The sequence below is a fragment of the Haliotis rubra genome, unplaced genomic scaffold, assembly GCF_003918875.1.
Source record: "Haliotis rubra isolate DU_JTF1 unplaced genomic scaffold, ASM391887v1 Scf103, whole genome shotgun sequence".
In the NCBI taxonomy this organism is placed as follows: Eukaryota; Metazoa; Mollusca; class Gastropoda; order Lepetellida; family Haliotidae; genus Haliotis; species Haliotis rubra.
In genome coordinates this window covers 2,016,952-2,069,188 of record NW_025764926.1, presented here as the reverse complement: position 1 = coordinate 2,069,188, position 52,237 = coordinate 2,016,952, and the positions used below count along the sequence as shown (strand labels likewise).

General features: G+C 38.1%; 2 protein-coding genes across 5 annotated transcripts; one reads left to right on the top strand and one right to left on the bottom strand.

Annotated features, from left to right (window-relative positions):
* Window positions 1-16,851: 16,851 nt before the first annotated feature.
* On the bottom strand, window positions 16,852-27,097 carry LOC124272489 (probable xyloglucan galactosyltransferase GT19). Of its 3 annotated transcripts, none has more exons than XM_046707698.1 (3): window positions 26,990-27,097; window positions 19,569-19,691; window positions 16,852-19,106 (listed from the first exon to the last, which is right to left on the bottom strand). In XM_046707698.1, the coding sequence occupies exons 2-3, from the start codon at window positions 19,679-19,681 to the stop codon at window positions 17,753-17,755; spliced, it is 1,467 nt and encodes a 488-aa protein (XP_046563654.1). In that variant the 5' UTR covers window positions 19,682-19,691; window positions 26,990-27,097; the 3' UTR covers window positions 16,852-17,752. The 3 variants fall into 3 exon arrangements, with proteins under 3 accessions (XP_046563654.1, XP_046563647.1, XP_046563639.1); XM_046707691.1 differs by lacking the exon at window positions 26,990-27,097 and adding an exon at window positions 23,906-23,965; XM_046707683.1 differs by lacking the exon at window positions 26,990-27,097 and adding an exon at window positions 23,397-23,548.
* Window positions 27,098-35,334: 8,237 nt separating this feature from the next.
* LOC124272477 (probable xyloglucan galactosyltransferase GT17) lies at window positions 35,335-47,273 on the top strand. Of its 2 annotated transcripts, none has more exons than XM_046707669.1 (3): window positions 35,335-35,424; window positions 44,838-44,968; window positions 45,503-47,273. In XM_046707669.1, exon 3 carries the CDS (start codon window positions 45,575-45,577, stop codon window positions 46,937-46,939), a length of 1,365 nt encoding a protein of 454 aa, XP_046563625.1. In that variant the 5' UTR covers window positions 35,335-35,424; window positions 44,838-44,968; window positions 45,503-45,574; the 3' UTR covers window positions 46,940-47,273. The 2 variants fall into 2 exon arrangements, with proteins under 2 accessions (XP_046563625.1, XP_046563617.1); XM_046707661.1 differs by lacking the exon at window positions 35,335-35,424 and adding an exon at window positions 40,648-40,826.
* Window positions 47,274-52,237: the final 4,964 nt, after the last annotated feature.

The window sequence follows — 52,237 nt, the reverse complement described above, 5'->3', positions numbered from 1 at the left end:
GGTAACAACAAGTTGTTTCCCCCGATCAATGCCGAGTTCAAGGCAGGGTAACAACAAGATGTTTCCCCGATCAGTGCCGAGTTCAAGGCAGGGTAACAACAAGTTCCATAATATAACCTATTTTGTTTTGATGGTCCCGGAATCTTCCGCTCTCCCACTCCAGCAAGTAGACGACGGTGGCAGTCAATTTACTCAAATACAACAGGCATCAAGACATCTAAACATACATGTTCAATCTTTGTATTAGAAATAAGTTCACTATTTAACAACTTAGGTGATGCTTATCACAGATGAAGTCGACAACTACAAAATGGCACATTTTCAGATTGTGTTCTGAGAGCTACAACACACATGATATGCATGCTATCTGAAAAAACATATGGTATATTATGATTATTCGATGTTTTTGAAGTCACAGATTGATCTTGAGAACTTGTTTGTGTATGTTTGGGAATAACCATCTCATCTCCAACATGTGGCACGTGATACTGGTGACCCAGTGGTTCAGGAATCTCTAGCCTGCAGAAGGCCTATCTAGTCCGGTCATGCAGTCGCAGAGATAATGTTGTGTTTTAGGGTTAACGAGAGAAAGGAGAATTTTTGTTCTGTTTTTCATCCTCAAAGACACAGCGCTGATGGAATTCTGACTTACATCGATATTGTAAGGGCGCATCGTGCAGGTTCTAAACCAGACGCTCACCACCCACGCAATCCTGTGCAAAATTATCATTGAGTGAGAACAGGTATATACTATTGGAATATAAATTCAGCACGAAAGACTGACAGCTTACTTCAAGAACGGCCGCCTTTGTACCAAACCCATTCGCGTGAAGTCAATAAAACGACCGCAGTACAGATTTCTGTAGGAACAACCATAGTCCTTCCAGACATCACTGACACCTATACAGGGTGAGAGGAGTCATACGTCGATAAATCAATATGAATAAGTCATCAATACATAGGGCTCAAACTGATAATGCACTGCAATCGAATTCTGCCATCAATATGTACATGAAACATAGATAGTCTGTGACGTGAACTGGATGATATATATTATCTTGAATATAACAGCCCGAGTGTGTATGTTTCTTATTCGGGTTAGAATTGATTCTCAGCAACCCATGCTTGTCGTAAAAGGTGATCAAATGATCAGGCTTGTTGACTTGGATTCGCCGTCATATAGCTGGAATATTGCTCAGAGCGGCGTTAAACAACAAAGAAACAAACAAAGCATGTTTATTGGAAACTTGAGGATGTATACAGCTTTAATAATAATAATAATATAATAATAATAATAATATTTCATTTATATAGCGCCTAGTATACATCTGACTTATTGCTCACTGGACGCTGTAATCAGAATCTGATTATTATTACCCTTGATAACCCAAGCTGCCTGTGAGGCGCTAGAAGGTTAATAGTCACATGACTTATTTCACCGGGTACCCATTTTCTGCTGGTTGAACAGAGGCCATTTTGAACAAACTCACTTGCCTAAGGTGAGACCACATGTATCACATGTGCTTCGTTGTGGGGCAGGACAGAAGTCCTAGAAACTGTCAGGAGTCAAGCTGTCAAACACGGTCCCCAATCCAAGACTCCCCGGGCTCAATGTTGTTCAACTTCAACGTATTTGTGACCTGAGCTCTAGGCACAGGACCACCGCCATAGCTCTTGCTTGAACTACATGTACCTGACTTGGTAGTTGGTGGTATCTTTAACAATAGAATCAAACTTTTCGAGACTGTCGGGAGTTATGTGTTTTAAGAACACGGCCATGTCTCCTTGTACACCATCCCTCGATAATCTCCAGGGTATACGTTACTATCACTCTCCACTATACCCTGGATGCATCCACGGCTTGGTTGGTTGGTTTTATAGTTTTAGGGCGACGTGGGCCAATAAGAGGCCTATTTGCGCCCAACACTTTGACTTAATTTAATAAACAATCATAGGTAATTTCATCACCAAAAGGAATCGTTTAGTTAAGATAAAAGAAACGACAACACTATGACTCTTAATCTGGATAGATGTATACATATATCGAATACCTCTGCTTTGTGTTACTGATTAAAACCTTAAGTAATCACTTCCATTTCTGAAACATGAAATACTCATTCATTAAAAAAGCAGAAGGTTCAGATGACAGAGTGTTAAAATGATTTAAAACCACAGAACTAAATCTGTCTGAGCCATTCGAGAGCCTGTCTAGATTACAAGCCGTGGGTGCATCCAGGGTATAGTGGAGAGTGATCGTAACGTATACCCTGGATATTATCGAGGATGCTTGTACACGTGTTCTCGTAGATATCCAGAACATAGTTTGCCAAGTAAATACAGATAACGGTACCCTGCTGAGTCACATTATGCGCCTCCTCTTTTAAGGGTCGACACATCTTGTGTTGCAATCCAATCTGTTATGACAACGAGTAGGACAATACATACGTTGTATGGTAACCGTAGCTACAGACAGATTGTCTATTGTTGCCTCACCCCATTGTACACCAATATTACATTGAAACCACACATTTGGATTACATGCATGAACCATCCCTTAAAGAATTATGTGACACTGCTATAAAAGATAATATAACCCATATACAGATAATATCTTAACATCAGTGATTAAACCCATTTCCACGTCGTTAAAGAACATAAAATCATGTTATGGCTAGATTTGTTTGTACATATTCACAGGGCATTAATAAGCATAGGTGTTCCAAATTTGTACATTTTTAATGGAATATTAGAGTAACAAGTATTTTGCAAAATAATTAAACGTAAGTCATCCTAAACAGGTCAAGTCAATAACTATGTTAAATATTATACAGTCACATTCAGCTATGCACTATTCAGACGCTATAGAGTGGCACTAATCTCTGGCTTAAACCAGCTGTCTGACACTGCCAGCTTGGACCACCCAGCCATCGTGAGACGATTTGCTGACTAACGGGACACTGCGAGTGACAAGACAATTGACTGAACTGAACTGAACTATATTCCAGCTCAGGTCGCAGACAGCGGCATATGAGGTTACACATGTGTTAAATTAAATATATCCATATAGTTATATACAATATATATACAGATGAATAAATAACACATGATATATATGCAAAAAGATTGCATAAAGATACAAGTGAATATATAATTCATATACATGTAGAAATATTTAGATGGAGTATTCTTACCGACGATTCATAAAAACATTTATAATGTTATTACAGAATAAAGTGAGTTTTCTAAGAATACCTATCTTATTGTATACATTTTATAAGAATTCGGTCTGGCATAAAAATATGGTTTTAATTATTTAACTCTTGCATTTATAAAGTGAGAACAAATAAATAAATAATGAAATTCATCGCCAATGTCGTTACCATTACAAAGTTTACATAATCTATCACATTTTTTAATATTGCTCTAACAGCCTGTTTCAATAGGTAAGTTATGATTTGCTGTTTTATAACTTAACAATGCCCTTGAGTAGTGACACTGATGGCATGTCAGTACTTGAAGATTATTTGTGCACAATCACTGCAGATCACCCTGACAAACATCTGTTCTTAGGGGATGACCTGAATGCTAGAATGAAGGACTTCTTCGATTATATCCTAGATGATAATGTTGACTGTATATAAAAATGATGATTATCCCAAAGATACATCTGATATACCTCAATCTTCTAAAGATCAAGTTTATAATAATTATGGGAAAAAACTTGCTGAATTATGTTGCACTTTTGGCATTCATGCCTTAAATGGTAGATTAGCAAATGATTTATGTGGTCAATTCACATGCTTTACTTATAACGGTTGCACTGTAGTTGACTTCATGCTAGCTTCTTCATCATTATTTCCTTTCATCATGCAGTTTAATGTCGGAACACTAGATAACTCATGTCACTTTCCACTGTCATGTACACTCAATATCAACACACATAACAGTAAGCTCCCCTCCACTGCTCATTCTACCATGCTCACCTCTAACAGTAATACACAAGAGGGTAAACAGGATAAATGGACAAAATATATGTGGTACAAGGATGAAAACAGTGCATTCATTACAAACTTCAGGTCATTGTTTAATAAAAAATACACTCATTTAAATGGCCTCATCCATAATAATATCGACCAAGCACTTTCACATTTAGTACCTCTTTTTCAGAAAGCAGCTGATCACCCAAAAACCATATATAATGGTTCATTTCCTTCACAAATGAGAACTCAACCACCTTGGTGGGATCAGGAATTAGAAAACTTAAAGCATGACAAATATGCAGCACTCAGAGCCCCTAGAGATCACAATGCAGACTTTGATATCTTCAGACAGTTACGAGCACTATTCAAATGTACATTTAAGCAAAAAAGATTACTTTCCAAAATAAACAGAAAGATAAACTAGTAGCAGCAAGCACTAACCCTAAATTATTTTGGAAAACACTTAAAAAATGCAGATCTTCACCACAACTTTCATCCAATATCTCATGCCAACCATGGACTGATCACTTCTCAAATCTGTTACGCATTAATACTCCTCAAAACACACCAGAACATGTACCTTCACCTTTACAATCTACAAGCAACACTGATTCTTTTTTGAACCAACCATTTTCCGAACAAGAAATATCTACAACAATCCTCTCTTTGCCAAACAGTAAAGCCCCTGGTCCAGACGGAATTGCTAATGAATTTTTAAAGGATTCGAGAAGTTTCATTGTCCCTACTCTCACTGTTCTTTTTAACAAAATGTATGATTCTGGCTGTTTCCCTCCCAGTTGGGGTTAGAGCATTATTTGCCCTTTGTTGAAATCTGGCGACAAGAACGACCCCGATAATTACCGTGGTATATCCCTCATTGATTCCCTTTGTAAATTATTTACATCAATTCTTAATAAAAGATTAAAAATCTGCTGTGATTTAAATAATATCATTTGTGAATATCAGGCTGGGTTCAGGGAAAACTATTCTACAACAGACCACATTTTCACACTTCAGGCTGTCATACAGAAATATTCATGTAAAAAACAGGGCAGATTTTATTGTCTTTTTATCGATTTTTCAAAAGCTTTCGATACTCTGAAACATGATATACTTATAGATTCTCTTCATAAGGTTGGATTAGATGGGAAGTTCTTAGATATTATCACATGTATGTATAATTCAGTTTGTGCCTGTCTTAGAACCCCTGGGGGACTTTCTAAACAATTTTCTTGTAATGTGGGTACCCGCCAGGGATGCATTTTAAGCCCTCAGATATATATAATATTTATTAATCATTTATGCACAATTATGCAAAGTGAAGGTGGTAAGGGAATATTTATCACTGCTGTTTTCAATAACGTGTATGCCCTTATGTTTGCTGATGATGTTTCGGCTCTTTCCGACACTTGTATTCAATTGCAGAAAAAGATAAATGCCCTTGAATTATTTTGCAAGAAAACAGGAATGAAAGTAAAACAAAAGTGGTTGTTTTCAGAAATGGAGGGCCTCTTAGATCTTATGAAAAGTGGTATTTTAATGGGGAACAAATAGAAACAGTATCATTTTATAAATATCTTGGCATTATATTTACACCAAAACTTGTTTGGTCCAGGGCAAAATTGTGTTTAGCATCTCAGGCTAGAAAGGCAATTTTATCAGTTAATCACTTTCAAAAGAAATTCGGAAACATTAACTGTACAGATTTATTTTAAAAAATTATGCATTGATCACACCAATATTATGCTATGGCTCAGAAATATGGGGAACTTCTTATTGTAAAAGTATTGAATCGGTACAGCTTGATTTTTGTAAAAAGTATCTTAAAATAAATAGGTCATCTTGTAATTCCATGGTTCTGGGTGAATGTGGCAGATTGCCCCTGCAATTTAATTATATGACCCATGTAATCAAATATTGGTGTAGATTGTTACAACTTCCTCATGACAGATTACCTTTTCAAAGCTACCTTATGCTTAAGTCATTAGATGATAGTGGTAGAACAACATGGGCATCAAAAGTTAAAAGTCTTCTTTTTAATTTTGGTTTTGGATATGTTTGGTTGAGCCAAGATGTTGGTGATGTAAAGATGTTTATAAGTTTATTTAAACAAAGATTATCAGATAATTTAAAACAGTCCTGGTACTCTTCCCTGAGTAATTCCCCCAAATACAACTATTACCAGTATTTTAAATCTGCATTAAATGTTGAACGTGATTTATCGTTTAACCTTTCTACACATTTAAGAGCTGTTTTAGCACAATTTAGGTGTAGTAATTTTAAAATAGCTGTAGAAACTGGGCATTATAACAACACTGATTATAATCAAAGATTTTGTACATCATGTAAATCTAAAGGTCTTACCTATATTGAAGATGAATTTCATGTACTGTTCATTTGTGAATCCTATTCAACTAAGAGAGAGGTTTATTACAAAATGTGTTAAAAACCTTACACTGTATATTCTTTAGCAAATCTTTTCAAGAATACTAATGTAGACACTGTAAAATATGCTGCCTTGTATCTATTTTATGTTAAAAGGATTATTACAAACACACTTGAATGATCATTGTGCCCCTGACTACACTGGAATTTCCTTTTGAATGTATTTTGGGCCTACGGCCTTTTACTGGAAATACTCTGTCTCTGTCTGTCTCTCAATGCCCTTGAACACTTATCATTTAAAATATCCAAATATTTACTTAACCTTAAATCTAAGTTTGATAAGGGGCTATATAAGATACCTTTTGATGGATGTTCTACCGTAGACAACAGACTACTGTCCGTAAGGACAGATTAATAAACTTCAAGACGATGTCCGAACACCCTTAACCCGTGATCGCTGAAGATCGCGATGTACCAAAGGGCGAGTGTTAACTGTATTCTTCAACCAAACCAAGCAGGCAAAAGACCACTGGAAACCCATTGGATGCCGCTATATGGATATATTTCTGATTTCTGTGTGAGTGAAGAGATGACTGAGATTAATTTGGATCCCATTTCTGTGAATTTCAGCTTCTTATTACTCATGAGACGTTATGTCAAACTATTGAACTATGATATTGACAACACAAATTTGATTTATCTGAGGTGGTAAATTATGTCCCATTTAGCATAAGGTTATTGTATATACTATCGACTATATGTGCCTGAGCCAGCAAGTGTACGTCATTTACCTTATTTTTACTCAGCAATATCTCAGCTATATGGTGGCGGTCTGTAAATAATGGAGTCTGGACCAGACAATCCAGGGATCAACAGCATGAGCATCGAACTACGCAACTTGGGTACGATGACATGTGTAAACTAAGTCAGCGATCCTGTCGACCACCCGATCCCGTTAGTCGCCTCTTACGACAAGCAGGGTTGCTGAAAACCAATTCTAACCCAGATTTCCACTGGTCTGTTGTACTAAGAACGGTTTGTGAGTACAACTGACATCATGACTAAACAGCAAAATAAAATAGCTCGTTTGAGTCTGTAGCTCAGCTAAAAACGAAAGACCTCAATAGCAAATTCCACCTGTTCCGCTCTTGTATGGTACCAAGGAAAAGCAAATTCCTGGCAAGTTTTGCTCCAGTACAGCATACACCTGGTGAGCATACAACGTTACATGAATAACTATTGACTGGCATTTCGATGTCACAAAGGGCGCTTGGCAATCAACTTCTTCATCCAAAACAAGCAGACGAAAGGAAAGGTGGACGCCGTTATTTGGAAATACCCCTGGGGCGGTGGGGTAGCCTAGTGGTTAAATTGTTCGCCCGTCACGTCGAAGACCCGGGTTGGATTCCCCACATGGGTACAATGTGTGAAGCCCAATTCTGGTGTCCCCCGGTGTGATATTGCTGGAATATTGCTAAAAGTGGCGTAAAACCACACTTACTGGAAATACCCCTGGTGGTTTATAGCAAACGAGCGAGTATGGTTTTACGCCGCTTTTAGCAACATTCCAGCCATATCTCGCCGTGATATTGCTGGAATATTGCTAAAAGCGGCGTAAAACCAAACTCGCTGTAACCACTAGGTTACCCTACCGCCCCGACACAGGTGTAAAACATGGGCAGTTTACGCTTCATTACATGAATATATAACGTCAGTAAAATATGACGCAGCATACACGTGATAATAAACTTAAGGGGCGGTAGGGTAGCCCAGTGGTTAAAGCGTTGGCTCGTCACGCCGAAGACCCGGGTTCGATTCCCCACATGGGTACAATATGTGAAGCCCATTTCTGGTGTCCACCGCCCCGATATTGCTGGAATATTGCTAAAAGCGGCGTAAAACCGGAACACAAGGAAACTCCAACTGAATGATGACAAAACGGAGTTGCTCGTCCTTAGAAATTCCAAACAGCTGCAGAAAACCTCCATCTGCAATGTGAAGATTTCAACATCTCACATTCAACCTTCCCCTGTCACTAAGCATCTTGGAGTATATCTTGATGCAAGTTTGTCTTTGGAACCGCAAGTCAACCATGTTTATAAGAACTGTCACTATTATCTGCGAACCATCAGCTCCATTAGAAATCTCATCACAACAGAATGTGCTCATTCTTTGGTTCGATCCATTATACTCTCTCGACTCGACTATTGCAACAGTCTGCACTTTGGCATCAGTTCAACTCAACTTCAGAAACTTCAAAAATTACAGAACTCAGCAGCTCGCATCGTCTGCCTCAAGTCCAAGAAAGATCATATCACACCTTCACTGATGTCTCTACACTGGTTGCCTATGTATCACTTTCAAAGCTCTACATGGACAAACACCTGAATACCTCTCCAGTCTTATGTGTCAGTACATTCCAACCCGACCATTACGATACCAGAATCACCAGCAACTTGTCATTCCTAAAGTTCGACTCTCATCCTATGGGAAAAGACCATTCCAACACGTCTGTGGAACAACTTGCCCACTCACATAAAGAATGCTGAATCTTTGGACACATTTAAATCGTCTCTAAAAACCCAATTTTGTCGTCTTGCCTATTACTAGACTTTCTATGTTCAATTGTCTCTCTGTAAATAGTTTTAACTATTTTCTTTTCTCCTATAGTATTGTAGCGCCATGAGCGGGTATTAGTACCTGGATGTAGCGCTATATAAATACCCACATTATTATTATTATTATCATTTATTATTAAAGCCAAACTCACTCACTCACTCACTAATAAACGTAAGGGCTATACAACACAGCTCTGACTTGTTTATAGTCATGATATATGCTGTTGACCCCTGGACTGTCTGGTCCAGATCCGATTGTTTACAGACCGCCGCCATATAGCTGGCATATTGCTGAGTGCGGCGTAAAACTAAACTCACTTATAATAACAGGTCATAACATTTGTTTTTCTTGCAACATAACTTTGTTATCGCTACGCCATCTAGGCGATTAGTTACATTTTTATGGTACATAGCTCACAACTGTTTAAATATTTTATGCAGCCTGAAATGAGAGATTTGATTTTTATAAGATTTATCTACATCGGATGATGACTGCTTTATAAATCTAAATAAATTAACACAATAAATAGGTATTAGTTACTGCATTATCTGAAATATACAAATGTCATTATGTATAGCATGTTGAAGTAAAATTTGCTAAATGATAAAACATGATGACTATTGTAACTACCAAAGCTAAAAATATGTCACACACTTGTAGAAACATAAATCAAGCCAAAGGGTTATTGAAACTTGCCATTATTATGCTTCGATTATCAAGATTTAGAAATACGTGTTTTGTGCGGTAAGTCCATGATTAATTCCGTGAGAGAATTACAGACCGACGTTACATACCAGGTACTTACACAACTTTATGTAAGTATTGTAACTACCAAGAGGGTAATGACGCGGAACACTTAACAGCTGATATCATCATTAGAGATAAAACTAAACAGTAATAAAAGCTTCTCAATTACTGTTCGATTTAACCAAGACTCAGACGTACCTGTTTGGTACAGTTTGTCCATCGTTAAGTTTAGTACTTACTGAGTGAGAGGCTTTTGAATAGCTGCTTATCCTACATACAAATATGTATCTACAAATAGAAAATATAATTGAAATGGGGCATTCTGGATTTGTTAAATCATTGCAGACTTTAAAGGATCATAATGTATGTTCTGCACATGTTGACAACACATGCGGTGCTACATGCTGGGTGCTCCTGCATATCTTCCATACACCGCGCCAGTGAGAGAGATCCACTGACATACAGACAGAAGTAGACTAACAACTAGTCTCTGAAATGAACATATTTTACTGAAAAAAGTTCATAGTAAAAAAAATATAAAATATAATGAAAAGGAGCCCTGAGACTTTCTTCATTTTCAGAAGCTGAAAGCTGAGGAAATCTAAACTTGCCACATTTTCTTGGATTTCTTTTCTTTGATTATATTTGCTTCAGGGTCTGTACGACAGACTAAAGGCCTGTTTATACGGCGACATTTGCACATGTGTATATTTTCGCCGTATAAACAAGCCTTTAGACAGAAGGGGCGTGAAATGTTAAATATATAGCTGTGACATGTGCTAAAACATCGTATAAAATATGTATTAAGTCTTAGAGAAATACAACCAGAAGGGATGTGAGATGTTAAACATAGCTGTGACATGTGCTAAACATCGTATAAAATATGTATTAAGTCTTAGAGAAATTCAACCAGAAGACGTGATGTTAAAACATCGTGTGATAAACATCGTATAAAATATGTATTAAGTCTTAGAGAAATACAACCAGAAGGGGCGTGAGATGTTAAGTATAGCTGTGACATGTGCTAGAACATCGTATAAAATATGTATTAAGTCTTAGAGAAATACAACCAGAAGAGGCGCGAGATGTTAAATGTAGCTGTGACATGTGCTAGAACATCGTATAAAATATGTATTAAGTCTTAGAGAAATACAACCAGAAGAGGCGCGAGATGTTAAATGTAGCTGTGACATGTGCTAGTACATCGTATAAAATATGTATTAAGTCTTAGAGAAATACAACCAGAAGGGGCGTGAGATGTTGAGTATAGCTGTGACATGTGCTAGAAGGGGCGTGAGATGTTACATCGTATAAAATATGTATTAAGTCTTAGAGAAAGAAATACAACCAGAAGAGGCGCGAGATGTTAAATGTAGTGTGACATGCTCGTGAAATGTTAAGTCTTAGAGAAATACAACCAGTGTGTAAAATAGCTGTGATTAAGCTAGAACATCTATAAAGAAAAATACAACAAGAGGCCAGATGTTAAATGTAGCTGTGACATGTGCTAGATGTTAAAATATGTATTAAGCTGTGACAGATGTTGCTGTGACATGTAGTACATCGTATAAAATATGTATTAAGTCTTAGAGAAATACAACCAGAAGGGGCGTGAGATGTTGAGTATAGCGTGACATGTGCTAGTGTATAAAATATGTATGTGACAACCAGAAGGGATGTGAGATGTTAAACATAGCTGTGACATGTGCTAAAACATCGTATAAAATATGTATTAAGACTTAGAGAAATACAGCCAGAAGACTGTGACATGTGCTAGAACATGTGCTTAGTACAGCCAGAAGGGGCGTGATGTTAAACATAGCTGTGACATGTGCTAAAACATCGTATAAAATATGTATTAAGTCTTAGAGAAATACAACCAGAAGGGATGGCGTGACATGAGATGTTATTAAGTCTTAGAGAAATACAGCCAGAAGGGGCGTGAGATGTTGAGTATAGCTGTGACATGTGCTAGAACATCGTATAAAATATGTATTAAGACTTAGAGAAATACAACCAGAAGGGGCGTGAGATTTTGAATATAGCTGTGACATGCTGATAGAACGTCGTATAAGGCCAAATAAAAATCATTTCTTGTTCTCATTACCGCCCGACCTTAAAATTTGGCCTGACCCAAAAAAAATTTTTTTATTTTTCTTGCACTTGCAACTTTGCGTGTATAAAGCTGACAGACTTCCGAAATCCGTCTCAGCTCCCGACATTCCAAGTTTTCGACTAACAATGTATAGAAAATCAGAAAAAATGCTGAAAAATAAAAGTAAAATCCTACCTACCTGCCCATTTGTTAACAAAAGGTGATGAGAAACAAGACATATATTTTATGTGGCCTAACCTAAACAAACGCTTAGACTGTGTAAGTACATAAAGAGATACAAAGAACATTAAATTTTTAAAGATCCCCGATGAGGAAGGTTGATTTTGGACGTTAGGAAAATCTCGACTTGCTTCATTTAGTATTCATTTAAATTTCAGTAAGTGCTGGGTGGGACGGAAAACAATGTGGTTCAAGGACTGAGAGACAGACTACGCAGACCCAGTATCAATGATACTGTCAAACCCAGACAATTTTTCGACTACGTGGGATCTCACACAGCATATTGCAGGTTATTGCCGGCAGAAATAGCAACTTCCCTTTCCCTTAATTAGTAATGACATACAAAACGAACATGCAGTGACACATTGCCCTTTACTGAAAATGATGGCGAAATAACAAATGTGCGGAGCGTCACACTTTTCCCTTTCCCAATACAGATGAGGAATTACAGGATCAAACAGACGGTTGTTCCACATTCTCTCCCAAATGCTCGAAAGATTTTCTTCGCATATTTTGTCACTAAACAAACTATTTAAACTATTTGTTAGCACTTTTCAACATATTAGTCATATCACAGTAACAACTGCTCATAGTGGTTAAAGCGTTTGCCCATACGCCGAAGGACAGGTTTCGATTCCTCACATGGGTACAATGTGTGAAGTCCATTTCTGGTGTACTCCGCATTGATATTGATAGAATTCAAGGCTTCGGGAACCCTGACCACACATAAAGTGTTTAGTTCAAACTGAGAATATTATACAACCGCCAAACAGTTCAAGGTTTCACATGCAATTAAGAACAAATACAGTGCAACATAAGACTTTAACATAAAGTACCAGCTTGTATTTGTTTCCAGTGCAGAACTGTTGTGGGCACGCGTTCAAAAGTGGATTTTCGTACACATAAAAGTGTTGTACACTCTCTTTGTCTTAAGTGAGTGAGTGAGTGAGTTGGGTTTTACGCCGCTTTTAGCAATATTCCAGCAATATCACGGCGGGGGACACCAGAAATGGGATTCACACATTGTACCCATATGGGCAATCGAACCCGGGTCTTCAGAGTGATGAGCCAACGCTTTAACCACTAGGCTACCCCACCGCACCCTTCGTCTTAAGAAAAAAATATATTTTTAAAAAACAGTTCGGTTTATGTAAGACACATGGAAATCTTACATGTGATTTGTGAATGGATTTCAATATCAAATTGCATCTGGATGTTATTTTCTCACTCTAGTCTAACGCTAAAAGATGTCACTCAAAGAAGTTTGACGCATCTTTCAGTATCTGAGTGAGTGAGTGAGTTTAGTTGTACGCCGCACTCAGCAATATTCCAGCTATATGGCGGCGGTTTGTAAATAATCTAGTCTGAACCAGACAATCCAGTGATCAACAGCATGAGCATCGATCTGCGCAATTGGGAACCGATGACATGTGTCAACCAAGTCAGCGAGTCTGACCACCCGATCCCGTTAGTCGCCTCTTACAAGCATGGGTTACTCTACTCTTACAAGCAAGGTTCATTCTAACCCGGACCTTCACGGGTTGCACTATCTGAAGTCCACAAAATGTTCACATGAACAACAAATGAAATATATCCGCCAATAGACTTTAGTTTTAACATGTACCCACGAACGGGAATGCGCAACTTATGGTGTTGATATGTAACACGTGTCGGCAATGTTTTCTATGCCCGAGTTTACAGGTAAATTTTCGAGTTCATTGAAGTGTCGTACAATCTCTTGTCTGGCCACCAATTTCTATATATATACTATCTCCAAAAAGAAACGCATAGGCGTTTTGTATTTTTGAAAATCTATGTATTACCTTTTGTGTTCAAACAATCGTTAAAATATGTAACAAAAGTGTTGATAACATGATTTTACACAATTACACAAGTAAAAAATCGACTACCTGAAAATGTTGATTTGGATGAGATTTCTTACAAGGATTAAAAAGGCATCGCCATAAGGCAACCGAAATCACCTTCCAGTTGAAATTGTGCAGCAAAGAGCATGCACTGTGTGGCTATAAAAATCCAGATTACTTTCGGAAATCGGCATTCGTTTTGAAGGAGTTTCAAGGTCAAATCACTACGCTACGTCTTGACTCTGCGACACGGAACATTGCCATTGAAAGAATGCACGCTGGCGATTACCAATCTTCTGTTGCCAGGCATCTAAATGTTAGTCTGAGCATGATATCACGGCTTACAGCTCATTACAACCAAACAGGTATAACAAATGACCGTCCTCGTACGGGCAGAGCTCGAGTCACCACTGTAGCACAAGATCGGTACATCCGGGTACTACATTTGCGTGATCGTACTGCCACGTGTGAGAGCACAGCAGCCAGGGTGCCTGAATTTCGGAGGATATCCGGTCAAACTGTACGGAACAGGTTGAGAGAGATTGGACTGAGAGCCAGGAGACGCGACGTCGGGACCGTGCTACGTCGTCACCATGTCGCTCAACGTCTATGTTATCTAAAATGGTCCACTTGGTTGTATAGAAATTTGCTTCTTCTATACCGATGTAAAAATTCATGTACAAAAGTCTGTTTGTGGACGAGTTATACATGTTTGAAAAAACAGCATTTTCGCAACAGATTTCTGGCCTATGCGTTTCATTTTGGGGATAGTATATTTTTCAAACCATGTTGTTTCACACTTTGGTAAACATAGGCCATATATGTTAATTGTGGATACATTTCAAAATTAACTGAAATTTTCAGATACTAAAAGTACAAAGTCGCACAGTGTTATGATCTGATGAGGAACGATCGGTTAATGTGAGTGAGATTAGTTTTACGCCACTTTCAGCAATTTCATGCAGGGGATACTAGAAATGGACACTTTCTTATGATATCTTCCCACTTCAATCTGTCAAATAGTAAAGATACAATACTTTAAGGTGACGTTGGCCTATTTTTCCCTCACACTACTAAGATGCAAAAGATATCGTTATGTGGAATTTTGTATTGGTAACTTGTGAATGAGTTTGTTAACAGAAGGAAAGCTATAGTTATGCCTCAATCTGGTACATTGCAGGGTAAGGTTCATCACCGAAACACCATTCGACACCTATGGCGACGTTTTCAAGAAAACAACCAATTTAGTGATCGTCCTTGTAGTGGTCACCAATGGGTTCGAATCACGAACCTCATACACAGGTTCCAGCCAGATACCCATACAGCCCGTACTATACCTGGCAACAGAGGTCATACCTAGAAATGTATCTGCAAGAGAGTATCTGGTGGGAAGATATATGGATGACAATGCCAGGTGGCATTAGGAATGTCAAATTGTCAAGAAAAAGGTACTCCAAGCACTTGACGAGTCTCCGAATAAGCCCTTTAAGACAAACGTCCGAAATAACTGATCAGACTGGATGGTGAACGGAGAACGCACTTACACAAAACATCGAACACAGTGAGGAGGGTTGCACTACAAGAAGTTCAAAGTGGGAGGAGATCCCGATGGTAGTTGATTCAATTCTGAAGTGTGAAATTTCAAACGCCATGGATGGCCCATAACATGATACCAGAATAGATCAAGAAGACAACCAATTATTGGAATAGTGAGTGAGTGAGTGAGTTTGGTTTTACGCCGCTTTTAGCAATATTCCAGCAATATCAAGGCGGGGAACACCAGAAATGGGCTTAACACATTGTACCCATGTGGGGAATCGAACCAGTTGCTGCGGCGTGACGAGCGAACGCCTTAACCACTAGGCTACCCCACCGCCCCTCATTGGAAGATCTTGCAGATTACTATGATGATGGAACAGTTAAGCAGCATGGACAATTCTGACCGGTGAAGATACTGGCAATGAGTTCTAAGGATTCGCCTATGAGGAATTATAATTACCATATGATAATGCCAAATGTATATTTATGTAATAACTGTATGTAAATAGTTTTGTTATGAGCGTGTGTGTTTACTACCGAAAATACTATGATCTGAATCAAACCCTCCTTGTCTTTATTTACCGTTACATTTTCTCGTAGGTTCAAAGTTCTATCCATTTCACAAAATGGTGTCTCATCGTTGATATCTACAATGATTGTTAGGATGTTGAGACAAATAAAACAGATACAGATTCCCACATTAGAGGTTAGTCAATCTTTTTTAGAAACCATTATCAACTTATAAAGACAAGACTTAATAGATGAACAACTTCTTTATTCGGTTGATGCGACGTTTCGATACAGATTCTTGTACTTGCTTGACAACGATACAAGAATCTGTATCGAAACGTCGCATCATCCGAATAAAGAGGTTGGTCATCCATAAAGTCTTGTCCTTATCTGATTCTCCAACTTCTAAACATGCCACTCAAAGAAACATTATCAACTTTTGAACATACAATTTCACATCCTATACTCGTGAATAACTGGCAGGGGGTTTATGCTATGTATGTAGTTGAGTCAGTTCAGATGAGTCCCCGTGTTGCCCTTGCCCTTCTTGGTTCGAGGTGACTTGCCGTTCTTGTTTCCAGGGTCAAGAAAATACCTTGGCTTAACTGCGATGTCGGCTTATCTGCCGTCATATACGGCTCTGTAAACATTTTGAGAGATAGGTACTAGTTCAATGGCCACTACAATCAAATCTTCACAGGCATGGCACTCAGCCTTAATGTGTGATTTTTTCCCCGACTGAACTGGAAGGCACTTTTTTCTTGAGAGGTTTGGTGAGAGTCCTCATTTAGCTTATCGGCTGGTAAGCAGGGCAGTGCTGGTAGCTCCTTTTAAGCCCTGGCTTGCCACAATCAAAACAGAAATCGAGTGATTTTATTCAGGAGCTGAGCGTTTATCACCAACCTGCTTTATTTGGGGTTTATTTGTCTGGGCACTTTTTGACTGAGCTTGGCCTTGACGACTGGCGGACACAAATATAAAAAATTCATTCCTAAAGTTGTAGAAAGATTCGAAGTTGGGCCATTTATGGCAAAATGGTTTGTACTGACGAACACCTCCTCCTGAATAATTCATAATGGTAATCTTGCATCTTTCCTCAACACCACTACTGGCAGCAGTGAAGGGGATCCACTTTCACCTTGTCTTTTCATCATGGTTGCAGATATTTTAGGAATTATGGTAAGAAAAGAAATATGAAGTATTTTAAAATGAAACTGAAACTAGTCTTAGAGCCTTATTAAATACTTTTGCAGCCTTTTGCAGGTCTGAAATTGAATGTCGATAAATAAATAAAGGTAATGTTAATACGTTCGGTCAACCAACCGAGCCTGACCACCCGATCCCGTTAGTCGCCTCTTACGACAAGCATGAGTTACTAATGATAGATCTAACCCGGAACTTCACGGGTAGAAATCATTAATAGACTACTAGCTAATTTGAGGAAATTGTAGGAAGAATTACAGTCACCGGAACTAATGCATAGTTTCTCTTCTTTACCATAATATCCATCACTAGATTGTCTGGTCCAGATTTGATGATTTGCAGGCAAACGTTGCTGAAATATTTCTGAGCGCTGCGTTGAACATCAAACAGAGAAAGACATTATGGATAACAGCATCATGAATTGTTTCATCGTAATGTACTATATCACTTCTCTGATATTGTTGTACTATTACTCTTCTCTGGTCTTGTTGATCCAAATTCGATAACGCTTGACCATTACTCCGGCTGTGCACTGGTCGCTGGAACATATAAATTTAATCGATGCATCATCATATATTATACATGTGCTGCACCTCTTCCATGATCATGTCCAGGGCATCTCTGTAAGAACGTGGTTGGTCACTCGCGCCAGACTCAGTGGCGCTGTATTGTAACATCTTGGCCACCTTAAGAACATTCTGGTGGAGTCTATGTACCTCATCCTTGGGAATTTCTTCTAAAATGTCTCGAATCTGCTCCTGTCGCTCTATCCGCTCCGAATCAATCGTCACAATGAAATCCGTATAATTCAATACCCGTTGAAAGGGGTATTCCACATTCTGATCAGCAAATCCAAAAATGACTGGAATGCATCCACTTTGAATACTGTCATAAAATGACTTCCTTGTTGGGGAGTCTCCAGGAGGTTGAAGACAGAACACGGACTTCTGCATCCATCCAATGGTGATGTTCTCATGACCAGGCCGGCATTCTATTGTTGTAAGGATCACCTGTGTTGGCACATCCCTTCCTTGAGCTTGCATTTGCGCAACAAACTTTTCATAAGTAGTATCGACAACTTTGTGAGGCATCTGATCCAAGATGATATTTCTGAAAAAGTTGGTTCTTCGATCACTAGCAGCGACAAAAATCATCACCTGCCTTGATCCTAATCCAGGTGAGGATATTGACTGAGACGTTGTTTTAGCGTTGTACAGATGCACATACGATGGATAAGGAGCCACTATAACTCTTTGGTTCTCAAGGCCTAGAAACTTTCTGTACCAAACGGATGCTTCCTTTTCAATGACAAGGTAAGTCACATCTCGACATTTTTCATTCTGAAGAAACGGGTGATCGCTTGTCGCTTGTTCCCTTTCAATTTTGGCAAGTGTTGAGATATGAGGCTTCCCTTGCCTGAGGTATGGCATGGCATCTAAAATATCGAACATTTCATTTTGTAACTGCACCATACTTGTAGACCATCTGCAGAAGAAGTAAATCCCTAGGTAGGCGGGGATGTAGTAGACGTCAGCTTCCTCTGGGTTAAGGGTTCGGTATCGACTCTGCAGAAGCTGGTTGTGAATAATCACCTCCAGGGAGAACTGATTGGTATAAAACACTCCCATCTCCCCTTCCCTGTAAATAAATTTTCCTAAGCCTCCATTTTGTAAGTGAAGACACAGATATGGCTGCACATCATAGTTTACACATGTTTCAATGTCTTTGTTGAACCTTGTAGGTAGGGAATAAATATAAACCTTCGGTATTTTCTTCGATGTGTTCAAATTTATATTCTGGCCTTTGTCATCAACAGATCTTGTATGTATCCCGGCTGGTAGTGTTTCTGTTATACTGGCATCGCACATAGTCGGCTCTGACATGTACTGCAGCTTCTCACAAAGAGCGTCAGAATGTTGTAATCTGAAAACAAAACAAAATAAATTTAAAAACTTAACAAACAGAATTTTTGTTTGGAAGAGTTTAAATTCTCACTCAGGACGTTTGGGTAGATATTGATTCAAACGATACAACACTGTGGTTAAACAATACAGATAATTCAACTGATTCTGGAGAATAATGAGACAATTATTGTCGTATATGTGTCTCTATGCGTGAAAATGGCGTGAAATGAAAGGTTGTCACCCCCTTCAATTTTTTGAATTGGAGAGGGGGTGTGGGGTGGGGGTGTGACGTGTGTGTTGGGGTGGGGAGGGGGGTGACAACCATTATTGGCATGAGTATATATAATGTAAGAATATTGTTGGGTCAGGTTGAGGTGCATTGTAGGTAACGAAGTGTCTATATTATCATATACTATACATGTACTGACATATGATAGATTATGAATATCAGTTAAGATTAACGACTGTGTTTGAAATATACCTTGTGTCATGATGAGGTGTTTCTTCCCAAGCCCAGACCACAACGACGCCCCATGTGAGGGCTACAATTGTCATCAGCCATATACTTCTTCTGTGTTTCCTTGAGAGGAACATGTCGTCACATCTGAAGAAACAGAAACAATGGTTGATTGAGTTTAGTTTTACGCCGCATCTGGCAAATTTCCTGCCCCGCAGTATCACGGCGGGGACATCAGAAATGGGCTTCACATAGTGTACCCGGATAATAGTATTCGGAATCGTTCGAGTACAAACGTTTTCGAGATAAAAGTTCAAACGGTATGTGCGAATGTTAACTTTCGCGATTTAGTAAGCTGTGTTCTGATTGGTCAATTCAAATGGTTAGCTGACGCGACCTTCTACTAGGTTTTGTTAGACTTGTATAACAGTGTAACGAATAATACTGAGCCTAATTAAAAGACTGGGAGCATATAAACTGAGGTACAAAAGAAAGTACACACCTGATGCTTTTGGATAACTTTCCAAAAAGCGACGTAAATGTTTTGAAAAGACTTTTTACAGTGATATATAAGACTTTCCTAATATGTTGCCAAAACACCACAGATATCGTGTCCAATTGCGAAGTTGCCAGTCAAAATCACAACACTTTTCAAATAATCCCCAAACACCAGGTGTGTACTTTCTTTTGTACGTCAGTTTAATGAACCATGCAACAACAGCACTGCTGGCGTGATGCTTGAGATCCAGGTAAGTGGTTGCTGCAGGCTGCCCTACTGCTCAAGAGAGCTTGGCGGATGGCTCATATTCTTTCTCTGGTACACGTTCACAAGTGATGCCGGCGCAGTATCAGAAAACGTAAATATATTTTCTGTGCCTAAGTCAAGCTTGGTGGGAAGTATATCATGGTTCCTGGAGTGACCGTTAGTTTGAGGTTAGCCTGTCTCCAAGACACCGGAGAATACATTAAAAAGGAATCCACCTCAAGTCTAGAAAGATTCCAGAAGGTCTAGATTGCCATATCTTTAAGCGTTCTGGTCTCCTTTTTGGGTATATTCTGATTTATTTATTTTGTTGGTAGATAAAGAAATACAAAAATGATTATTTCTGATGTCAAAACATTCACGTACGCCACTCGCGGACAGGCCTACCATCGTTAACCTTTTCGAGGTTACCTGCTTCTCAATTGGGACCTGCTCTTTCAAGACGTTTCAGCTGAGTATAACGTATGTTTGCTTATCATAAACGACACGTACTGCGGCGCAGCTGCAGTCAATTTCACATATTCACAACATATTTCACATATTCACATTGCTATTTTTCATAGATTGTAGTAGCAAGCAGCGGTAACTGTCACATATGCTACTAGGCCATAGCAAAGATATTTTCTATTTGACATCAGCAGCGGTAGTTTCCATACCAGCCTTACCGTCCCAGATGTTTTGTAGCCGACACCCCTGTGTTATTTAATCCACTCATAAAGGGGGAAATCTTTGGATCTTTGCATGTCACCTCGGATCATATTCTTACGTCGTGTATCTTCTAAAGAAGAAGTTGACATCCATAAATTTCCTCTTTGTGTGTGTCACTTTTAAATTTACATGCCATTCAAAGTATTTAACCCACCCTTCTCTCTGTTGTCCTGTTTATGTCACACGTCGCCACGTTGCTATCCTGATAAGGTATTCAGGTGATATTTAAAATACACGAGTTAAGACCCTTGAAAAGATAACATTGTTCTCGCGTTCAGTTCAGAGACTCTGTATTTGATGAAAATATCCCAAATGTTATCAAACCGTTACTAGGCTGAAAACAGCGGTTAGAACACTGCAAACGTAACGTCCAAACAACAACACAGGAAATGTCTATTTGTTTTGGTTACAAAAGATTGTTTACGGACTATACTACACAAACCTTTGAACCCTAATACGTGAATTAATCAATCATAATTATATTTATACAGGCATTAGAAGACGCCAAGGAATATAAATATCACCTTTTTTCAAAAAGCAACGTTTAACGCATTATTTTTTTCAAAATTATTTTGACAGTTTGTTATATTATACTCATGCCAATAATGGTTGCCACCCCCTTAAAAAAGGGTGGGGAGGGTGAATTGGCAGAGGGGTGTGACGCCGCTTTTAGCAATATTCCAGCAATGTTGGGTTAGGCCCATGTGGGAGGGGGCGTGACAACCATTATTGGCATGAGTATACATATTAACAATGCAGATAATAATGAAGATCCGGGCTAGGTTTGATCTTCAGCCACCCATGCTCATCGGGGCCACTAACGGGATCGTGGTCAGGCTGTCTGACTTGGTTGATGCATGTCACCGTACGTCAATTGCGTAGATCGGTGCTCATGATGTCAACCCCTGGTTTGCATGTCTAGGCTCAATTGTGTACAGACAACAAATAAACAAACAACGAAGAAATGTACAAGACTGTGAAAGGAGGAATTAATTTTGAATCAGCAAAGTAATAAATGAAATGTAAACAGTCATAAGTCTTTCCAAACATCTAGACCACTAATGGCGTGTGCCTATAGGGCGTGTCACACGAACAAGGTTACCTTGGGCAAAGTACATACACGTATGCTAACTTCCAGCCCCTACCTGCATACTTTCCACCTAAACATTAATAGTTGTTGAAATTGCTAGATCGATTTCGTCCTCGAAAAAGAAATTATTGTGTGGGGGTTGGGGTGAGGTCAGGTGATAGAGATTCAAGAATTTTGCACTAATGTCGCGGCAACGTGTACTAGTCCGGACTTGTTGGTTTTACAGCGCCATTATTATGTCCCAGTTTAACATGGACACCCTACTTTTTATGATAGGGTGGGGTAGCTTAGTGGTTAAAGCGTTCGCTCGTCGGGCCGGAGAGCCGGGTTCGATTCCCCTTATGGGTCCAGTGTGTGAAATCCATTTCTGGTCTCCCTCGCTGTGATATTGCTGGCATATTGCTACAAGAGGCGTAAAACCTTACTCACTCACCCACTCACCTATTTATATCATACACATCAGACCCGTGAAGATCCGGGTTAGAATTGGTCCATGAATTAACCCATGCTTGTCGTAAGAGACGACTAAGGGGATCGGGTGGTCAGGCTCGCTGACTTGGTTGACACATGTCATCGGTTCCCAATTGCGTAGATCGATGCTCATGCACAATGTAACCATGTTGGGAATCGAATCCAGCAATGTGGCGGCGGTCTGTAAATAATCGATTCTGAACGAGACAATACAGTGATCAACAGCATGAGTATTGTTCTACGCAATTGGCATATGATGACATGTATCAACCAAGTCAGTTAGCTTGACCATCCCGTTAGTCGCCTCTTACGACAAGCATGGGTTACTGAAGATCAATTCTTATCCGGATCTTCACGGGTCCCTCCTAGGGTTGCCCTTGTGTACAAATACACTAAGCACTACCTGGCAGATTCAGATTCGAACACGGATTCGATTTCCCACATGGGTACAATGTTTTAAACCCGATTCCGGTGGTGCCCGCCGTGGTATTGCTGGAATATTACTAAAAGCGACTCTTAGGACAGTCTAGACAAGGCACTACAGAGTTTGCTGAGCAGCGACTCGTGTCGTTAGAGTACGCTGACCAACCCATCAACCAAGTAACCGAGTGTGACCACCTCTTCCATTTAACCCTCCCCTCATTCACAGATGTTTCTGTTTCTAACAATACCGTGACACAGTACTTGTCGGAAGAGGGGGGAGGGGAGGGAGGGGGAGAAGGGGCAAGTATTCTGGATTCACCGGCACACGTTGAACGGCATTTTTCACAAGATGGTACTATGCTGAGTCTAAGACAGAAATTCTTATCAAAATACTCACCACAGCCCTAGACTTCAAAGCACACGGAGCAAGACGAATACTTCTACTGACGTCACCTTATATCTCCCGAACCACGACTTGTACAGAATGAACCGCATGTTCAACAGCACAGACGTTTTATTCACAACACCCCTGTGCATTTAAAGCCACGACAGAGCACAATGGTAACACTGTAATTATCCGCTTAATTCAACGCAAGTTTAAACACCAGCGTGTTTCAGTGAGTCTTCGCTATTTAATCGACAAGCCTTCAAGGAAAACATTATCTTCTTCCTGTCCTTTTGTGGAGGTAGATTGTACACGCACATGTTCTGTTTGTTTTAACCGTTCTACATGTGTAGGGGGCCCTATCCAAGGGACGATTTAACAAGTATAACACTATGGAGATCTTTATTTCAATGGTGATAAACTGAATTTGTAAATAAAGGCGAGACGGCCACTTGTTTCTTGTGTCAATATGACACAATGTGACACAATGTGACACAAAAATATCAGAATGAGTTACGTACCTTATTTCAGTGTTGTCGAATGGCTAGATCCATATAGGAGGGTCGACATGGGGCGCCTAGTAATCGCTTATGTCAATAAATATTTTGGGTGTGGGAACCACAGGCGAGGCTCAAGACGTGCCACGATGAAAGGATTGGCAACAGAGGTATGAAAGCACCACATTGTAGCATCAGTACTGTTTTCAAATCCCCTTTCAAATCACCCAAACCCATCAATGATGTTGCTAGGCTACATATATGTCCTAAGTATTGACCACGCTGGGCTGTCATTGACATATACCCCTTGGCAGTGGATGCTATTCAGTAGATGTGACAAGTGGCAGTTGTTCAGGCTAATACCGTTCTGCCATGGAATACAAACGTGGTGTTTTTGTTAATTATCATATATTAGACTTTTTTCACGAAATCTTTCCTGGCTGAACTTGTTCTTTTCAAAAGAGATGTGGTGTATACGTATTGATTAATATATTAAATCACGTTTTAACGAATCTGTCCTGGCTAATCTTGTTCTAAGAATAGAAAAGTATTATATGTATTAATTATTACACATAATCATAATCATTTATAACGAATATGTCCAGACTAATCTTGTTAAGAATAGAAACGTATAGTATGTATTAATTATTACACATATATCATAATCATTTATAACGAAATATGTCCAAATCTTGTTATGAGAATAGAAACATATATCACATAATCATTCATTTGTAACGAAATATGTCCTGGCTAATCTTGTTATGAGAATAGAAAAGTATAGTATGTATTAATTATTACACATATATCATAATCATTTATTATGAATATGTCCAGACTAATCTTGTTATGAGAATAGAAACGTATAGTATGTATTAATTATTACATATATCATAATCATTTATAATGAATATGTCCAGACTAATCTTGTTATGAGAATAGAAACGTATTATATGTATTAATTATTACACATATATCATAATCATTTATAACGAATATATCCAGGCTAATCTTGTTATGAGAATAGAAACGTATAGTATGTATTATTACACATATTAATTAACGATATCTCCTCTAATTTGTTCTGAGAATAACATATATGTCATAATCATTTATAACGGAATATGAATATGTCCATGTACTATTCACATATATCATAATCATTTGTAACGAAATATGTCCAGGCTAATCTTGTTATGAGAATAGAAACGTATAGTATGTATTAATTATTACACATATATCATAATCATTTATTATGAATATGTCCAGACTAAATTTTTAAAATCTTGTTATGAGAATAGAAACGTATAGTATGTATTAATTATTACACATATATCATGATCATTTATAACGAATATGTCCAGCTAATCTTGTTATGAGAATAGAAACGTATAGTATGTATTAATTATTACACATATATCATAATCATTTATAACGAAATATGTCCAGGCTAATCTTGTTATGAGAATAGAAACGTATAGTATGTATTAATTATTACACATATATCATAATCATTTATAACGAAATCTGTCCTGGCTAATCTTGTTCTGAGTATAGATAGGTATTATATGTATTAATTATTAGACATATATCATAATCATTTGTAACGAATATGTCCAGACTAATCTTGTTATGAGAATAGAAACGTATAGTATGTATTAATTATTACACATATATCATAATCATTTATAACGAAATATGTCCAGGCTAATCTTGTTATGAGAATAGAAACGTATAGTATGTATTAATTATTACACATATATCATAATCATTTATAACGAAATATGTCCAGACTAATCTTGTTATGAGAATAGAAACGTATAGTATGTATTAATTATAACACATATATCATAATCATTTATAACGAATATGTCCAGACTAATCTTGTTATGAGAATAGAAACGTATAGTATGTATTAATTATTACACATATATCATAATCATTTATAACGAATATGTCCAGACTAAATTTTTAAAATCTTGTTATGAGAATAGAAACGTATTGTATGTATTAATTATTACACATATATCATAATCATTTATAACGAATATATCCAGGCTAATCTTGTTATGAGAATAGAAACGTATAGTATGTATTAATTATTACACATATATCATAATCATTTATAACGAAATATGTCCAGGCTAATCTTGTTATGAGAATAGAAACGTATTGTATGTATTAATTATTACACATATATCATAATCATTTATAACGAATATGTCCAGGCTAATCTTGTTATGAGAATAGAAACGTATAGTATGTATTAATTATAACACATATATCATAATCATTTATAACGAATATGTCCAGACTAATCTTGTTATGAGAATAGAAACGTATAGTATGTATTAATTATAACACATATATCATAATCATTTATAACGAAATATGTCCAGGCTAATCTTGTTATGAGAATAGAAATGTATTATATGTATTAATTATTACACATATATCATAATCATTTATAACGAATATGTCATGGATAGTCTTGTTATGAGAATAGAAACGTATAGTATGTATTAATTATTACACATATCATAATCATTTATAACGAATATGTCCAGGCTAATCTTGATCTGTTTAAAGGGAGAGATGTGGTGTATATAGGTATCGATTGATATATTATATCACGTTTAACGAAATCTGTCCTGGCTAATCGTGTTCTATGAATGGAAACGTGTACCCAGAATCATAATATATAACTACATATATACTACTAATAATAATCTTACTCAGGCGTTGAATAGAAACGTGATGTGATTTGTTTTTATATTACAATCCTTTTTGAACGAAATCTCTAATGACTAATCTTGTTCTAAGAATAGAAACATATTATATGTTATAATTGTTATATATATTATATCATGTACATGTATATATATATACATATATATATATATATATATATATATATATATATATATATATATATATATATATATACACACATCACGTATATATATCCTTTTTTTAACGAAACCTGTCACGGCTAATGTTGTTCTGGCGTAGAAGAAATTTGATATTGATCGTCATATATTACACTCACTTTATTTTCCCTGGACATGGACTTAAGGGCGTGTGGGAGAATATCTACACCGCACTCACCTACATTGCACCTTCACCACGGCGGAATGTACCCGGTCGAGTTGAGCCAGGAAGCCCTGCTCGGATAATACCGCCAGCGTACAATGTCAAGCTGTCAGACAGGCACCTCATTCAAACACTCGATTGTCAGTAGCTGACACGGTAACTGCTGGTAACTACTGGGTACACGAGTCTTATTATATCACGGATTTCCAATAAGGGTTTTGTTCGCTCGTCACGCCGAAGACCCGGGTTTGATCCCCACATGGTTACAATGTGTGAAGACCATTTCTGGTGTCCCTGCCGTGATATTGCTGGAACATTGCCAAAGGCGGCGTAAAACTAAACTCACTCACTCGAATAAGGGTTTAACGGATTGATGAAAGGTACACATTATCTAAAAAAAACTGCAAATATTTTCTGCAAAATATTATAAGATGCAGAAACGAATTAAAGGAAATACTGTTTATTTATTCATATAGTTTTATTTTGTTGTTTTTATATTTTATTTTCATTTTATCGTTTCAGCGTATTTCATTGACTGGTCAGTGGGTTTGTCTACGTACCATCTGTTAAGTTTGAAGAATATTTATGGCAGCCTGTTCTCATGATCAGTGTTAAATATTCGAATGATATTTCAATATATAGTTTTCATTTTAGAGGGTCAAGTGTTTATTTTTTCATTCCATGAAAGCGAAATACATGAAGTTGAGACACTGTACTTAACTGACAAGAACATAAATGTTCTGAGTTTATTTTCAGGCTACTTTTAATAACAGATGTATGCAACATTAATTTAATTAACCGTTTTGCTATTTCTATGGTTACATTTCTACTGTCTCAATGATGAATTGAAATGTAGATTTGCTGTAAAATTATTGTTACCCTGGCACTGGCACGTGAGTCCATTTAAATCAAAGTATACAACATCCATTAGTGGTTTAATTGCCAGATTTTATCTTGGTGTTTTAAATATGTTAGCATGTCACACAACGACTGGTGACCAAAGTCATGGCGTAAAACCTGCTGGAACTCCATGCTTGAAGCAGAAGCACTGTAAGTCCCCATGATCCCCAATAAGGTGGTCCTACTGCGCTTGCTACTAGCCTATAGCCTAGTTTAAATAACCTAATTAATCTGATGAAAAAACGATTTGTTTTACTTTTCACGTGGTTTGTTTTATAACTAAACTGTTGTACATAGCTTACCGTGTTACTGTCCCTAATTGCCAGGCGTTTAATTAAAAAATAACTGTCTCGCTATGTGGCTGCGATATTGACTTGGCGATGTAAAGCTTTAACTCACTCACTGAAATGGGGCGTGTAACGGTTAGAAATATTAAAGCAACGTCAGCAGAAAAGGGATTGACACATTGGATCCATGTGTGGGAAACGAACCCGCGTCTTCGGCTTGACATGTGAACACTTCAACAGTTAGGCTACCACTTTCCATCGAAATGAAATAGAATAATGAAAATTCAACCTTAAGAAAAAGGATAAGACCACTTCTGGATATGTTCATTACAATCTTCCTTTTAGTTTCAGGACACGGTTTAGAGTTAAGAAAACATATCAGTCCACACGCCCATAAGTTTAATTGTACAGATATTCTGAACCAAATATTGATATACATTGTATTTGCTCATCACAACGGAATGTCTTGCTGGGGAGTTTTACATCAGAATTATTATTATACTAAATTTTGTATAGCGCCAATATCCAGGTCAGCTGCTCAAAGGCGCTTTGTTTTTCCGTCGATCATTGGATGTCAGTCTCAAACGGCACATCGTATTATGAATCTCAACTCCTGGGGATCATACAAAGAGCCCACAATGATTACGTTAAAGTCAACCAAGCAAACCGTACACATGTCAGTCATTGTATGTTCTTAATTGTCAGAAACCTGATGTGCGTACATAATTCAAGACTTTGAGATTTTGCTTTAAGTTATAAACTAAAGAAGAGATTTAAAGTGAGAAATAGAGTTAGAATTCCTAAGGCAATGGTTATCACTTGCCTAGAAACAGTGGCAAATATACTGAGGGAAACAAATAACGGAACACATGAAAGCAGAAGTATCCCTTTATTATTTTCCAGGTCTCCTCACAAGCTCTGGATCACACTGTGGGTGAGAATCTGAGAATAAAAAGAGGAACACTGCGATGAAGTGGTGTTCCCTTATTTGTTTCCCTCAGTATATACACATTTTATCATCGTATTCCGGCGTTCATTAGAAGTATCTCTAGCTCCATATTCGTCTCGTGTTTTAACATCATCACCAATAGATTTGAAGCTCATACGGTGTAACGTGAGCGTACATACCGCCGTGATCCTCCAAACATGAAATGTAAGTACACCTATTATATCATCACAAATAACTCCTCTGTTCGGATACAATTTTCATTTTATTCAATTCTTTCAATTCCCCTGCTGGGTGTCTAGGGCTGAACCAGATTAAATGTAAGCGATGAAACCAGGCTGTTGTTACATTTCAATTTCAATGTATTGCTACAAAAAGAAATCATTATGCTATTCACGGTGAACTGAACTGACGGGATATAAATCATTCACGTTCCCGGCCACGATACAAAGAGGTTTGAGAACGTGCATTGAAGGGAGAAAGCTGAAATAGCTGCCACAAAAATGGAGTTTGTTGTCTATTCACTGCGTTATTTTTGTGGACACGCTTGATCTTTAATGTATCGTCCCTTGAACAGATAAAGACATCCCGAACCTTTAGATTCAATCAGTAGCTTTCAGTAGCTTTCGGGGTTAAATATAACTTTACCTCGGGGAAGAATTATGCATGCAGAAACCGCACGATATCCAGGCCAGTTAACACGACTTCGATGACAAGTCGTAATAACCTGGAATGAACACATGTAACGGTTGTGATTTTATTTTACGTTTATATTTAAATTTTAGTATGTTTTATTTTATTTTACATATATTACTGTACAACAAATGTATTATTAATCCACATAATAATGACACACCACGAACTTGTCGTCATTTTAAGATCATGTGTGTGTCTGTGTGTGTCTGTGTCTGTGTGTGTATGTCTCTCTGTCTGTCTGTCTGTGTGTCTGTGTGTGTGTGTGTGTGTGTGTCTCTCTCTCTCTCTCTCTCTCTCTCTCTCTCTCTCTCTCTCTCTCTCTCTCTCTCTCTCTGTGTGTGTGTGTGTGTGTGTTTCTATGTATATATATTACTATAGTGTTTCTTATAAAGTACTTTAGAATTGTCAGAACTCTTCTAGAATTGGTGGGGCGGTGGGGTACTAGTGGTTAAAGCTCTCGTTCAGTTAAACAGGTGTAAAATCCTCTCACCAGGCCATCCTATAGGTAAACAGATACACAGTTTGAACAGTCTTTCTGTGTACTTCCCACTCCACAAACATTTCTAAAGAGGATGTCAACACAGATAAGTTGCTCGTCAGAAGCCATCCATGTTCATCTGTCACGCCATGTTAATCAGAATATGAATTGTTCAACATGTGCAAACAACTCTCGACAATATAATTGTACTGTGGGCCTGTGCCGTTTCAGTGGGCAGTAAAACATATCCTATTTTAACTCACATAGTACATTGTTCACGACATGCATCTAAAGATTTAAAGTCAAGCATCTTCTCGTATATCAGCAACTCTATAATTCCGTTAAAGATGTATGTATGTATGTATGTATGTATGTATGTATGTATGTATGTATGTATGTATGTATGTATGTATGTATGTATGTATGTATGTATGTATGTATGTATGTATGTATGTATGTATGTATGTATGTATGTATGTATGTATGTATGTATGTATGTATGTATGTATGTATGTATGTATGTATGTATGTATGTATGTATGTATGTATGCAGGCATGCACGCACGCACGCACGCACGCATGTATCATCACCTCCCTTTTCCCGGACTGTCGACAACAAGAAATAATCCGTCCAAAATACTTGTCGACAGTCCGGGAAAAGGGAGGTGATGTTCTACATGAGTGACTTCACTCCCAGTGTTCTCGAATGAACAAACTAATTAAAACAGAGTGTGATATATATAGTAGACAATATATTTATTCAGTCAATATAACAACATGCATGTATCATATGTCACATAATATAGCATATTTGTTCATATATTTCATAAAGCTCACACAATATATTTGTGTGTGTGTTTTATATAAATAAGTAATTTCTGCAGGTGTATAAGTAATAAATATATAAAAGATGAGTCCAGTTATTTCTTCTTGCCAAAACACCTTTATATCTGCACTAAAGTAATCTGAATGTTCAGCCAAGATGAAGCAGCTCTGACACATGGTCTGTGTAATGCAAGTCAGTAAGTCTGTCGGCAAGAAGGTCGGCCTTCAAGGATCGAATCCTTGCGTCGATGATTCGGTAGCGACGTCTACGGACGGGATCTCTCTGTACATCTCTGTACATCTCTCTGTACATCTCCAGTATGTTTTCTGACCTCTGCTTCTGTTGACTCTGTGCTTGAATCCATTGTGGTAAAGATTCTGACCTCTATGAATGTTGTCAATCAATGTAGCCCGCACCATAGCATTTGCCATTTTGACAGTGGTAACAAAATATACATGATCTATTATATATACCCACATGCGAAATGTTTACAAAAGCATTTCGATAATCCTTCTACTCCCAATATCACAAAATAATTTGTAAGCTCTCCGTTTCTCATGTTGTTGCATGTTAAATTCCAAAATGGTAATCCTTCCACTCGCATAACGTAAAATAATAATCTGTTTTTGCAACCTTAATTCTCTTGCAAATTGTTAAAACGACATTCTCTTTAATTTACTTAATTCATTTACTCATGATACGAGCATAGCTGTAGCAGCCATGGCCACTTGCAACCACTAAGCAAACATTCTCTTTCATTAATTAACACCGTCACGGTATGTTGACCACGCGATGTCGACATTCCGGGTTTTTTGTTTTGTCGACAGTTAGGGACATCCTATTTTTCATTTGTCGACAGATCGGGCTGACACCCATGTATCTGTGTGTAGGCATTCATTCATTCATTCATCTGCAGTTCCTAATTGGGAAAAAGCTATAATTAATCTATTCCCATAACTAATGTTTGAATTATCTGCTATAAATCTCAGTATTGTCAAAGCATCTTAGTCCACATACATTTCTGAATTTGAAATAAACCGTGCCATTGACCACTACTATAGCATGACCTTAGATTGTTCCAACCCATGGGTGCCTTCACCCAAACAAGTTGTACGGGTCATTGACTTCACTGATTACCCTGAGCCGCGGAAAAGCCAGTAATGTATGCTTAGACAACCCATGCTTAGTGAAGCAATGAAAATTAAACTACCATTGCTATTGGTACAGCACTTCAGAACTGGATTAGACCCGTGAAGATCCGGGTTAGGATATTGATCTTCAGTAACCGATGCTTGTCGTAAGAGGCGACTAACGGGATCGGGTGGTCAGGATCGCTGACTTGGTTGACACATGTCATCGGTTCCCAATTGCGCAGATCGATGCTTATGCTGTTTGATCACTGGATTGGCTGGTCCAGACTCGATTATTTACAGACCGCCGCCATATAGCTGGAATATTGCTGAGTGCGGCGTAAAACTAAACTCACTCACTCAGAATTGTATTAATTTTGTTCGTCACTTAAGACGGACTTATAGAGTAAAGCCTGGCCAGAGACTAGTCAACCCTGTTTGTAAACAGCTAAAATAGACTATGAATGCACAATGCCATTTTGGAAAGTGGTCAAAATAATCAAGTACTCTGTGTCCCCTTCGGACAAGGGTAAATTGGCACGGACCCCACGGCTGAAAGCTATGAATACACAGTACCATTTTAGAAAGTGGTCAGACGTAACATATGTTATATTTGGGTATCTTATGTATGTCAATCTCAAAGTTTATCCAGATTCTAGTCCAGATTCTAATATTTTTGTTAGATTGAGCTAATTAGGTGAATGACTCTGAGAATATGGGTTCAAATCACGGATGGGACTCAAAGTAACAACAGTACAAGAATCTGCACTATACTGCGAAAGCGTAATCCCAAATATAACATATGTTACAGTGAATATAGACGTTAGTAAATACACATATTTTTCGCATATCAGAGATTGGATGACAAAGCACGTTCTTTATTACAATGATTATTATTCAGCATGAACAAACGGTAGTAGTTTGATGACAAAACAGTAATAAGATCAGTGAGTCGTTTAAAAGAGACAAATTGGACTGTTGTCATATAGGTTTTAGTCCGGATTTGGTACTGTTGGAAAATGGTTTATGGGTTATTTAATTAAAAGTAATACGAATAACAAGTGTTTTGATAGCATTTACACCATATATCAACAAATGGGTTTAGCTGGGTAAAACTTCATTACTCTTCCACTGCAATATTGGAGTTAGTCAGGGCGAACATATCTCTCATTTCTTTTTTTGCTTGCTCTGAATCTTGATGAACTTGAAACTTTTATTTGTGTGGCAATAACGTAAATTGACTTTATAATGTATATAGTTTTATCGAGTAAGAGCTTTACGTGTATGAAAACGTATTGGCAGTATTATATGCAGATGGCACTGTTTTATCATCAGAGAGTGCTAATTAAGCTGAAATAGTATACCCTGTAGAAACTTAATTCATTTAGATTAGTCCAAATTGTAATCTTTTCTGAAGACTATGTAAAAAAAAGATTTAAATGTTTTGATGAGGAAAGTTGTTCGAGTGTATTTTTGTTTGCGAATTCTATTTAATAGAACAAGCAACAAGAAAGATATTTCCTATTTTATTTTTAAAACTATTAGGGACCTTGAAATCCTAGTTGATGTGTTAGCTAAAATTATTTGATGAATGTATTTTACGATTTTTATATGGTTCAGAAGTTCTGGGATATGAAAATTCAACTATATTATTTTTTAATAATAATTTGGTCTGTGTATACTTAAAGTAAGGCAACCACTCCAAAATTCGTGATTTGTTGAGAATTTGGTACATATCCTATTCAAGTAAGTACAAGTAAGAATCATACAAGTCATTACAGCAACACATAAATTCCCTTATTTCGGGTACAATGTAATGGCTAATATATCCACTTGTTTGTGTGTTCAATTTTAAATGGGGCGAAATATATACTTCAAAATGTTCGGTGTATCTTATTATGTCAATCTCAAAGTTTATCTTGCGTAAAATGGCTGAAAAATTATGTCAAAACTACACCGAATGCCATTTTAAGCAATCACGGAATGTTTCCCTTCAAAATCCTTCTTTATGTAAGAATGCTGTCAATTTAACCATATCTAATCAGCCACCCATTGGAAAAAGTATTTGGTTAACAAAACTGTGAACATGTAATCCTAGACTACCGATTGAAATGGGAAGATGGTCTAATATCGACATAGAAAATAGAATATGTACAACTGTAAACACTCTGTGTGTGACGAATTTCATTTATCATTTATAGCTCTTGACGATGTGGGAATGAGCATAACCCCTAATTTGGTTTGTTATAACACTCATATTGATAAATTTATTTCTCTGTCTGTTCCCTCATAATCATCAGATAAACTTTAACAGCGGGTAAATGAATACCAAGTCGTACATAATTGGATGATGCCTTCTAAGGACCCCTGTCTGTTATTAATCATTTTTAGAAATTATCATTTAAACTGTTATTTTTAACCCTACAGACATGTGCAAGTCTAAGGTGCGGAGAAAGAACAACAAAATAGCATGGGCCATGAAGTCAGTGAACTGGATGGATTGAGTGTTATACATAAAGTCGTCTGCTTCATTGTTGACTCACCAACTTCTGGAATGCCGATAGAAGAAATGAAAGAAGATGTTATTTGACTTGTATCTGCTTGTATGAACGCACGGCATGAACACAGAGTTAAAGATGGGACGATATGCACACACCACGGTCTGGTGCTCATATTTTAGTCTTGGTGCAAAACCTTTGATCAGTGTCGTGTGAAACTGAGGCTTTGTCTCCATATGTCTCTCAGTGTCTCATTGTCTCAGTTCAATAGAAAAGCTTTTAACTGAATTGGCATTTGTAATAATATCTTGGTTGTCGAATTAACACTGTTTTTTCTATTTACTTACGAGGACAGCTAAATAGCGGATAGACAAACACCATCCCCACCCCCACCCCTTCCCCTCTGTGCTATGAAAACACCGAAATAATACCATCAAAGCCTGTGGCACTCTGCGTATCTCTTAATCCCTACCCATTCGGACTAAAGCAAACAATATTCATTTTAAATCCTACCTATACCTAATTAGTCACCGATCCGCCATCGGCTGGCCACGCTCGACTGCAGTGGCAGTCTGTCAGTCAACTCGTCTGGTTCAACATTATGCTATGCACCCAAGTGGAACCGAGATGCTTGATCACATAGAGTTACATCCCTTTGTCACATTTACTTCCCTGTTCGTGTGTCCACGGTGAGTCCATTTTCCTCTGGCATTAAATCTATTAATTATGAAGCACCAACATTGTGGTGTCAATAAACTTTTAATAATGCTTATCATTATCTGTTTAGTTATGATAATTGTTTGTGTTGAATATGACTCAGTGTCTGTAAGTTGAAAGGATAGTGGATTGCTGGATCGCTTTGCGGATGTTTTGTTCCATTAGCTTTTAACTATTTCAAGGGATGTTTGACAACTATAGAAATGCTTATTGTATGACATGTATGAGTACCTTCTTTGGGTTTGTAGTCGAGGCCCAGCAAGCACATAGCAGCCTATCGTGGGAATGTTATTATTATTCTCACTGCTTGTGGTAGCAAACAATGGACTTATTATACTTTCCATGGAAAAGGGTTATCCATCAGCTGGGAAACCGTCCGTTTCTAAAGTTATGAGGTACTGCAAATGTTTGCTTTCTGATTCAACATACTAGTATTATGTTTTGTGCACATATACTCATGGAAGCGAATAAGGGAACACATGAAAGTACAAGTGCTCCTTTATTTATTTCCATAATTTCACTCACAGTACAATATATACTTTGTGAAGAAACCTGGAGAGTGAGTGAGTGAGTTTCTATGAGTATATAGGTTCATGTTCTCCCAGCCTTTTAGTCTCACCAAATGCCAGTTCCCTGCATCATAACGAATTCCCATGTTCACATTGTTTTTGGAGTGATTGTCTTACTTTAAGTCTATACTGTCCAAATTTTAGAAGCTTTTTAAAAGAAAAATTGTTGAATTTTCTTACCCCAAACGCTTGAGCCATATTAAAATCGTATAATGCATTCATCGATTTCAGGTAACGAATCAACTAGGATTTCGAGGTCCCCACTGGTTTTATGTAAAATAGAAAATATCGTTCTTGTTGCTTGTTCTGTTAAATAGAGAATGGGGATGGGCTTTAGTAAAATGTATACTCAGAGGAAGAAAACAACGTACTAAAAACTGTGCGACTACAACCAGGTTGTGAGACGTACATACACAGAGTATAGGGAAGAGTCATAAGACAAAAGACATTGACAAAAAGTCATAGATTTGGGTACAGAATTCATAAACTCAAAAAAGTCAGTATTGATAATGCATTTATTCAACAAGTCATAACAATGTTATCATCAATAGCACTACAGGAATCTCTCTGAACCACATTTGAACTAAATAACTAATATTATGTTCATTTCTCTTTGATAAGATCCAGTTACTTACAACACCACACTGAAAGGAATAATTGCCTTTAACGTGAAATAGTTTTATAAATAACTGAAGAACAGATCGTTTTATGAGAGTTGTAGTTGAATTAGTGTTTGTAAATAACACGATGTTATATAATAGTTATATTTCCGATGGCTTCTTTTTCCCATGACGTTTTTTCCTATGACTTTTTCCATGAGTAATTTCTTATGACTTTTTTCCCGATCACCTATATATACAGTATATTTCACTATACATATATCATCACTTGGTTGTAGTCAACTTTAGCTTGAAAACGGTTTATATTTTTTAATTATTGACTCACCAACTCTCCAGAATGTTGGGCTTCACGCACTGTACCCATGTGGGGAATCGAACCCGGGTCTTCCAACGCTTTAACCACTAGGTTACTCCACCGCCCCCTTCAGAAGAACAAACGAAAAGATGCATGTGGAAGATGACACATCTTCATGAGACTCGTCATGTTTATATACTCATGTTACAGTCACAACTGTACAATCCACAGATTTTTTATGGATGTGGAAAGGGTTTTGTTCCTTCCTTTTTTCTCCAAGAACATCTTATTTCATATACACTTTTATCAGTTAGTATTCGATGTTTGTGGAGAGAGCGTATGTTTAAAAACAAATATTTCACTTTGCCGTGCATGTGCAAGGAAAGGTACATTGAAAGGCCAAAGAGAATTATTACACTATAAATTAATTAAACGTTAAAATGGGTTAATCATGTGTCATAACTGTAGTCGCAACTCTATATATGAGTGAGTGAGTGAAGATTTACAGTCACATCGCTATATATTTCTGAGAAACATGAGTTCAGAACAAATGAGGTTGGCTTAATATATTAATTAGTTGAATTAACTTGAATGCAGTAAATTATTTGAATTAAGTTCAAATGAGTAGAGTTATGTGCCATGATAGTTGTAGACACACCTCACTTGAGTGGAAAAAATCTTGCCCATTTTGTGTTCTCCAAACAACGTTTTTTCTTTAATACATGCCCATGAAGAAAGCATGTTAAATTTTGCAATTACCTTCGACCGAGAGAGGTCACAGAATGAAGAGTGAAGAGTTTCTGAAAAGATGGCTTTCCAGAATCATAATCAGACTTGTTACACACCACTTTTCACACCCCATAAAAGCTCCACGCTCTAATTCAATTATAAGTGTTCTATTCATACCACATGTGCATGGCTTTATGACTAGACGCGGACAATGAATAGTAAAGTAACCTATATACCTGAAGAGTCAACTGAAAGATGTCATAGGAAACAGCTTGTATTGATAAGTAGGTTGCATAAAGATCGGCAAAGATCGCGACTACTTGGGCGCTTTGACGCTGCTCATATCATACCCTAAGTACTGGCGTTCATTTACTGCACACAGTCATGTATGTACATGTCTTGACTTCATCCACGACTTCTTCCCAACTCTAACATAAGGAAAAGAGGAATGTTTTCATGTTATGGAGTGTGTACTATCGATGAAGATGTGCTGATATATCATTGTGTACGTCCACGTCGCTAACTGACATACATTTTGGTAAGCTCAATATTTTATATACATTGAAAACGCTGCCTTAGGCAATATTTACGTGTGTGTGTGAGAGAGAGAGAGTGAGTGAGTGAGTGAGTTTAGTTTTACGCCGCATTTAGCAATATTCCAGCAATATCACTGCGGGGGACACCAGATATGGGCTTAATAAATAGTACCCATGCGGGAATTGAACCCGGGTCTTCGGCGTGACGAGCGAACGCTTTAACCACTGGGCTACCCCACCGCCCTTTGTGTGTGTGTGAGAGAGAGAGAGGGGGGGGGAGAGATAAATAAAGACAGACAGATATTTTATTTAAGTCTCACCTCGTAAAGTTAGAACATACATACAGTACAGTAAAATAAATTAACGAGCCGCCCATTAGTGTTAGGAGAGACTGTCAATAGCTATTACATATACGTACAGAATTTTAAGAGGTATACGCCTTTTTACAAATATGTATGTAAATAATATAAATACATGATAAAGGTTAAGCATTATGATATAAAATATTCATACGATTTTCCAATAAAAAGAGTTCTTCAACAATGGACATAATATAAGAAAACTTATCACCATCACATAAAGCTTGAGAATTATCACAGACATCAGCACATCTAGTTAAAGACCAACAGTAATTTCCTCAACACATTCATGACAGTTAAAACAAACACGTTCACTCAAGGGTAGGTTGTAGCGTTAGGACAGAGAGGGGTAGAGAGAGAGGAGGGGGAGTGGGGGAGAGGAGTGGAACTGTCTCCTAATTGTTAACAAAAAATAAGATGTCCAAGGATGAAGGGTATTGTTTCACACGGGGACACATGTTTCCCTAAGGCAAAACCTTTCCTTTGTGTAGCTATGTGTCTGTGCCACAATATTGAACTACGCTCGAGGCTAGGCCAATTAACTGTTCTCGCAAGTAGAATTTGCAGTAAGTAATTGTAAAAACATTTATTTGATCTTCAAACGAGATTTTATTACATATATGCCGTCAGTTAATAGTTGGTCTTTTGAGACTGGAACAGTGAGACATTGAGAGTAGGTGGGGGTATAACGACTACCAAATAATAATTCGCGTCAAGCAATTAAAAAAAGCAATACCAATTCAGTTAATATTTCTTCTATTGAGACTGGGACAATGGGACATTGAGAGATTTGTAGACAAAGCCAAAGTTGCACACGACACTGATCAAAGCGTTTGAACAAAGACTAAATACGAGCTCCAGACCGTGGGTTAAGTATTTCGTCCTTACTCTATATACAAGCCGTGAGTTCATGTAAGAAGATACAGGACAAATAACATCTTCTTACGTGTACGTAATGGAAAAACACTTCATTGCATTTGTGTGCATCTCATGTGTTCTGTTTACTTTGAAACAGTCTCCGTGCTGGGAGCATCAAGGTGGAGCCCATTCATGTGCAGGTAATGCATTAAATCGACAGAAGAGAAACCACAAGTCATGTATTTGTTGAGATTTTTTATGCAATTGCAGTTGTCGTTCGCGGGAGGTAATCTGATAGCCAATAATGTCGATAGTGTTCTTACTCACCCACACACACAAACGCGCACGCACGTACGACATGTCCATACACACTGGTACAAATGTACTCAGAATATTGTGAAGGATTTCTGACATTGTTTCAGTTTTTCACGTACGTTTTACACCCCAAGCCGCACTCTCACTCACTCACTCACTCACGAAATCAAAATTATACAAACAATTTTATGTAAAATATTTAGTTGTTCGCTAAAGTTTGATACTTAAGCCGTCTTACGTTTACACGTTTTGTTCATAAGGGAATATTATAATGAGTATCGTGGTAAATATTTACCTGAATACTGTCGTGATTACCCTCATGTCCAAATGTTTATTGAATTGACGAGAACAAGCGATAAGAATAGACTATTAAGACTTTGTAGCTTTCTTAAAAAAGTGTTTGTACTTCGATCGAAACAAAAATCTCTGAACACATAATCGTATCAATTGTAATAAGGTCTACATTCTCAGTGTGGCGCATATGTATGTCTTTACCTTACTGTTTTACACATGTTGTACTGTTGGCCCCATGGCCATATATACGTAATAAAGGAGGATGATGATGATGAATTTTGCCAAGATGCCATTCAAACATAGCTTTTCAACCTTGTCTATTCGAGTGTACGAGCATGTGTACAACGATGAATGAACAAGCGTGTCCACACTACCGGGCAGGCCTTCGCATGTTCAAACCACGTTATTTAGACATGTGCCCATAGTACACTGTTGCAAGTCAACCCCGATTAATAAAAGACCTGCAGTTTAAATTTCGTTTCTGTTTCTTACACAGCATTATCTACAGAAACATCTACTACAATGCTCTTTGTCCCGGCAGTGCTTTATACATATCGATATAAATAGCATCACCGTCTTGTTGAACGGGTTTGCGTTTTGTAATCTCTACCCCATGCGCATAGTAAGGGTACGACACGATCTATTGAAACACGCCTGACCTTGACCTGATTAGCTCTTTCATAGGGTCACCCCTACAGGGAGTTAGACATGTGGGACAGTAGGAACGTTGGAAGGTGTCATACACAACCCAGACTTAACTAATCTAACGTGTCTACATTGAACATGGTTCGAGCTGGAGGTAAGTCTTTACTTTGTGATAGCCTTTCATTTTGATTTTTTTCAAGTTGTCTGAGATAATCCGACCTATACGTTAATCATTTATAGTTATCTTACTGATGATAAATTTACTGTAAGGATGGTCTATTCTGTATGAAACAAATGCTTTATTGTTTGAGTATCATTCATTCTCTGATCAAAGAAAATAGGCGTGGCACCTGACATAAATTGGGGGACAAACTGCTTAAATAAACCCGGGTATACTTACTGTTTGCCAGTATGTTGAGAGAAAAGGTTTAAGGACAGGGTTTTAGAAGCGGTTTCGATCAATATTGACTTTACCCAAATTACGTGACCAAACATGAATATACGAAAGTATTAAATAACATAATGGAAAGTTTAAGTAATGCTTACTATATTTTCGACATCAATTATCCGTTTATTTTTTAAAAAGTAAATTTTTTAATTCTCGGAAAAAACACGTTTGTTTTGATTACAAAGTAACATACTGATATTGAGACAGACAAACCCAAATCGATTATCTAAAGACATGGCATAAAGTTATTAATACCTACTCTTTTAGGCATATTTTTGCATAGGGCAGGACATGCCTACTCTTGTCATGAACACCCGGTGTCGTCACTGATTTTCAGTGATTCATTCATATACTTTTCACAGCTGTTTTTCCCATGAAATCAAAACAAATGTTTCAGAGGACAGTCAGAAACGACTACGACCCTATATTTTCCAAGTTATGAAATAGGCAGTAAATTTAAAAACACCTTAATTTGACCTCACACCAATTAAAAGCTGAAACGTTTGAGGGTTTTTTTTCATTGGTCTATAGAAGTTTTCAAGAGAAAGCATTATCACAGATTTCCACACTTTTTGTTTCACATACCAGTGGCTTCAATCGTAAAATGTACTCAGGCGAAAGTACAACATACAAAAAGGCTTGCCGAAATACCATATATAACATTATGATAATGCTTATTGCCTGAAGGAATATGTTTTGTAGAATGATCGACACATGTTATTGTCCCGCTGACCGCCGCCATATAGCTGGAATATTGCTGACTGCGGCGTAAAACTAAACTCACTCAATCACGATTATCCTGCTTATATATCTATTATTAATACCATTAACCAGACATACCCAAGAAACACTCTTCACCGGCGTAAGTCTTGTACCTCATCCCTATGTGTCGGACATCATATATAACCTTTTGAAGTTAAGTGGGGCTGAAACACTTTAGTCGATTCAGTGCGTCTTGAAAGCAGTTAATCAGTGTCTATTATTCATCGTATTTGTGAGCAAACCCCAGTCCCATTTGTACTAAAAACCCGCCCAAGTCTGTGAATGTCCCTCCTTTAACCCATTCAAAATATGAATGAATAGCTGTTCAGTGCTCGCAGGTTCTGCTCAGGTCAAACGCATAGCATACATTGTATCGGCACACAAACGGCACAGGTATGTTAATGCGAAGTCTTGGTGTCAAACGTTAGACGTTCATATTTATTTCTCGGTTAGATGTATAAGTGCAGTCTTCTGATTTGAAAAAAATATATGCATATCTTTTGTTGTGTGTGCGTGCGTGCGCGTGTATATGTGTGTGTTTAATTTTTTAGATAATTTTATTACTCAAGTTTTTCTGGACATTTAATTTAGACGAATAGATGAGGATAGATGATGATTTTACACTTTAGATACTGAATAACGCCACTCTTTATGAGTGAAAAATACCTACAAAAAAACAACAACCCACAACTGAAATAGTATGCGCGTGAGAATTAGTATGGGTGGATGTTCGAGGGCTGACAGAGCATGTCTTCCCATTGTGGTTATTTCCCACTCTGATGTGTCAATGCACAGGCGACATGGTCTAGTGACTGTTAATTACTAGGGGCGGTGGGGTAGCCTAGTGGTTAAGGCGTTAGCTCCTCACGCCGAAGGCCCGGCTTTGATCCCCACTAACATGGGTACACTTTGTGAAGCCCATTTCTGGTGTCCCCCGCCGTGATATTGCTGGAATATTGCTAAAAACGGCGTAAAACCATGCACATTCAGTCAGTTAATTACTGCAGACCACACCTTTATGTGGTTTAAGATGACGTTGGACTCGGACATGGTGTAGTCAAAAGGAAAGACGAGATAGGTACTTTGTAGTAATTTGATGTATTCATTTATGGATTAATTCATCTGTTTCAAGGTACTAGTGTCATTCCATGTCTAATAGCAAATGTTAGAGAGCAAAGGCGCTGTAGGCTGAACACTGTACTTGAAAACATTGAAAGTAACTCACGGCTTATGTTTGAATGTCGAACAGCGCATAGTGAAGTGCTCTATTTGTATAATGTCAGTTTTACAGACATTTTATTTATTAAATACTTCTACGTTTGACGGTAGAATGTGTAGACTCCCTTCTTTCCTTCCTTCAGTAATCTTACTGGGTGTAGTCATAGTAGGTGGAGTCACATGTGTAGTCATAGTAGGTGGAGTCCACGTAGAAGTCATACTGGGAGTAGTCATAGTAGGAGTAGTCACAGGTCTAGTCATAGTAGGTGGAGTCCACGTAGAAGTCATACTGGGAGTAGTCATAGTAGATGCAATCAAAGTAGTAGTCACACTAAGAGTGATGATAGGAGTAGACACAATGGGGGTAGTCATTGCTATACATAAAGTAGTCATATAGGGAGTAGTCACAGTAGGAGTAGTCATATAGGGAGTAGTCACAGTAGGAATAGTCAAAAAGGAGTAGTCACAGTAGTCATACAGGAAGTAGTCACAGTAGTCATATAGGGAGTAGTCACAGTAGGAGTAGTCATGGTAGGAGTAGTCATATAGAGAGTAGTCATACTAGGAGTAGTCATAGTAGGAGTAGTCATGGTAGGAGTAGTCATGGTAGGAGTAGTCATACTAGGAGTAGTCATGGTAGGAGTAGTCGTAGTAGGAGTAGTCATAGTAGGAGTAGTCATACTAGGAGTAGTCATGGTAGGAGTAGTCACAGTAGTCATATAGAGAGAAGTCATAGTAGGAGTAGTCATACTAGGAGTAGTCATGGTAGGAGTAGTCATACTAGGAGTAGTCATGGTAGGAGTAGTCACAGTAGTCATATAGGGAAGTAGTCTCAGTAGTCATATAGGGAGTAGTCACAGTAGTCATATAGGGAGTAGTCACAGTAGGAATAGTGATATAGGGAGAAGTCATAGTAGGAGTAGTCATGGTAGGAGTAGTCACAATCGGACTAGTCATATAGGGGTAGTCATAGTAGGAATAGTCATATAGGGGTAGTCATAGTAGGAATAGTCATACTGGGAATAGCCACCTCGAGACTGAACCGACAATACAGTTCACAGTGAGGCATTACAAGTCGTCGTGATTGGGGAACTTTGTTTTTGACCAGTTGAAGGTAGTTTACCCATAAGGGACTCATTGATATAAATTAAAAATATATGGTGCGCGTTCCCCGATATATCCTGTGAAGGAGGCTTGTTATCGAGTTTAGCGTTCTACTTTGTATCGGGGGGAACACGAGAACGCTTGTCCGATCAACAAAAGGGTATTTACTCAGCGTGAGGCTTACAGTGTGCACTCTTACAGATTGACTTCGCTCCAATAAAACCGAATTGGCTATACGTAATTCACGCAAGTTACGTAATAGATGGGGTGTTTTTTTCAAATCCTGCCTTTTCAGTCACAATGTTGCTGTAAGCTTTTCGAATAGAGATTAAATGAACACTTTTTCATCTCAGGCGTAAATTGCGAAGTGAGTGTTTTCTCCGATGGTCTGGGTGAATTTTGTTTTTATACGAAATGTACGAAGGAAAGACCGAAGGATAATATTCACAATCAGGACACATCTGTCGAACCCACTCTCGTAGGTTCCTGACACGTCAATGGGAGGTAACTCTGAACACGGATTTGCATCGCCTATGTGTAGATATCTAACATATGTAACAGAGTAAACGGGGAAGATTTGACACAAGGATCAGCATACATTGGATACTGACAATATCGATTTTTACCTTTAAGAAAGCAGACCAAATTGGAACTCGCGATCCTAGCATCCTGAAACATCTAAGGGGTGAAACTCTGCACACCGAAAAGCGGGGTTTTAGACGATCTGGAATATAGAAAGGTGGAGTTATCATACCCTGGATAAGGTAAAGTACATCAACGTCATACTTTATGTCGATATATCTGTATTGCTCTCAGTGAATGAAGTAAAGAACGAACAGAAATTGTATGGCATAATGTATGTGATCCTATCATACCACAGGTTTAACAGACCCGTGAAGATCCAGGTTAAAATTGGTCTTCAGCAATCCATGCTTGTCGTAAGAGGCGACTGACGGAATCAGGTGGTCAGGCTCGCTGACTTGTTTGACACATGTCATCGTTTCCCAATTGCGAAGATGGATGGTCATGATGTCAATCATTGGGTTGTCTGGTCCAGACTTGATGTTTTACAGGACGCCGCCATAGAACTGCAATATGGCCGAGTGCGTCGTTAACCAAGAAACAATCAATCAATCATGGCTTAACACGCTGTGAGTTGACAAACTTTGCGTTCTGCGACGAAGTGAGTAAAATCCCACGATTCAGCTATAGTTCATCTTTTCGAAGCGAGAGATTCTAGAGTAAACATTCTGGTTTCAGTTAAAATATTACATGTTAATATTATTTTACATTTTTAGATACACTTTCACCATTCGTGATTGTCAAGGTGAAGGTTACGCATCAGTATTTTCATCTCCCGTAAAACGACAATGTTCATCTCCAGGAGAGCAAAGAAGAGACTGCTGTTGGTGGCTCTAGTCGCCCTCATTGGTGGAGTCCTCTATGTCAATTTGGAAGAGGTAGAAATAACTGTGTTGAAGGGAGACATTTTCAAGATTTCCAATTTGAAAGAAGATATTGTGGCCACGTGGACCAGAATACCAAAGGTGTACATATATTCGTTGCCACCAAAGTTTAACAGAGATATTCTGAATTGTGTGCAGAATGAAATGTATCCAACATACTGTTTACATTTACAAAACGGAGGAATTGGAAAGCTGTTATACAGGGAAGGGGAGATGGGAGTATTTCACACCAATCAGTTTTCCCTTGAGGTGATTCTTCACAACCAGCTTCTGCAGAGTCGATACCGAACGATGAGTCCAGAGGAAGCCGACATCTTCTACATCCCTGCTTACATGGGGATATTGAGATATTGTAAAACACCAGAAACCGTCACACAATTACAAGAGGAGTTGTTCAAGGTCATACATTCTATGCCCTACCTAAGGCAAGGGAAGCCTCACCTCTCAGCACTGGCGAAAATTGAACGGGAACAAGCAGCACACGACTACCCTTTGCTTCAGAACCCAAACTGTAGAAATGTGACGTATGTTGCCATTGAAAAGGACTTTAACCAGAAGTACAGAAAGTTTCTAGGTCTTGAGAACCAGAGAATTATAGTGGCTCCCTACCCATCGTATGTGCATCTGTACAACGCTAAATCAGCTCCACGGGAAATATCTTCACCTGGATTAGGAAAACGAGAGTTACTGATGTTTATTGCGGCTGGTGTGAAGTCAAACCAGTTCAGACAAAGAGTTCTGGATCAGATGTCTCATAGAGTTACGGATGTAAGCTTTGATCAAATAGTTGATGTTTTGAAACAGCAGAAACAGGAAATGCCCATCGGGGTCTATCTGAATACAGTGGAGTGTCACACTGGTCATGCGAACATCACGATTGGATGGATGCAGAAGTCCGTGTTCTGTCTTCAACCTCCTGGAGACTCCCCAACAAGGAAGTCATTTTATGACAGTATTCAAAGTGGATGCATTCCAGTCATTTTCAGATTTGCTGATCAGAATGTGGAATACCCCTTCCAAAGGGTTTTGAATTATACGGATTTCACAGTGGCAATTGATTCAGCACGGATAGAGCGACAGGAGAAGATTCAAGACATTCTAATTGCGATTCCGAAGGAGGAGGTCAAAAGACTCCATCAGAATGTTCTTAAGGTTGCCAGGATGTTACAGTACAATGTCATCGAATCTGGCACAAGTGATCAACCACGTTCTTACAAAGATGCTCTGGACATGATCATGGAGGAGGTGCAGCACATGTTTAATAGCTGACGATTGAATAGTAGTATAGTGAATACTTTCACGCGCTCTTAGCTTGACTGTAACAAAGGATAGTGCTTCGCTAGAATGTTCCAGGCAGGAATTGCGAGTCAGGGCCCAGCAACAGTAAGATGCACGGGATTTAAACGAGTTTTACACATTTATTTAGTCTAAATGAGAGGACTTGATGAAAAAATCTGTTTTGCCATTCAAATGTCAAATGAGTCAATGTTTAACGTTTTAGTCAGACATAATTTTGTTATTGTCGCGAGAAGCTTTTTGTTTTTTCATTTTAATATATAATCTGTACCAGAAGTTGGCAGTTCCAAGAGAGCTGATGAATTTATGCAGTGTTTATTTGTTCATTTTCCCTGTTATTTTCGAACAATATATACCACCTATGTGTCGGTGATCTGCAAATGATGGTGTGTGTCTGTATGTGTGAATGTTTAACGCCGCACTCAGCAATATTTCAGATACATGGCGGCGGTCTGTAAATAATCGAGTGTGTCAACAATCTACTCAATTGGGATACATACAATGTGTCAACCAAGCCAACGAACCTGATCACCCGATCCCGTTAGTCGCCTCTTACGACAAGCAGGGGTTACTGAACATCAATTATAACCCTGAACTTCACGGGTCCACCTCATCCCGTGAGTCGCCTCTTACGACAAGCATGGGTTACTGAAGATCAATTATAACCCGGACCTTCACAGGTTTCTAGTGGCTGATACTATGAGCAAACATCATCGCCACATGTTTAAGATAATGAAAACATTCATTGAGGTGTCTCTAACGGTCACCATGGGTGACTGGGCACTAATTCGAACCCGGAAGCCCATTGAGTGTGTATATGGCATGTGTGTGAGTGACAATTTCAGCTACATTATGTGGATTTGAACTCCAAGGCAGCCCCTTCTCCACGATTTCCTAAAGGCGACATACATCAATGTACCATCACTTCCAGCCTCATGTTTAAGATAAAGTACACGTCTACTTCAAACCCGAACCTGATTTATTAAACACATTATATTATTTTTCCTCAGGCTAACACAATGAGAATCGCCAACACATTCCACCTTATGGCATCATTTTGGTCTGATGAAACTTTGGGGTTTGGACTTAGAAAACCCCTTCATTCTTGCTACTTTACCGTACATTTACACAGCACTTCTTTACTGTAAAAAGTCAATGCCCTGCGTTTTCAGAACAACTCAGCGTCTATTGTAATCATACAGTTTCTGCTGTCTACGTATCCCTATATGTATTTTATGTCTGCCTCATTACTTTTCTACATGGCAATATTGTATCAATAAGTGGGAGGCGTACTTCAAACTAAATCACAAGAATTGTAGCAGTGTCGATGATAACACTAAACGTAGAGGAATGTTTGCATTTCTTAAGAAACAAAAGAAATATCTTCTGTTTGCAAGATGTTCAAATGACAAAAACTATGGAACAAAGTATAAAAAGAAGGGAGTAATCAAAAAGATTGTGCCTTTAGCTTTCATTAAAGTAATTCTAGAGAGGTAAGCCCAAGTGAGTTAATATTTAACGTCACATCGGCAATATTTCAGCCATATCGTGACTATTGTGACTGTAAAACTGATCTGCCATATTAATGACATTGGGCTTATTGCAGAACTTAACAACCTATTGTTATAATTTATGGATTGAAATGGACGATGTGATACTTCTGGCACCCCAGACACGACAATTAGATCCTTTAATAGTGATCGCTTTGTAGGGTGACTGGGGCGTTACCTAAAACTATTCGAACGATGCTTTCAATTACAAAAATGTAAAACAAAAACCCACAGATGCTAAAGATGAAGTTTTGCTTCCTTTGGGACGAATTAGATTTAATGTATGTCTGTATGAAAGTCATTCATATACACTTGTTAGTGGGTAGCAGACAAGGCGATGCTTTGTCTCCATGTATTTTTATACTATGTACGGAAATACTAGCAGTAATGACAGGAAACAACATGGCCATAAAAATCATTAAAATTGGTAATAATGAATAATTATTCACACGATTTCCAAACAACACAGTGTTCTCTGGACCTCCAGTGTGATGACTCTGTACCTTACTACAGGTTCTGAGCTTTTATTCTAGCAAATTTCTAATTTACATGTTAACAAGTTGATTGGCAAGAAGGCTGAGGGCACATTGCTACAAGGTACTGATACTACTCTTAGAAAAAAACTTTAGTTCGTCTTTTGGATGGTTTTGGGTCCGCATGTGATATTTTTTCTTATACTGAATTTACAGGAACCAAATGTGCTTCATTCACACCAGTCACAGAACTGGAACTAAAGAAACTAATCACTTCATCAAAACCAACAGTATGTTCGTTAGATCCATTACCTACAAGATTCCTCCTCGGATTATTGGATGTGCTCCTTCTTCCTGGGATCACGAAGACTGTAAACATCTGTTTGTGTACAGGAAAGGTGCCATCATGTTTCAAGAAAGCAGTTACCAAGCCCCTAATCAAGAAACCATCTCTTGACGCTCAGATCTTAAGAAACTACCGTCCGTTATCCAATGTAACATTCATGTCACAGTGTCTGGAAAAAGTCGCCAAAGAACAGCTTTTTAAACATCTTCAAAAGACTTATCTGATTTTACTAACTATGAAAAAGCAAGTAGACTATCTCTGCAAAGAATGCCATTTTCATTTGAGAAATATAGGATCAATTCGTCCCTTTCTGAAACTACAGCCAGATCACTGATCCTGTCTCGTCTGGATTACGTCAGCCTACTCATGGGAATGTCTGGAGATCAGTTGAACAGGCTGCAGATGGTACAGAACAGAGCTTCCCGTATCATAACCAGGTCTAGGCTTCATTCTCATATGCCCCACTGCATTGGAATCCGGGAGAGGACTGACTTTACTTATACCCTTATCTTCAGGAGATGTTTCCCCACCACCAGCCCAGTAGAAATCTCCGATCAGAGATCAGAACGGCAAACTACCCTTTATTAATATGTCTACTAGTTATGATTATGTCACATGTTTAGGAGTGTATACAGCAAAGTGGAAGGAGAGTATTGAAAGGTATTTAAGATCTGCTCCAGAAAGGAGCACTACCACCAAATTCAGTTGAAGCCTAACTTGTTGCCATGGGAATGCAACAAGGTGACATCCTCATAGTCACAGCCTAAGTCACGTTTCCATGGAAACCAAAACAAATAACATTCATATCTGGGTCTAACTCCCAAAAGGCACATCTAGGGATCATGCTTGATATGTGTACCAAGTTTGATGAAGCTAACATGTATAATTTAGGAGATCTGCTCCGGACAAGATGACATCTTCATACCCACAGGTTAAGTCACGTTTCCATCGAAACCACAAAAATAAAATTCATCTAGGGATCCCGGCCCCCACATCTTTGAAAGAACAAATCATCTGACAGTTACTTAAAGTCCAGCTTGATTTTAGACAGTGCAAATCGTTTCCATGGAAATCATGAAAAAAATAAATGACAAAAATCTGCAAATAGCAAAAGGTACCACTTCAAGATCTGATATCTCACATATCTGCCAAGTTTTGCTGAAAGATATTAAGAAGTTTTCCAGTTGTGCTCCGGAAACGAAACCTACCCCGCCCTTTTGAGACTAAGTCTGAATTGTTTCAATTGAAACCGTGAAAAATAAATGACAAAAATCTGCAAATAGCAAAAGGCACCACTTTGGGATCTGCCTCACATATCTGCCAAGTTTTGCTGAAAGATATTGAGAAGTTTTCGCGTTGTGCACCGGAAACAAAACCTACCCCTCCCTTTCGAGACTAAGTCCGAATTGTTTCCATGGAAACTGAGAAAATAATAAATCACAAAAATCTGCAAATAGCAAAAGGCACCACTTCAAGATCTGACTCACATATCTGCCAAGTCTGAATTTAAGTTTTTCCAGTTGTGCTCCGGAAACTGAAACCTACCCCGCCCTTTTGAGACTAATCTGAATCACAAAATCTAATAAATCACAAAAATCTGCAAATAGCAAAAGGCACCACTTTGGGATCTGCCTCACATATCTGCCAAGTTTTGCTGAAAGATATTGAGAAGTTTTCGAGTTATGCTCCGGAAACGAAGCCCACCCCTCACTTTTAAGGACTAAGTCCGAATCGTATCCATGGAAACCGGGAAAAATAAAAATGCCAAAAATCTGCAAATAGCAAAAGGCACAACTTTAGGATCTGTTTGATATATCTACCAAGTTTAGTTGAAAAATATTATACGGTTATTCAGTTGTGCTCCGGAAACGAAGCCCACCCCTCACTTTTAAGGACTAAGTCCGAATCGTCTCCGTGGAAACCAAGAAAAATAAAAATGACAAAAATCTGCAAATAGCAAAAGGCACAAATTTAGGATCTGTTTGATATATCTACCAAGTTTTGTTGAAAATCATTTTACGGTTTTTGAGTTGTGCTCCGGAAACGAAGCCCACCCCTCACTTTTGGGACTAAGTCCGAATCGTTTCCGTGGAAACCAAGAAAAATAAAAATGCCAAAAATCTGCAAATAGCAAAAGGCACCACTTAAGGTTCTGTTCGATATATCTACCAAGTCTTGTGGAAAAATATTGAACGGTTTTGAGTTATGCTCCGGAAACGAAGCCCACCCTTCTTTAAGACTAAGTCCAAAACGTTTCCATGGAAACCGAGAAAAATAAAAATGACAATAATCTGTAAATAGCAAAAGGCACCACCTTAGGTTATGTTTGATATATCTACCAAGTTTTGTTGAAAAATATCGAACGGTCTTTGAGTTATGCTCCGGAAACAAAATTATAACGGACGGGCGGACGGACGAGGCGACGACTATATCCCATGGGATGCCGGTGGGATAAAAAAATGAAATTCATATCTGGGTCTAACCCCAAAAGGCACATCTAAGGATCATGCTTGATATGTGTACCAAGTTTGATGAAGCTAGCATGTATAGTTTAGGAGATCTGCTCCAGACAAGATGACATCCTTATAGTCACAGGCTAAGTCACGTTTCCATGGAAACCGCAAAAAATAAAATTGTCATCTGGGTCTAACCCCCAAAAGGCACATCTAGGGATCATAGTTGACATGTGTACCAAGTTTGGTTAAGCTATTACCAATAGTTTAGGAGATATGCTTCGGACAAAGTGTGACGGACGGACGCACAGACGGACGAACTCGTTTCTATAACAAAGTTGGGGGGGATAATAAACTGAAATCTTTCAGTGCTCGATTCTTCTTATGCAGCTGCTTCATTATGGAACTCTCTCTCTCTCTCGATCCTTCTCATGCAGCTGCTTCATTAT

Excerpts from the sequence above, each read along its gene's own strand:
- LOC124272489 (XM_046707698.1), bottom strand. The coding sequence starts at position 19,681 with ATGTTCCTCTCAAGGAAACACAGAAGAAGTATATGGCTGATGACAATT. Across the intron at positions 19,107-19,568 it reads ACACCTCATCATGACACAAG|ATTACAACATTCTGACGCTC; the intron begins GTATATTTCAAA and ends TTTTGTTTTCAG.
- LOC124272477 (XM_046707669.1), top strand. The coding sequence starts at position 45,575 with ATGTTCATCTCCAGGAGAGCAAAGAAGAGACTGCTGTTGGTGGCTCTA.